This window comes from Erinaceus europaeus, chromosome 9 (assembly GCF_950295315.1).
Source record: "Erinaceus europaeus chromosome 9, mEriEur2.1, whole genome shotgun sequence".
Taxonomy (NCBI): Eukaryota; Metazoa; Chordata; class Mammalia; order Eulipotyphla; family Erinaceidae; genus Erinaceus; species Erinaceus europaeus.
In genome coordinates this window covers 103,941,462-104,013,550 of record NC_080170.1, presented here as the reverse complement: position 1 = coordinate 104,013,550, position 72,089 = coordinate 103,941,462, and the positions used below count along the sequence as shown (strand labels likewise).

The 72,089-nt window shown below is 43.6% G+C and overlaps 2 long non-coding RNA genes across 2 annotated transcripts; one reads left to right on the top strand and one right to left on the bottom strand.

Annotated features, from left to right (window-relative positions):
• Positions 1-14,412: 14,412 nt before the first annotated feature.
• On the bottom strand, positions 14,413-18,861 carry LOC132540478 (uncharacterized). The gene is made up of 4 exons (XR_009551678.1): positions 18,771-18,861; positions 16,169-16,251; positions 15,928-16,004; positions 14,413-14,675 (listed from the first exon to the last, which is right to left on the bottom strand). It is a non-coding gene; the product is annotated as an uncharacterized LOC132540478 (long non-coding RNA).
• A 30,665-nt stretch (positions 18,862-49,526) lies between these two features.
• LOC132540247 (uncharacterized) lies at positions 49,527-61,465 on the top strand. Its single transcript, XR_009551452.1, has 2 exons — positions 49,527-49,614; positions 60,980-61,465. It is a non-coding gene; the product is annotated as an uncharacterized LOC132540247 (long non-coding RNA).
• The last annotated feature ends 10,624 nt before the right edge of the window (positions 61,466-72,089 follow it).

Sequence of the window (72,089 nt, the reverse complement as noted above, 5' to 3'; positions counted from 1 at the left end):
CTGGTCCCCACCACACTGGAGGAAGCTTCAGTACTCAGGCATCTCTCCCTTTCTCTTTTTCTCCCTATCTGTTCCTATCTGAGAAAGTCATCCCAGAGGTGGGTGGGGGGAAGGGTTCAGGTCCTGGAACATGATGGCAGAGGACCTAGTGGGGGCTGTATTATTATGTGGAAATCTGGGAAATGTTATGCATGTACAAACTATTGTATTTACTGTTGACTGTAAAATATTAATCCCCCAATAAAGAAATTTTTTTTAAAAGTCATCCCAGAGCAGTGAAGACTTAGTGACAATAAAAAAATAAATAAAATACTAAGGACAAATACAAATTCATTTAGAAAGTTGATACACACTACACACATTCAAAATTTTAAAAAAGCAACTTTGATTTCTAGTATTTAACTGATTAGCACATCACTAGATTTTATAATTTATATTTTTCAACTAACTACTTTTTGATGGCCTCTTATAAGACCACGGTTCTGGAATAGTACGTTGAGTAGTAATCATGGAAAACGAAGTCAGCTTGCTTGATGAACCTTTGTTTCTCAATTATTGAAAATCATGATAGAAGACTCACAATTTCTTACTGGATATATCTCTTCATTTAATATTCTAGAAACACAGAATCATGAGGTATTCTATTTCACAGAGTTCTCATCGAGGGGGGGAGGAGAGAATGAGAAAGAGAGGGCATTGAGGGTATAAGGTAGCTCACCTAACTGGACATATTTCTTACGACATACAAGGCCAGGGTTTGAGCCCTGGCACCGCATGGAAACACCATAGCACCATTTAAGCACGGGTGCTGCCATGGCTCCCCTCTCTTTCCGTCTCCCTCTGTCTTGCCTCGAAAATAAAATTTAAAAAAAATTAACTTGACAGTAGTGAAATCATGGCTGGCTACAGTGCTAAGAAAGAAAAGAAGGGGGCCAGGTGGTGGCACACCTGGTTAAGTGCATATAGTACTAAATGCAAGGACCCGTGCAAGGATACGGGTTTGAGCCCCTGGCTCTCCACCTGAGGGGAGTGGGGGGTGTTGCATCACAAGCAGCAAAGCGAGTCTGCAGGTGTCTCTTTCTCTTTCTCTCTCTGTCTCCCCCTCACCTCTCAATTTCTCTCTGTCCTATCCAATAAAATAGAAAAAAAAAAAAATTAGCCGCCAGGGGCAATGGATTCATAGTGCTGCTGCCAAGGCCTGGAAGAAGAAAAAAGGGGAGGGGGGGAGAAAGAAGAAATATATAGCGGATTTGATAAATAATGCCTTATTAAGTATAGTCCGGACAGGATAAAGCATTGCTGTTTCCATGCATCACTGAAATGGAATCCCTAGTTTACAACTGTATACATATGACGAATAGACACATTCTCCACAGGCTGGCGGCTTCCAGCTCCATACCTAGCAATCCTTACTTGTCCCGCAACCCATGCCCCAGACCTCCAGTGCTGTGTTTAACTTTGTCTACTTTTTGGTCTGCAGCTCTGTGTCATAACAGCAGGTAAGTTGACACAAAGTAATTAGCATTCCTGGGAGGCACCCCTAAATCAGAAAGACCAGAAATAACTGTACACAGAGTGGGCAACAAGCCAAATCAGGGTAGCCTGCCTCGTCCAAATTAAAGCCTCTTTGATTCCACACCCTCTCTGTCAGCAGCACACTTGCTCAGTGATCTCCTTAAACACCACTGGACAGCACAGCCGGGGGCAGAGAGAATGGCAGAAGAGAAATATGAGTGGAAACAGCACTCCTGAGCAGTTGTGAATATATACCTTGACTTGTGCAAATTTTACCAAGACAGGCAAGAACAACTCATTAGCACCTGTGAGAGAGCTAAATTCCACCAGCCCCCAGTGAATTCACCCCTTCCTTGACACAAGATTCAGCCCACCTGTGTGAGAAGACTCTGGTCATATCACCAGTGAGTGAAATTCAAAACTGGAAAGCCTCTCTGATCTCACAACTGTGTATAGAATAACTTCAAGGGAGTCAGGCTATAGCGCAGCGGGTTAAGCGCAGGTGGCGCAAAGCACAAGGACCGGCATAAGGATCCCGGTTCGAACCCCGGCTCCCCACCTGCAGGGGAGTCGCTTCACAGGCGGTGAAGCAGGTCTGCAGGTGTCTATCTTCCTCTCCTCCTCTCTGTCTTCCCCTCCTCTCTCCATTTCTCTCTGTCCTATCCAACAACGACAACAACAATAATAACTACAACAATAAAACAACAAGGGCAACAAAAGGGAATAAATAAAAAATAAAATAAATATTTTTTAAAAATTTTTAAAAAAAGAATAACTTCAATAAACCAAAAAATAATAATTCTGTATAGAATGTTTCTGTATGGAGCAACTTCAATAAACTCTAGGCACGAACTCAGCTATGTAACAAAACCTTACTAAGTACAAATACAAAGAATCATACAGAGTCCTGGTTAAAAGATTTTGGTCCTGCATTTCATTTTCAAAGTTCAAAATATTCTACCATTATTTACAAATCCTTATAGTGTTCCTGGAAGGTCGATGGGTGGCAAGGGCCCTTGCTTAACGTGCTGAACCCATGGTTCAAGTGGGCTCAAAATCTAGCAACTGAAATATACGTGAAGAAAGGGGAGGCAGGAGTGGAGGAGGAAGAGGAAGAGGAGGAGGAAAGGGGGAGGACAGTTAACATTGACATTTTCACTTTATTGCTGTGTGTTTTGCTTATCCTAAATAACCTCTGATGTTTTACACAACTGGGGTGTACAGCTTGATGCCGTCATTTTCACAATATAGGTACCAGCTACTTTTATTAATTTATTTCCGACAGAAGTGAAGAACCTGTCTTCGAAAAGGTAAACTTTTAAAGCAATTAGACATTGCTGGTTACCTTCTTAGATCACTCTTTTTATCTTCTCTAAGAGATTAGAGAATAAAAGAGTCTGAAGATGAAAGAGCACGAGTTTCCATTTAGGGAGCAGTTCACTGTTTCTGCCAGCCAAGAGATTGTTGATATACATCTGAAGATAAATAGTTAATAAAGGTGTTTGGATTGCAACATCTGTTGCCATTCTTGGAAGCTGGGATTTAATTGTGGGCTGGAGCATCAAATCTTCAGAGGGTTTGGAAGACAGAGATTGATTGGGGTCACCAGGCTACCCAGAAGTAAAATCCCAATCCTTATCTTTAAAATGCAGTGTCCAATTGATTCTCTCTGGATCATTACACACAGCATACAGAGGTAAAGCCAGGAGAGAAGCAGTCAGGCATTTTTCCTTTTCAAGATACTTTGAAAATAAACCAAAGTAGTGCTTTGGTTTTGGTGAGGAGTCCTATAATGGATGGAGTGAGAGCTAAGACTGAGCATGACTTCATCTTGACTTCCAAAGGACAGGAGCAGCCTTGCTTACCCTCAGTACTAGAGCCTAGAATACAGATGCCAAATCTGTCTCACCAGGGGCCATGGGTGGAAAGCTCCCGTGTTCATCAGTAGGTCTCTCTGCAGATAACACTCCACGAATCAGAAATGGAGTAAGCGGTGGTGCACTGGGTTAAGCGCACATTGTTCAAAACGTAAGGACCTGCATGAGGATCCCAGTTGGTGCCTCCAACTCCCCACCTGCAGGGGGTCACTTCACAAGTGGTGAAGCAGGTCTGCAGGTCTCACTCTTTCTCTCTCCCTCTCTATCTTCCTCTCCCCTCTCAATTTCTCCCTGTCCTATCCAAAAAATTGAACAAATGACCACAAAAACAATGAATTTGGAGCAAGCACTGAGCCCCAGTGATAACCCTGGAAGCAAATAAATAAATTAATTTAATTAAATAATAATTATTTTTTAAAAATCAGAAGAAGTGGTGAAAGGTTTCTATGGACATGATGTAATTAACATTGACTGCCAGGGATGCTCAACAGTCAGGAGAACCATGTTTTGACCAGATTGTACCACTGAGTCATTCTATGACTTTCCTTCTCTGACTGCCATGACTCCATCTTTAACATGATGGTGTAGATTAAATCGCTTCTGTGATCTCAAAATTTGAACCTGAAACTCAGTTATTGTTATATAGATAAGGATAGAGATCAGAGAGACAGAGACAGAAATAAGATGGAGATAGTCTGGTTCTAAGTACCTTTCCTTGGACTATGGCCCCAGAATTTAATAACTCAATTGCTAAAGACAGAGACTACCAACAGAGTAAGCATAAGTCCGGGTCAGAGTTGCTATTGACCCAATGGCCAAGGAATAGCTCCTGAGCCTTTTTCACAGAGCTCAGGAAGTCGTTGATAGAAGGCAAAATGCTACTTCATGCCTGAGAACTTTTTTTCTTTATTAGAGGATTAATGGCTTACAGTAGACAGTAAAATACAACAGTTTGTACATGCATAACATTTCCACATAACAACAGAACCCCTACTAGGTCCTCCTCTGCCATCATGTCCTAGGACATGAACCCTCCTCCCCACCCCTACCCCAGAGTCTTTTACTTTGGTGCAATACATCAACTCCAGTTCAAGTTCTGTTTTGTGCTTTCCCTTTTGATCTTGTTTTTCAACTTCTGTCTATGAGTGAGATCATCCCATATTCATCCTTTTGCCTCTGACTTATCTCACTTAACATGATTTCTTCAAGCTCCATCCTAGATGAGGTGAAGAAGGTGAATTCACCATTTTTAATAGCTGAGTTGTATTCCATTGTGTATATAGACCACAACTTGCTTAGCCACTCATCTGTTGTTGGACACCTGGGTTGCTTCCAGGTTTTGGCTATTACAAATTGTGCTGCTATGAACATGGGTATACACAAATCTTTTTGGATGTATGTGTTTGGTTCTGTAGAATATATCCCCAGGAGAGAAATGGCAGGGTCATAGGGTAGGTCCACTTGTAGCCTTCTGAGTGTTCTCCAGACTGCATCCCTGAGAGCTTTTAAAAAATGAACTTTTAGGGGCTGGGTAGTTGTGCACCCAGGTGAACACACACATTACCATGCACAGAGACCTGGGAGTGCATCACAAGTGGTGAAGCAGGTCTGCAGGTGTCTATCTTTCCTACTCTATCTCCCCCGCCCCTCTCAATTTATCTCTGTCCTATCAAATAATTAGAAGAGAAGAAAGAAAAAGGAAAAAATGGCTGCCAGGGGCTATGGATTTGTACTACTGGCACCAAGTCCCAGTAATAATAATAAAAAAAAAAGTAGAAGAGAATGAAGAGGAGGAGGAGGAGGTAGGTAGACAAGCAAGGAGAAAAAAAGAAAGAAAGAAAGAAAGAAAGAAAGAAAGAAAGAAAGGGAGGAGATAAAGAAAGAAAGATAGAAAGAAAGGAAGGAAGGAGGATAGATGAAGGAAGGAAGAAAAGGAGAAAGAAAGAAAGAAAGAAAGAAAGAAAGAAAGAAAGAAAGAAAGAAAGAGAAAGAAGGTGGGAGGGAGGGAGGGAGGGAGGGAGGGAGGAAGGAAGGAAGGAAGGAAGGAAGGAAGGAAGGAAGGAAGGAACTTTTAGTTTTCCTAGAGGAGTCATATTTCACCTGTTGCCCTTTCTGATAGACACATGAAGCAAAAGCCAAATATTCTAGGAAGGGATCTCCTAGAACTCAGTACAAAGAAGCCTGCTACATGGAACAACTCCATTCTACTGTAGTAGATGAAGGAGGTCCTGAAGAATTATGCCAACCTGAAGTTATCGTTATTATCCTTTCTTATTAGAAAGACCTAAACCAGAAGTTTTGTTTCATTTTCTTCTAAATAGTTAAAGAGCCTACTAAAAAGGGAAATGTTGCCCATCAGTATGAGTTACTAACATCTGAACTTTACTTAATGCAAGAAAAGGGGACATAGGAATAATATGGAACTTAGTAATACTTAATCATATGCTTTCTTAGGTCATCATTAGGTAAGAAATGCTCTACAAATAGGTAATTACCTTACTCAAAATTAGCATCCATAGTTTCCTGATAATTGCTTTGTGCAGACTGGTGAAAGTATTCTAGTTTCTGAGAGCACTTGACTTTAATTTATTTTCTTGAGCACAAAGCTAATGTTAGTAACTGTGCTAGGGTTATCCTATATTTTATTAGTTTTAGAGAATAACAAAATTTATCATATTGTGTGATTTCTCATGTGGAACCATACTTACAGTCTCCATAAAATATGCCTTTTACAGAAATTATTCTGATAATGGCATGTACTCAGAAGAATATTGCTGGTCTACAATGCCCCTTTACTATTAAGTTATGTGTGCTTTGTATGCACACGTAGACAGAAACACTTTGCAATGTGCTTGACCTAGGTTTGAGCCTAGCTTCCTGCACTGAAGTTCAGTGGTGTTGTGATCTCTTTCCCTCTCTCTACCTTTATGTTCCCTGTATCAAAAAAGAAAAATTTATATACTAGTACTTCATAATGGTCATATAAAAATTTAAGTACCAAAACAACAACAACAAGTATAAGTACCTTGATACAAAGATCATAGAATGTAGTACTTCATAGGAAATTTTTTAACGTATTTATTTATTTTGTTTCTGCCTCCAGGGTTATCACTGGGGCTTGGTGCCTGCACTATGAGTCCACTGCTCCTGGAGGCTATTTTCTCCATTTTGTTGCCCTTGTTGTTGTTGTTACTGCCATTGCTATTGTTGTTGTCGGGTAGGACATAGAGAAACCAAGAGAGGAAGGGAAGACAGACGGGGGAGAGAAAGACAGACACCTGCAGACCTGCTTCACTGCTTGTGAAGTGACCCCTCCCCACCATAGACAAGGAGGCAGGGCTTGAGCCAGGATGCTTACCTGGTCCTTGAACTTCACACCATGTGCACTTAACCCGCTGCGCTACTGCCTGGACCCCAATTTTTTTTTTAATTGAGTTTTTCTGCAGCAAAATTTACTGACTGGATTTGAGATACAGTTGAAATATAGAACATTAATTTGCTTTCTAAAAATTAATGGTTTATGTAGAAGAGTGAAAGTGGGCCATTACATTTTGTCACACATAAAAGTATATTCCAAATAGATCAAGGATTTGGATGTTAGACCAGAAACCATCAAAATATTTAGAGGAAAACACTGACAACTCTTTTCAATCTAAGTTTTAGAGGTCTCTTCAATGACTCAAGTCCAAGTGCAAGGAAAAAAAAAACTAAAATAAGCCAATGGGACTAAATCAAACTGAAAAACATTTGTATGGCAAAAGAAAGCATGACCCAAATAGTAAGATTTCTTATGGAATGGGAGAAGATCTTTATGTGCCATACATCAGACCAAAGGTTAGTAGGGAAGATAGTATAATGGTTATGCAAACAGATTCTTATGCCTGAGGTTCTAAGGTCCCAGGTTCAATCCTCCACACCACCATAAACCAGAGCTGAGCAGTGCTCTTATAAAGAAAAACTAACAAAAGGTTTACAACTAAAATATGTAAACAGCCCACCAAGCTCAGCGACAAATAAACAAATGACCCTATCCAAAAGTGGGGAAAGGATATGGACAGAATATTCACCAACAAAGACATCCAAAGGGCCAACAGACATAAAAGATGCTCAAAGTCACTGACTGTCAGAGAAATGCAAACTATGGGATTCACACCTGTGAGAATGCTATATATCAGAACAAACAATATCAACAAATGTTGGATAGATTGTGAGGGTAAATAAACCCTTCTACACTGCTGGTGGGAATGTAAATTGGCCCCACCTCTTTGGAAAGCAGTCTGGAGAACTGTCAGAATACTAGAAATGGACCTACCCTATGACCCAGCAATTCCTCTCCTGGGGATATAGTATAAGGAAACAAACATCCAAAGGGACCTAGGTACACTTATGTTTATAGCAACACAATTTGTAATAGCCCAAACTTGGAAGCAACCCAGCTGTGCAACAACAGACAAGTGGTTAAAATGTGTCCTGGAGCTCTGATTCTCCATAAGCCCACCCCACTAGGGAAAGAGAGAGGCAGGCTGGGAGTATGGATCGACCTATCAATGCCCATGTTCAGTGGGGAAGCATTTACAGAAGCCAGACCTTCCACCTTCTGCATTCCACAATGACCTTGGGCCCATACTCCCAGAGGGTTAAAGAATAGGAAAGCTATCAAGGGAGGGAATGGGATATGAAGTTCTGGTGTTGGAAATCGTGTGGAGTTGTACCCCTCTTATCCTATGGCTTTGTCAGTGTTTCCTTTTTATATATAAAAAAAGTTGTGGTATATATACACACTGGAATACTACTCAGCTGGTAGGAATGATAAAGGGACTTTCACCTCATCTTGGAGCTTGAAGGGATTATGTTAAGTGAGATAAGGCAGAAAGAGCCTTCTCTTGTTGAAGGTTTTTCATTAATTCACTCACAGGCAGAACTTATGAAACCAAGAACAACGGGAAACCACAGGGTGAAACTTAGACTGAGTTTAGTGTATTGCACCAAAGCAAAGGACTTTTTGAGAGCCCTTTTTTTTATATAAAGAGAGCAAGGAGGATGCTGGGTGGGGAGTGGGGGTGGGATGGGGGCTTTGAAGTCCTAGTTCCTGAAGGTAGAAAAGGATCTAAGTGGGGGTAAGAGTGTTTTGCCAACACCTATCATGGCAAGATGAAAAGTTTTATCCATGTGTCAACAACTACACTCTAAACCATTAACCTCTGTCCAATACAACGGTTTTTTTTAAATGAGGGAAAAAATGATTTTTTTTAAATCTGGAAAATATACATTTGGAATTGTTACATAATTCTAGCACTTACCCTAATGCTGACTGTAATCTTTTTTAAAAAAAAAAATTTATTAGTGATTTAATAATGATTTACAAGATTGTAATACAACAGGGATACAATTCCACACAGTCCCCATCACCAGAGTTCCCTGTCCCATCACTGGAAGCTTCCCTATTCTTTTTTGTTGATGTTGTTGTTGTTACTCTTGTCATTTATCGTTGTTGTTATTATTGTTGTTATTGTTGTCATTGTTGTTGGATAGGACAGAGAGAAATCAAGAGAGGAGAGGAAGACAAAGCGGGGGGAGAGACAGACACCTGGAGACCTGCTTCACCACTTGTGAAGCGACCCCCCTGCAGGTGGGGAACCAGAGGCTCGAACTGGGATCCTTATACAAGTCCTTGTACTTTGTGCCACTTGTGCTTCACCCACTGCGCTACCGGCCCGGCCTCAGACTCTAATCTTAATGAACCATTTGGGAAGAGAACAAACATGATGTCTAGTCATGTTTCCTCAGCTATTTGCTCCTTTAAACACACACACACACACATACACACACCCCTATTGAGATTTTTCCATAAGTATTCAAATTTCTTTGGTTTTCTCTGATCACCTCATACATTTGCTACCTCCATTTTCAATAGCTCCTGCCCATGTTCAAAGGCTTAGAAGAACTAAAGATCGCTTCTCTCTGCTGTCTTGGTTCAGTCATATATTTCTGTTGAATTTCATTGTGTCCTGAGAAAAAAGACTCACACTGAGGAGAAGGCTTGACTTTTGCTCTTTTTTCCTTTTCTTTCTGCCATGGTGGTCTGGGTTAGCTCAGAATAGAGTGCAGGATATTGTGCCAGCCAGTCAGAGAATGTGCTTCTAAGAGCTTGTTGTAATCCTCCTCTTTACCAAATAAGCAAGTCATACTTGGGGGTGGGGGGAATGGGAGGAAAATTATGTAATTTGAGCTAATTGGTTGGGGCTACCCAAACTCCCAGCTGTCTTGCAGGGAATTGCTTAGTCTTCAAGACCCGATTAGAGATATTCAACTATGTAAAATAGATTTTATGCTTCTTTTTTTAAATTTTATTTATTTATGAGAAAGACAGGAGGAGAGAGAATCAGACATCACTCTGGCACATGTGCTGCCGGGGATCAAACTCGAGACCTCATGCTTGAGAGTCCAACGCTTTACCACTGTGCCACCTCCCAGACCATGCTTCTTCTTTAATTATCAAGTCAGTGTTAAGAGATCTGGCCTCCTAACCATACCAAAAAATATCTTTTCATCACAGCCTCCCAGTGCATCCTAAAGACATGTCAGGAAATAAGTCTACCTAAAGATTCAGAAGACCATAAAGGCATGCTAAGTAACTAATTTATTTTACAAGTTCAAGAATGGGACTTGTAGTGATAAGACAGGAACTTCTTTCAACAACCTTCTAGGTACTATAAAATGTGTGTTAGCTAATCAAATTGTTCAAACAAATGGCCCAACCTCTATCTTTGCTCCTTAAACAGAGATCGGCTAGCCAAGGTTGAGGAATTCATATTTGGCTCTCTTAGATCTGAGACAAAACCACAGATGGCTTCCATTCCATGCATCAACATTTAAGTAATGGCTGCACTGGTTTTAGGTTGCAAGCAGGAGCATTTCAGTTTCAAGTATTCAAGTAGAGCAAGAATTGTTGCACATTTTAAGTCACTGACATGTCCCGCAGTGTAAGCACATGACACAGCAACTGACTTTGCTGATGACAACTAAAAGCATCCCCCTTGTAATGCCCATGCAACACAGGAAGGGCTGCTGGTGATACACCTAGTTGGGTGCCTATATTATCATACACAAGACCTGGGTTCTAGTCCCTCACTCCCTACCTATAAGGTGGAGACATCATAAGTGGTGAAGCAGTGTTGCAGTTGTCCCCCTTTTTTTCTCTCCTCTATTTCCCTTCTCAATGTCTCCCTGTCATATCAAAATAAATAAATATCAATAAATGAAACAATTATAAAGTTCAGATGTCATACCTGTGCTTACACAATCACTAGCTGAAGCAGTTGCTCAAGTCACCTCTCTCCTGTGGGAGCACTATGTGCACAGTACTGGAAAGGAAACAGAATTAAGGCCAAGCTCATATCCTCAAGGACCTTCCAGTCTTACACGATGGGAGTGAATGAAGGGATGATAAAAACATTGTGTGAGTTCAAAAAGAAAAAGAAAAAGGAGAGATGTAGGTGCACATACTGAAGTAGATATGGAGGATGGGGAAGGGAACATCTATTAGAGATTTTATAAAGACGATGTTTGAAGCCCCAGTCTCCAAAGGGAGACAGGGGGTATCCTGCCCTGCCACTCGAAAAAGACTGGTCCTGAAATGAGTGCAGCCTGCAGTGTTCCTCAGATGTGACCATGAGCTATAAGCTCAGACCAATAGGTACTTAGCAATTATACAGGCTCTGACACTAAATATAAATATGTATATTTACATATGGGCCCTGGAGCAGATATGAATTAACTATTATTTCTACAATTATCTGTTTATATTTGTATATACTTGTCTCTTTTTTAATTTTTTATTGTTATCTTTGTTTATTGGATAGAGACAGCCAGAAATTGAGAGGAAGGGGGGCATAGAGATAGAGAAAGAGAAACAGAGAGACACCTACAGCACTACTTCACCACTTGCAAAGTGAAGTCCCCTGCAGATGGGGACAGGGAGCTGGAACTTGGATCCTTGAGGATTGTGCACTCAACCAGGTGCACCACCACCCAGCCCTGCCCCGCCCCGCCCCCCTTTTTTCATGGTCCCATCTTCTCTTCCTTTACAAGTCACACATCCACCTGTTACTACATCCAAATGTCCCTCTCTTTTTCCTCCTTTCTCTCTGGTTCCTGATGAAGTTGGAGTTCAAAGTCCTCTGGTCATCTTTCCACTATCATTTCTCCACTACTGGGAGTATAGATTATAATTATTTTGGGAGTGCAGAAATTGAGGTTCTGGCTTCTGTAATTACTTCTCCATTGGACATGGACACTTGCAGGTTGATCCACAGAATGGGGTGATTTTATCAAAGCACAGCCAGCCCTCATTGGAGTTACTACAAGGTACTGTCTAGGTTGTGATTGGGATTGCTTCACACAAATTATTGTGTCTTTCCCTTATACCCACTGATGACATAGTATCTTGATTCTAAGTGATCATCTGATGCTAAGTAACTAGCTAATGGTCACACTTCTAGGAAGTAATAGGATATATTTGGAGTTCAAGCCCAGGTTCTTCTGATTTGGGGGGTATCCAGAGTGGTCTGGGTATCTAGTTAGCCTTCTGGATCCTTCTCTGTCATACACCGTGAGCATTACTAACATGCAGTCCATCTCAGGCTGAGTGAGACTGGGGGGCCTTCAGTCAGGTGCCCACCCATTCCAGTCTTGCTAAAACCTCAGCTTAGCAGTTCACTGCACTCAGAGACTTGTTGCATGCCCTTATGCCATTGGATCCTAGTTAGACTCCTATGGATGGCAGGCTAGGGATGGTAAGAGAGCAAGAAGGGGGCTTCACAAGCGATGAAGCAGAGCTACAGGTCTCTCTATCTCTATCTCTTTCTCTTTATCTGTCTCCCTCTTCTCACTTTCTCTCTGCCTTATCAAATATAAATAAATGAATATAATTAAATGCAAGAAAGGAATAAATATTCTTAGGAAGGAGACCCCATCTATACACCTGGAGGTCAGCACATACCCAGAATGCGACCTCACAGGCACCAGATCTTGCACTTGAACTGCTTTCTAGCACATAGCCAACAAGCTCTGAGGATGTGAAAGCAGCCGGGAGACGGTGAAGGGGAGGTTTGATTTGAGAGAGATACAGATCTCCACAGCCCATATTATTTAGCACACCATAAATAAACCATTTTCCCGGTATACAGATAGTGTTAAGAGATTTCCTGTCAACAGCAGGCAGACATACACGTGGCTCAGGATTGTCTTCTCCGTTTCACAGAGAAGGACATGGAGATCCAGGGTGGGTGGCTGGGCATGAAAGAGACCTGCGTCATCTCGCCGCCCCCAACCCCGGATGATCCCAAGAAATGGAACTTCCTTCTCTCACCAGCACATACATATTGGCATGGGTGGTGCCTAGTGGTGACACATATAGTGTCTAGGAAGATGCTATGGAACCGAAATGAGTCACATTAGAGCTGCCATCCTTCTTCCACACCTGCTGTCCAGTGCAGTGCCCAGAGCACAGCACAGAGGAGGACTGTGAAGGGCGCTGGAGAAGCAGATCACACACCTCAGATTTGGCGTTTCCTTCAGGATGACTTAGAGAGACAGTGTGAGTGTGTTTAGGACCAGCAGTTACAGAGAGACAGGTTCCTTGTTCTCATTTTATAGATCAGGACAGGGTGGCAGGGGGTGGGGAGTGGATAGCATAATGGTTATGTTATGCAGAGACTCTTATGCCTGAGGCTCCAGGGTCCTAGGTTCAATTCCCTGCACCACCAAAAGCCAGAGCTGATCAGTGTTCTAGTAATAAAAATCAATCAATCAATCAATCAATCAGGATAGAGGAGGACTAGAAGTTTGGGGAGTTCACTCATAGCTACAGTTGAAGGAGCAGCATGGCCAGAATCCTTCTCAGAGTCTCTCACAACCCTTCAACCACAAAACCGCATCATGGCATCAACCCTCAGATGAGACTAGACCACTGTGATAAAGGAATTTTAAAGGGTTTAGTTGTAATAAGAAAGGGCATTAAACCATTCCTAGGCATCTATCCAAAGGGCAGGAAAACACTAATTTGAAAGGACATATGCACCCTTATGTTCATAGCTGCATTATGCACAATAGCCAAGGTACGGAAGCAACCAAAACACTCACGGGCAGTAGCTAGATAGAGCAGTTATGGGACCTATACTCAAGGGAGCCCAACTCTGCATTTTTTTCTTTATTGGGGGGATTAATCATTTATGGTTGACGGTAAATACAGTAGTTAGTACATGTGTCGCATTTCTCAAATTTCCACATTGTCATCCAGCACCCCCCTCCTATGCCATTAGGCTCTAGGACCTGGACACCACCCCCCACCCCAGAGTCTTTTACTTTGGTGCAATATGCCAACTCCAGTCCAAGTCTTGTTTTGTGTTTTCCTTTCTGTTCTTATTTTTCTTTTCTTTTCTTTCTTTTTTTAATACCTTTATTGGGGAATTAATGTTTTACATTCGACAATAAATACAATAGTTTGTACATGCATAACATTTCCCAGTTTTCCACATAACAATACAACCCCCACCAGGTCCTCCGTCATCCTTTTTGGACCTGTACTCTCCCCCCACCCACCCACCCCAGAGTCTTTTCTTTGGTGCAGTACACCAACTCCAGTTGAGGTTCTACTTGTGTTTTCTCTTTTGCTCTTATTTTTCAACTTCTGCCTATGAATAGGATCATCCCATATTCATCCTTCTCTTCCTGGCTCATCTCACTGAGCATGATTCCTTCAAACTCTATCCAAGATGAGGTGAAGAAGGTCAATTCACCATTTTTAATAGCTGCCTACTCTGCAATTTTAAAAGATGAGATTGCATCATTTGGAACAAAATGAATAGATGGCACTCAGTGAAAGAAGAGTCAAGACACCAAACAGATCACTTTGCTCATATGTTGAACCTGGATAACCAACGCAAGCAAACTCCTAAAAGATTCAATTATCTGTCAGACTTTTTTTTTTTTTTCTGTTTTGAGCAGAGGGTGAGGCACACAGGACTTTGGTGGTAGGTGTGATAGCTTACATACCTCATGAATGAGTGGGAAACTTACACGAGACATTCGTCTGCGTGTGCGCGTGTGCGTGCGCATGCGCATGCGCACACACTAGATTAAACCTGTGTTTTGTTGTTGCTGCTTTATACCAGAGCAGTGCACAGCTCTGGCTTCTGTGGTGCCAGGGGTTGATCTGGGACCTCAAAGCCTCAGGTATGGAAGTCTTCTTCAAAACCATTATGCTGTCTCCCTGATCCACTCCTAAAGTGTTATAATTTAGTAAACCATTATAAAGTCACTAATAATAATAATACTCTGGTTTCTCTTCAGATCACATAAATCTTTCACCTTTTACTAATAATAATAATTTTAAAAAACTATTTTAAAAAAATGAAACAAAGACTATTAAGGACAGAATAGATAACTTTGTAGGATGCCTGCCTTGCCCCAACATCATATGGGGCTGGAGGAAGAAGCTCTGAGGCCATGATATCGCTTCCTCTCTTCATCTTTTTCTCTGAATGAAAAGTTAAAGTTGGAGTGGTGAAAATGCTCATTTTCTAGGCTCTGGTCCTGCAAAACAGACAATCAAGCAAACAAACAAAAAACTGTATTTATGGGGATGCAGGCAGTGGCATATCTAGTTAAGTGCATAGATCACCACCGCAGGGGCCTGGATTCAAGCCCCTACTTCCCCACCTGCAGGAGGAAGCTTCACAAGTGTTTTAAAGCAGGGATGAAGATGTCTTTCTTTTTCTCTCCCTCTCTATCTTTCCCTCCTGTGTCAACTTATCTCTTCCTCCACAAGAAAAAACAAAGAAGAGAATGGCAAAATGGCCTCCAGGAGTGGTGAATTCCTCATGCAGGCACCAAGCTCCCTGGCACACAAGGATATCCCTGGTAGCAATTTTTTAAAAGAAGTATTTATGCTGTCTCAGGGCTGGCAGGAGTATTCAGGGAAGTCCTTGGTGATATTTTTCTTGCCCGAAGAAACGATTTTCTTCTGATTGTCCCTTTAGACCTGTGGGGCTCAGTGTCTCCTCCTGAGTCGGGAGGAAGTTGAACTCTGCTGATCGTGAACTCTGATTCTCTAGAAGATTCATGCTGCGTTTAGAATATGGATCCGTGGAGCTAGCCCTTCTCCTCTCCCTTCTGCCAATATTTTTATGTTAGCTTTTATGGTTTAGAAACAGTTTTAATATCTATATCCCTGCCCCCAGGAAGCTCACCTAGAACTAACTTCTCTGACTCCCTGAATGCAGGCAGCCTGCTGAGATTAATCCTTCATCAGAGTGTGCCAGGAGCAGGGCAGGGCTGCCCCTATGGGGTCCTAATCGCAGCCCTGGTGGGAGCAGCTGCTCTGAATTCCACTCATTAACTCCTCACAGGTGTGCTGGCCCCACAGTAACTAGGCTGCTGTCAACCAGGCCCCTGGGGGACCCACAGCTGGAGTGCTTGGGCCAGACTCCCCTTTCCTTTCTTTTCACCCCCTCCCTCTTATTTACATATTTACCAGGTCAAACAGTTGTGGAGCCCAGAGTCTAAACAGCTTTTGTTGCCTTGCTCCGTCAGTCCCTGGAAGTCAAAGACCTGGAATTCAAAAGCCAAGTCAGAGGCATCCATCTTGCAGATAGTTAAACAAGGCCAAAGAGCCACAGATGGCAGATAGTGCTGTGTGTCAACACACACTCAAAGGAGTAAACACACTTGGATGGCATGCCAGCCCTAAAGCCTTACAACCAAAAAGGTTTTACCTGGAGCTAAGCCCTTCTCAAAAGCAGGCCTCGACCCCTGGGGAGGCAGCTTCAGCAGCCAGTTCCAGAAGCTTCTGTTCTTCCTGGGTGGGAAAAGGGAGAGGAGAGACTGACCTTAGACTGTCCATATTTCACACTTGGATTTGGTTCTGACCCAAGTCTGTGGAGCATAAGCGAGAGATGATATAGAATCTTTGAGGCTAATTTTTTGTTTGTTTGTTTTGTTTTGTTTTAATGATTGCCCTTCTGAACCGAACTTATGCATTCATTCTTTCAATAAAATTGGAGAGAGCACCTACTCTGGTAAATGCTTACTGAGGTAAATACTGTCTTTTATTCCACAGTAAAAGAAGCAGAGAAGGGTGGGAGAACAGCTCATCCAGTATAGTATGAGCCTTAGCTTCACTCCATCTGGGTTGGAGTTCTGGTACCACAGGAGAGTGGTGTAGCACTAGCAGAAAATTCTATGCTGTGGTATCTCTCCTCCCTCTCTCTACAATAAGAATGGAGGGGTGGGGTGGTGGCGCACCTGGTTGAGCACATATTACAAAGCACAAGAACCCAGCTTTGAGCCCTTGGTCTCCACCTGCAGGGGAAAAGCTCTGTGAGTGGTGAAGCAGGGCTGCAGGTATCTCTCTGTCTCTGTTCCTCTCTATCTCCCCTTTCCCCACTCGATTTCTAACTATCTCTATCCAATAAATAAGTAAAGATAATAAAAAATTAAAAAATAAAATGATAAGAATGAAGAAGTAAACCTAGGAGTATTGAAATTGGGCATGGGTAAGAACCTTATACTAAAAAAAAAAAAATTACAAGAGGAGGAGGGGTGGTGGAGTATAAAAAGGAAGGGAGGAGAAGAAGGAGAACAAGAAGAAAACAAAAATCCTCTGTCCTGAAGAAACTTACATATTAGTAGATGAGAGTGTTAAGTGTGACACTAACAGCGCAGATACAGGTTGGATCAGGGGCTATAAAAGGAAATTAGACAAGGTGAAAAAGAGGGATGGGGCAAAAAGAGGTGCTTCAAGTTGGGTGGTCAGGGAGGTGACATGGGAATAATGACAGGGCTCCTGTTTGTGTATGCAGGACAGAGGGGACTTAGATACAAAGTCCCCTCCCCAGGCAGGAGTGTGCTCAGGAGGCAGGCTGAGGACCAGAAAGGAGACTGTGTTTGTGACTGACTGGCTAAGTGAGGGATGGTTTAGTACATACCAACCTCAGACCTGCTTCAGGCAAAGGTAGGACTAAAGAATCCAACAGTCACTCCAAGAGGGTTTTGCTCCCTGAACAGAGTATGTTTCTTTTCATAGAGAAGCAAACTGCAGTTCATTCACCTATGTGCTGAGTGGAGTGATCTGTCTTACATCGGCTCCCAAAAGACTCTACACAAAGCATGTCAGTCCCATTCTCCAAGGGCCTTTTGCTTTGTCTTAGATGAGAAAAGGAGTGTTCACCTGATTGGCTTTCAAGGAATAAATGTCTCAGCGAGCAGTGTGTGTTGGTGCAGGTGTAACAACTAGACAAGGATGTGGTTCAAGCCACAGCACCACATGGGAACACCATGGGTGGTGCTGACGAAAGCTCCACAGTCTGTGGAATGGGACTATGATGTCTCTCCTCCCTTGGTCTGTCTATCACTCTTTATCGCCCTATCTGAAATAAAATAAATGACAAAAGATCATGGTTCACTTGGATAGTGGGCTTTCTTTGCCATACACATGGCCCGGGTTGGAGCATGGTACCTACCACATTCAAGGAAGTTTCAGTGTTGTGGTATCTCTCTCTGTCTCTGCCTCTCTATATGAAAAAGCCAGCCTGGAGTAGAGAAGCCCAGTGAATGACAAAAATAAATGAATAAATAAATAAATTTTGGAAAAAAAAAACACCCCCAAATACCACCATGATGCATTGAGGAGAATGACAGTAACTAGTAAACTGTGTGTGTTTTCTTACTCTACTTGAAAAGGGTGCTACTTAACAATGGTGCTTATGGGCTAAGTCTAGAAGACAATGCACTGAAAAGCTAGTAAAGATATACTAGGGGCCTGGCATTCACATCACTGTGCTCAAGGACACAGGTTCAAGCCCCTTTGTCCCACCTACAAGGGGAAAACTTCATGAGTGGTGAAGCAGGGCTGCTGGTGTCTCCCACTCTATCTCCCCCTCTCCTCTCAAATTCTGTCTCTATCCAATAATAAATAAATAAACATATTTTTAGTATATGAGCTGCCAAAGTGAGCACAAATAAAAATATTTTTAAAGACTAAAAAAATATGTTATGAAACTTATCTCACCTTGACCTCCTACCTTATAAAAACAAACTAGCCACATGTATAAGATCTGTACACATTTTTTAAAGCTTTGTTTCATTTATTATATGCGAGGGAGATACCAGAGCACGACTCCCTCCGGCACATGTGGACCCTAGTGATTGAATGGGGAACCTCAAGCATGGGAGTCCCTCGCCCCTCTCTCAACCACCTTATACACATTTTTCCTAACTCTCTTATCTCTCCTGCTCCCCAAACTCCTGTACCATGACACATCCCTGGATTGTGCTGAAGTTCTTCGTTTCTCCTGGATGCCCTTCCCCTTATTGTACCTGTGAAATCAAAGTCCAATCCCAGCAAGATATTTCCTGTCCTGGAGACAGTCTCTGAACCACCACAGCTTTCTTCGCCTCCAGAGTTCAGAAGAAAGAATGTTGTGGACTGTGGTGACGTGTTAGCTCCTGGAGGGTAGCCCACAAGACATAGCTCAGAGAGGGTACTAAACTCTTCTGCAAGCATACAAGCAACCAGCTCCTGCCACCCACATTTTCAGGACAGCCTGGCTTCCAAAATCACTGATGGATCAACTGAATCACCTGAAGTTTCTAGAAGAGAAGTCAGTTCTGACACTTTTCAAAGGAACAGAGTCCCCTGGCAGGCTGCATACCACTGGCATTAGCTCACTCCCAGCTGTAGGCATAAAACTCAGTGTGGCATCACTGGATGTGCACAGGAGAAGCAGCTGAGGCCTACGGCTACTGGCAGTCAACAAAGAATCATGACTAGCCCAGTGCCCTCACCTGGGTCAGCATGCACTAACCAAGCTGAGATTATAAACTGCAGGAAGACCTGGCTCTGATGGTCTCTGGCTGTATGACCTTGAGCAAGGTACATGACCTCTCCAACTTCCTTGGTGTATATAAGAGAAGAAACATACCCATCTCGTAAGGTTGTGAGGGCCAAGTGAGTTAATATATGTAAAGCTCTTAGAACAAATTGTGGGATAAAGTAAATAGTCAATGAACAGTAATTGTTATTTATAGCAGTAATATTACCAACAACTGTTAATAGAGGAAAAACATCTCACTTCCTGCAATCACTCTAAATCTAACTTTGTCAGATAAAGTAAGGACTACAAAAGCTGGATTAGGGCAAGAGATGAGCACACTCTAATGGTCACTAGTCAGGGAATCCTGGGATTCCCACATAGATATGATGGGTCTAAACCTTTAACAGATCCCTCTCTCCACCATCACTGGTCATCGCCAACAGAAACATCATAAGCCTTCTTGTGTGCCTCTATAGGATTTTGCCATCAAAATAGAACAACAATGGTAGAAACTACCCCACTTTCTGAAGGGAGGCTGGGTCAACATCTATCTGAGGAAGACTGGTCCTGAAATGAGTGCAGCCTAGAATGTTCCTAGCTGTAACCATGGAATGTGAGGTCAGTCCGACAGGAATGTGGAGGTTACATGGGCTCCATACTAAATATGAAAAGACATGGACCCTAGGTCAGATCATTGAGGTTTATAGTTAATGGCATTATATACTTTTCCTATATTTGGGAGCTACTTTCTGCCCTGATACAACTTTCTAGTCCTATCTCCAACTCTGACAACCATCTTTCCAGACAATACTTTTAGTCCATCTACATGTTAGCTGTCTGGCTCAGGCAAAAATAAGTAAAGTCATGGGCCCCTTGGAATATATCTAAAATAGACTTCCTAGCTTCTTCCAACATGAAGATCCCAAATCTCAACTATTATATTCTTATCTTCAGGTTCCTAATTATTAAAAAGTCTGTTCTGCTTTATATCTTAATGTTTTTCAGCCACTAAGTGGGTGCATGATGCCAACGTGACTTCCCTGGGCGGACAACCTCACCTATGTGTCCTAGAATCCCACTTCCCCAGAGCCCTACCTCTCTAGGGAAAGATGAAACAGGCTGGGGTTATGGATCAACCTGTCAATGCCAATGTCCAGAAGCAATTACAGAAGCCAGACCTTCCACATTCTGTACCCCATAATGACCCTGGGTCCCTGCTCCCCAGAGGGATAAAGAATAGAAAAGCTCCTGATGGAGGGGATGGGATGTGGAACTCTGGTGCTGGGAACTGTGTGGAATTATACTCCTTCTTATCCCACAATTGTGTTGATCATTATTAAATCACTAACTAAAACAAAATTTAAGAAAATTAAACAAGGGCAAATGTATACAAATATAGAGAGATAGTTGTAGAAATAATAGTCAACCCATATCTGCAAGCTTGGGAGAACTGCTGTAGCTTACAATGGAGAGATTGGGATTCCGGGACTCTTGCGGTGGGAACAGTGAGGAGTTTTACCCCTGATATCTTATAATTTTGTAAATCAGTATTAAATCACTAATAAAAAAAATCAGAAAAAAATCCTACAAACTGCCTACTGAGCAGTAAATCAGAAAAAAAAAAAAAAAATCCTACAGACTGCCAACGAAGAAATATACTAAACAAAGACCTCACATCATGACGATAGGTCAAGTGGTCCCAGGTTGTGAGGCATGCTCCTAGCTACCCCCAAAGCAAGTACTACCTCAAGGACAAGATTTAAGATCTAACTAACTTCCTCAGGGCTGTATTCTGAGGTTTAATCGCCTATATTTCCAGGTGCTTACTTTTAGAAGGAAATGACAAACCTCTCAGCCTTTACTTTGTGGAGGGGAAGGAAAACATTTCCAATCTCTGCGAGACAGCAACACACATAATGACAGACATGATGTCACTGAGTTTTAGAAAGGTGTTTGAACTGTAAAATGCTTCCAGAAGTATTCTAGGGGGTTCAAAAAAGACCAATAAAACATGTATGTGTGGGTTACTATCTAAAAATAAAGTAATATATAAAATTCTCTTAATGGAAAGATTTTATGGGCTAGCACTATACTTACAGATTTCTAGGGCTTTGAGAAGCAAGGCAGATCACCTGGATTGTATACATGCTTTGTCATATGCAGTTCAAGCCTGGCCCTCATAATGTTGGAGGAAGTTTCAGTGTTGTGATGCCTTTTCCTTTCTTTCTTTCTCCCTCTCTTTCCATTTGAGTAGTACAAGATAGACCTCCCCTGGGCCTATCAAATAGCAAATTCAATAGGGTGGAATCTGAACAAAGATAGCAGAAGTACTCAGTGGTGAAAGGCTTCAGTGTTCCTGCCAAGCTGAGAGAAGAGACAGACATCTTGGTGAGAACCTCACACATTCATGTAAGAATCTAAAAACTACCACAGCACTTAAGGAAAGGACTCTGCATAGAATGAGTTATGCCCACCTAAAGAACAACACTGAAGTAGACCCACCCTAACACATACTAACACAGCCCTCCAATAGATCCCTGTTGCCACATATTTGACACAGGTTCAAGCCCATACACAGGGAAGATTGAGTGCTGTGATCTTTCCCTCTTTCCCTGTGTCATTCTTTCTTTCGCTCTCTCTCTCTCTCTCTCTCTCCATGCTCAAGGATCCAGGTTTGAACCCCTGCTCCCCACCTGCAGGGGGAATGCCTTATGAGTAGTGAAGCTGATCTGCAGGTGTCTATCTTACTCTCTCCCTCTCTGTCTCCTCTCGTCTCTCAATTTCTCTCCGTCCTGTCAAATGAAAATAGAAAAAAAAATTAAAAAGGAAAAAAAAATGGCCACCAGCAGCAATGGATTTGTAATGCAGGCACCAAGCACCAAGAGATAACCCTGGTGGCAAAAAAGAATGATAAGTTAAAATAAAAACACAATACACATGTAAAATGTATAAACAGGGGCCTGGCTGTGATGCATTCAGTTAAGCGCACACACAGTACTAAGCGCAAGGACCCCAGCAAGGATCCAGATTCGAACCCCCACTCTCCACCTGTAGGGGGGAATTTTCACAAGTGGTGAAGCAGGTCTGCAGGTGTCTATCTTTCTCTCTCTATCTCCCCGTCCCCTCTCAATTTCTCTCTGTCCTATCTAATAAAATGAGAAAAATGGCTGCCAGAAGCAATAGAGTTAGTGCTGCTACAGAGCCCCAGTGATAACCCAGGAGACAAATAAATAGAGAAAATAAAGTGTATAAATATATGATACATATTTAATTTGTGGAATAAACATTAAATATGTCAGATAATTGTATATTTATATGCACGCATATAAATTTAATACATTTACATTGATAACTAGAGGTAAGTTGTATTTGTATGTCTTTATGTACAGTATACACATGGGTATTTATTTTGATAAATGGATTTATTTTGCTGTGTGGTTTTTGTCTCATCATAGCTTCACCACTCAAGGCTGAGTTTTTCAGACAGAAAGAGACAGAGGCAGAGGGAAAGACACCACAGTACTAAAGCGTCCTTCAGCGCAGTGCAGCCCAGGCTCAAATGTGGGTTGTACTCATGGCAAAACAGGTACCCTTCCAGGTCAGATAACTTACCAGCCTAAAAAGATTGATTTTCAGTCAGTTCTTGGCTAGTGCATTAGTGGGATCTGGCAAGAAGAAAATGTATAGGTCAGGTTAACAGGCTAGAAACTAACAGAAATTCTTAATTTAGCCTTGCTGCAGAACTTCTTTATAAATCTGTTTTGCTTTTAAGGCCTTCAACTGATTAGATGATGTCCAACACACACACACACACACACACACATTGTTGCCACCAGGGTTATTACTGGAATTTGGTGCTGGCACTATGAATCTACCACTCCTGGCTGCCAATTTTCCTTTTCCTTTCTAATTTTTACTAGATAGGTCAGAGGGAAACTCTGAGAGAGAGTAAGGAGATAGAGAAAAGGAGAGAAAGACAGACACCTGCAGACCTGTTTCACTGTTTGTGAAGCGTCCCCACTGCAGGTGGGGAGGGAGGGCTTGGGTCCTTGCGCATAACCTGGTTTGCCACTGCCCGGCTCCCAAACTCCAGCATATTATAGGAGTAATCTCATTTATTCAAACTCAACTGTCTATAGATGCTAACCACATCCACAAAACATCGTCATATGAACAACCTTAACTGAGTGACTGAGAACTACGGTCTAGCCAACTTGACACATAAAACTAACTAAATGTGCCATCTTAACACTTACAGAAATATTACAAAAAATAAAAGCTGCAGATCAATACCCTTCAGAATCACAGAGAAAATACTTAACAAACATTATCAAATCCAATCCAGATTAGATAGCTATTCAAGATTTATCCCAGGAATACAACATCTAAAACCAAGCATTTTAATTTACCACATCAGTATACTCCTAGGACAATATCATATAATAAAAATTTTAAATGAGGAAAAAGCATTTGACATAATTAAATAACCTGGCATGATTTTTAAAATACCTCAACAAATGAAGAATAAATTATCTGTTAAAAGACAGCTATGAGGAGTTGGGCGGTAGCGCAGTTGGTTAAGTGCAGGTGGTACAAAGCGCAAGGACTGGTGAAAGGATCCCAGTTCGAGCCCCCGGCTCCCCACCAGCAGGGGAGTCACTTCACAAGCCGTGAAGCAGGTCTGCAGGTGTCTATCTTTCTCTCCCTCTGTCTGTCTCCCCTCCTCTCTCCATTTCTCTCTGTCCTATCCAACAAAAGTGACATCAATAACAACAACAATAAAACAACAAGGGCAACAAAGTGGAATAAATAAATAAATATTTAAAGAAGACAGCTATGAGAAATCTACAGTTAACATCATATTTTTTTTAATCTTTATTTATTGGATAGAAACAGCCAGAAATTTAGAGGGAAGGAGGAGATAGACGCCCGCAGCCCTGCTTCACCAATCGGAAAGCTTTCCCCCTGCAGGTGGGGGCTAGGGGCTCAAACCTGGGTCCTATTGCACTGTAACATATCGCTCAACCAGGTGCGCCACCACCGGCTCCAGTTAACATTATATTTAATAGTAGCTTATTCAACAGGTTTTTTTTTTTTAGGATTGAGAACAATGCAAACATGTCAACTCTTGTCACTTCTATTTAGCACTATACTAGAGAGCCTGCCCAGTGTGATAAGGTAGTATAAGAAGCATAAGGGCTGGGAAGAAAAAAAGAAAGAAAGAAAGAAAGAAAGAAAGAAAGAAAGAAAGAAAGAAAGAAAGAAAGAAAGAAAGAAAGGAAGAAATTGATTTGTTGATAACATAGAAAATCCTAAAAGATCTATAGATTCACTAGTAGAACTGGTTAGAGATTTAACAACACAGAGAATTTCATGGTCAGAAATGCAAACACTAGCCCTATGTATCAGTAGCAACTACAGAATTAAATTTTCAAAGCACCATCTGTAATGGCACAAAAATATATGTCACAGGGAGTTAGGCGGTAGCGCAGCGGTTAAGCGCAGGTGGCGCAAAGCTCAAGGACCAGCATAAGGATCTCGGTTCAAGCCCCCGGCTCCCCACCTGCAGGGGAGTCACTTCACAAGCGGTGAAGCAGGTCTACAGGTGTCTATCTTTCTCTCTCCCTGTCTCCCCCTCCTCTCTCCATTTCTCTCTGTCCTATCCAACAACGAAGGCATCAATAACAACAACAATAATAACAACAACAATAAAACAAGGGCAAAAACAAAGGGAAAATAAATAAATAAATATTTTTAAAAAAGAATATATGTCACAAAGACCAGCATAAGGATCCCGGTTCGAGTCCCCAGCTCCCCACCTGCAGGGGAGTCACCTCACAGGCGGTGAAGCAGGTCTGCAGGTGTCTGTCTTTCTCTCCCCCTCTCTGTCTTCCTCTCTCCGCTCCATATCTCTCTGTCCTATCCAACAACGATGACATCAATAACAATAGCAATAAATAAAATATATTTTTTAAAAGAATATATGTAATATCTAAAAATAAGTTTAACAAGATCTGAAATAATATAAGATTGTTGACAAAAATGAATTTTAAAAGTATACCATGTTCATGAATTGAAAGGTATGGTATTCAATGTACAATTCAATTGTACACTTAAGACCTGTGCATCATTATACATTTTAATTTAAGGTGGAAATGGAAAGTGAAGGAGAAAGAGAGATGAAAAAGGCAAAACAAAATTAAATTGCCCTTTGCAAGTACACGCCGTGTGCAGGTGGACACACAGTTTGTGTAAGTACATTTTTTGTGAACTTGGTCACTGTTACACAGAGCATCGCACACTTTAAATCCATTTCTACAGATTCTCTAAAATCTCATTATAAGAACAGCCTTTTCTTTATTCACTTTTTCTCTCTTGAGCCTTATTTCCAAAATATTCACACATGTTTAAAAAGAGAGGGAACAGAGACATTAATCCTGAATTTAGCACTCAAGAGAATCCAAGTTAAATTGTTTATTATTGACACTTCTCAGATTTCATTTCCTGCCATGATTCTCTTCAGGAAAGGATACTAGGAAAGAAAGAATACTCAACTCCTTCCTTGTCACCCAGGCTGGCCCCTTGATTTGAATCTTGAGTTTGATTGATAACCAAAAATAATCAAAATTCTTTCAAAAATGAAAAGTTGTTGTTGTTGTTAAACAGCTATGTAACTGACTTGATATCGCATTCCATTAAGACTGACCAAGTGACATTCTCCATAGTGACATCTTGCTTCTTTATTGAAGTGTACTGGTCACATTAAAATGTAACCACACGGGAATGAATTTCCCCCTTTTCACGTCTCTGTCCTTGGTTTCCATGGGAGAGGGCTAATTACCTTTTTAATAGCCCTAATTGATGGGCTTACAGATCATATCTTTGAGCCCCCACTTGTGTGTGCTGAGGGTGGGGGTGGGCCAGTCCTCCCTTTCTCTTGACCCCTCAGCTCCAGCCCTTCCTTATTGGAAGGAGGTTTGCTGGCCCCATGAAAAGACCCGTCTTGTTGTGTCTCTGTTTGCAAGACTACCTGCAGCCCATTGTGGGCTGACCAGGAAGCCTCGCTTTGTCTTGGCTGATTGACACAGCTGCACACTCAATAAATAGACTCAGATGTTGAGCTTTTGTTTGAAGATCTTTTCAGATTAATGCAGGGAGAATTAGTTTTTAAAACTTAAGCTGAGGCCAGGATGGAGCTGGGAGCCACTGAATTCACATCCACAAAATGACAACAACTGTCTTACCAGGATTTTCATCCACATGAAACATTCTCCAGTGGGACTCAAGTATCAATCATGCAGGCTGATAAGTCAGCTCATTTGGGAGAGTGCCTGCTTTCCATGTGTAAAATGCAGGTCTGAGTCATGGGCACGCCACAACACTGGGCACGCTACAACACTGGGGAAGGGGGACTTCAGTGCTGTACTACTGAGACCCTTGAGGCCTCTGGCATGAAAGTCTTTTGAATAACCATTATGATATGTCCCTGCCAGTAACCCCATTTCTACACATCATACCCACATCCCCCCCACCCCCCACACACACACACTCAGTGAATTGAGAGACAGAACTCCAGGCAAAATAAAAAAGCAGAAGGGTGTGGCTAGATAGCACAATGGTTATGCAAACAGACTCTTATGCCTGAGGCTCTGTCAGGTCTCAGGGTCAATTCTCAGCACCACCATAAGCCAGAGCTCAGCAGTGCTCTGGTAAAAAAAAAAAAAAAAAAAAAAAAACAGAATCAGAGAAACATCCCAGAAGAAAACAAAGCAGCATTTTAAAAGCAAAAGTGAGGGGGCCGGTGGCGGTGCGTCCAGTTGAGTGCACATGTGTACAAGCATCCGGGTTCAAGTTCCATGTCCCCCCCACCTGCAGGAGGAAAACTTTGAAAGTGGTGAAGCAGGTCTGCAGGTGGCCCTCTCCCTCTCTATCTCCCCCTACCCTCTCAATTTCTGGTTGTCTCTATCCAATAAATAAAGACTGGAGGAGGAAAAAAAAAAAAAAAAGCAAAGTTGACAATTTCACTACTGGTGTATAGCCATACACTTGCCTCCTCCCTGCATCAGGCTGTGGGATTTAGAGCAGTTTCTTTCTCTTTGGCTCTGTTTAGACACTAACCAATTAGGCTCCCCTGTTGCATGCTTTCCATAAAACACTTAGTGCTGATGAGTGAAACCACTGGCCCTGCCACCAGCTACCCACATGTGGACTAATGGTTCCCCACATAGAAGAGAACTGGCCTGACTTTAGGGGTCCTGACTGAACCAAACATCCAAGACTGTGAAGGGCCTGCAGCTTCCTGTAAGACAGGATGTCAGGGCAGAGAATGTGGTTTTTGATCCAGTTCAGACAGTTGGGAAAAGTACTGATAGTCCTGAGCTGCACTGTGGAAGCCTGACCTCACTCTGGGCCAGGCCAGAGTTCCAGTTCTGACCAGGGTGTCCTTGAGGCTTCAAGTCACACTGGGAACTAAGTCTATGTTTTAAGAAAGAACACGTGATTGACTGTGACCCAAATTCCAAGCTATATCCTTAGTGGTATCTCCAAATTAGTGTCACTTTGTTTTGTGATGTGAAAAAAAAAACTATTTTTCATATATTTTTATTTATTTATTTTGGATAGCAACAGAAAGAAGTTGAGAGGGAAGGAGGAAATACAGAAGGAAAAAGAGATACCTAGTTGGGAGTCGGGCAGTAGTGCAGCGCGGGTTAAGCGCAGGTGGTGCAAAGCGCAAGGACCAGCAAAAGAGATACTTGTAGCACCGCTTCACTACTTGTGAAGCTTCCTTCCTCCAGGTGCAATCTGAGGGACTGAATCCAGGTCCTTGTGCACTATAATGTAGGCACTCAACTAGGTATGCCATTGCCCAGCCCCAGAAAAAGAAACTCCTCCCTTTTGGAGGTCACTCTGCTGTGGGAAGAACATGGGTGAGGGGTTGGGTGTCAAAAGAAATGTATCACATCCGGGGGATCCCTGGGCTAGTCATTAAAGCTCTCTGGGCTTCAGTTCTTGCCTTTGTACAAGGAGGGACTGAATCTCTTCCAGAAAACAGGACACCACAAAGCAACAGATAATGGTTGGGTTGTGCTATATTCCCTAACCCCCACCCACAAACTCTCCCTGTCAAGTTAAGGAATAGGCCTATAATTCGTCAATGAACCACATCCATCTAAATAGCTATTTGGCAGCTAACATTGTAAATGTTGGCCCTGGAACACTGAAATTATTTGCATGAAATGCACAGAGAAGACAGTGCAGAGTCAAGACTTGAGAAGGCTGCAGTATCAGAGACAAAAACCAAGCACATCTTAGTAAATTGAAATGACTTATTCTCCACTTAAGCCAGAAGATGCAAGAGGGAAACTGGACAACAGCCCATGCTGTCTGCTTCACTTTTATCACCAAGATACAGCAGTTTGAGCCAAGAAGATAGCATAGTAGTTATGCTAAAAATGGCTTTCAGGGGAGTTGGGCAGGTTAAGCGCATGTGGCACAAAGTGCAAGGACTGAAGTAAGGATCTGGGTTCGAGCCCCAGGCTCCCCACCTGCAGGGAGTCGCTTCACAGGTGGTGAAGCAGGTCCACAGGTGTCTATCTTTCTCTCCCCTTCTCTGTCTTCCCTTCCTCTATCCATTTCTCTCTGTCCTATCCAACAACATCAATAACAACAACAATAATAACTATAATAAAAACAACAACAAGGGCAACAAAAGGGAATAAATAAATAATTAATTTTTTTAAATGACTTTCAGGCCAGAGGCTCCAGTTCCCAGGTTCACTTCATGGCACCACCATAAGCCAAAGCTGAGAAGCGCTCTAATTAAAAAGTAATAGGGCAGGGGAGGTAGCATAATGGTTATGCAAAAAGGCTCTTACACTTGAGGCTTTGAAGCCCTAGGTTCAATCCCCTATCCTACCATAAACCAGGGGAGAACAGTACTCTGGTTTTAAAAAAAAAAGTAGTATACTGGGGCCCTGGGGCTCTGGGACACACCTGGTTGGGTGCACAAGGAACTGGGTTCAAGCCCCTGTTCTCACCTGCAGGGGGAAAGCTTTGTAGGTAGTGAAGCAGGTCTGCTGGTGTTTCTCTGACTCTCTCCCTATCATACTCCTCCCATTCTATTTCCGGATGTCTCTATCCAATAAATATAATACAATGCAAAAAAAATTAACTAATAAACTAACAAACAAGTACAGCAATTCAGGAGCCCGGGCTGAGGGTAAGCACTTGGGGAGTCTCTCCCCACCTGTAAGGGGAAGATGTGAAAGCAGATGCTTTCTGATGGCCCACTGAGCTCCAACTTGCTGACTCACTCCAGAAATCAGTATAGCACTTGTTCTCCTCCACTTGTACTCTGGAGCCTGATTTCAGAAAGAAACAGATTCTGAAATCAGAGCCCCTGAGGCTTCAGAGGCTTTGGTCTTAAAGCAGAGTTTCTCAGTCTTACTCAGCTGCCTCTCTCTTAGGCTTCTGTCTCAGAGGTCAGAGTGTGCAGCAAACTTCCTGAGGTGACAAACAGCCCCCAAAGCTTGCAGTGGCTGAAACGCTGCCCACTGGCATTGACTTCGCAGCCGCAGACGCAGAAGCATGGGCTGAGGAAGGAGGGGAATGCATATCATTTGTTTGTTTGTTTGTTTTAATTGGGTGAGGCTTTGCTGTTTTTAACACTGGGTTTCAGATCTTGCCCAGAGGGTTGTCTCCAATCCAGGCTGCCAGATGGGACACAGAGCATGGGACAGCCCCTGTCATCTCATCCTCCACCCACCTACCCGCATCCACTGCAATGGGTCCTGCTCCTTCTGGATGGATCACAAAGACAAGCAGCAAGAGGCCAGACAAGGCAAGAGAGAGAGGAAGGACATTTCTGGCAATGGGTAGCAACACTCTGGGGGCAGTGCCCTCTGAGAGAATAAAGAGTCCAGAAGCCCCGTGGGACAGTTGGGCCTTAACATGAAGGGAGGTGGGTAAGGAATGTGGCAGGACTGGCTTCCCAAGGGCATGCCAGAGGTCTCCCATGGTGACATCTGGACGTCCCTGGCTTGCCCTGGCATTGCCTGTGCTTGCCCCTCCTGCCTTGCATCCAACCCGTCTTTATGGGGGTGGGGGACTTCAGTGGCCGGTCATGGGGCTGGACTCCTCAGCTCAGTGCCCAGTCTGTGGGCCACTTTGGGCTTGAGTTATTGGTGGAAGTCACTTCAGGAGCTGCAGGGGCCTGTGGCTTTGATGGAGTTTCATCTTCTGCCTGGCTCCCTGGCTGGGCGCCTGGGAGCCTGTGCTGCTTGCCCCAGACTAGCTGCTGTCCAGGAGAAGCCCCCCTCTCTGAACAGGGCCCTGAGGTGAGGTGGGGGGCTGCCTGTGGAGCCTGCGAACCAGCCGCAGGCCAAAGCCATCCGCCTTCACCCAACTTTCCCAAGGGACAGGGACAAGATAAAGGCTCAAGAGAAAACCAACTCTGAACAACTTGTTAATGATTTTATTACAGGTTTAAAAAAAATGTCTCAAATAAAACTCCAGGAGACCTTCTTTTTTCCCCCCACTAGGGCTGTAAATATGTATTAACTCAATTACTATCAGCAATTAAGACCTAGTTTGGGAACAGTGGCCTGAGACACACACACACAAAAAAAGACATTATCATCCTGGGAAATAGATCCAGAAGAAAAGGAATTTATTTCACCTTAGCTAATGAGCAGCTGGATCAGGGATGGAAATGAAGGGCCTTTGCCTCAGAATTGCTTTTGACCAAGCATCCAGAGAGAGGAGAAAAGGTTCGCCTTTACGTAAAGCTCTTGGAAGCACATTAGGGACATTGTTACAATGCAAATGAGGAAGACCGTTGTGTTTGGGTGGTTTATGGGTTTAGTAAAAGGAGTAACATTTCAATTAGAGGGGAAGGAATGAGAACCTGCCTCAAAGAGGCTTAATTGGCAACTTGGCTTTCCCAGGGGGCTTTGAAGTAGCATCCGAGAGAGGGTTTTCAGAGATGAGGAGAGAATAGCATAGCTACAGGGCCCTGGGCTGTGGGAGTAAGAAGCAGATGGGAAACGGCTTGCTCCCTCTGGCCACAGCTCTAAGGAGATCCCAGAACAGACTCCTCTAATCTTCCAGACCTGGGAAGCAGCCCCTCCCTCCCCTCCCCCCAGCTCTCTTCTGAGAGTGGGGGAGCCCTTCTCTTTCTCAAGCAGATCTGTAAAAGACACCTTACTCCTTAGGACTTGGCAGCCCTCATCTCTCCAATGTGCTATTCCTTTAGTTCGCTGCACTGGGTCTCTCAAGTCCAGCCCCTCATACTGGAGAATTTAATTATTGGTTACCGTGAGTTGTGAAGGCAGAGTGCAATATTATGTCTTTTTCAAGCTCTGAAGCTGAAGATTCAAGTATAACTTGAACACAGGCCAAGAGGGTAGAGAAAGTGACTTTTCATTTTCAAGGTATATCCTCCCAGATTTTGCAGATTACAAATATCTTTACTTCCTGTGTTGGTCAAGGATGTTGTCTTCCTTTGCTGTCGCATCTCCTGGAGAGCTCAGTCAGTGTGGTTTATTTCCCAGGATTATTCAAACCTTCATACCTTTTTTTCCCACCCTTTCTCCTTTCCTTTCTTTCTTCCTTCCTTCCTCCCTCCCTTCCTTCCTTTTCCTATTAGTTGGACAGAGAGAAATTGGAGGGGAGGGGTGTGGGATAAGAGGGAGAAAGAGAGGAGAGAGGGAGGAGAGAGAGAGAGAGAGAAAGGTCTGCAGACCTGCTTCACTGCTCATGTAGTCTCTCCCAGCAGTTGGGGAGAGGGGATTCGAACCCAGATCCCCGTGCATCGTAACATGTGTACTAAACCAAGTGAGCCACTGCCCTGCCCTCTTTATACATCCTGATTAACTGGAGGTTTTAATTCTTAGTTCAGTCCTATTCAGGACATGATCTAAAAAACATGGGCGAATCCTTCAAAGGAATCATTACAGATAACATGCCAAGATAATTGTTTGAAATTAAGTCTGGAAAAAAAAATTTCATGAACCCTATATTTTAGTTGAAAGATAGCAATCTCACTAGAGGTTTGGAGAGACAGCCAAACCAAGTCCTCTGAGTGGAGGGCCAGTCTTTCTGAGGTGGGGGGGGGGAACAACAATAAATAAATAAATAAATAAAACAGAACAAACAAGTTCCAAGTGTCCCCACAACCCTGCCGGAGGTCTTACTGTTGACTTTGGGAAAGCGAGTTCAGTCCCCTGGCCATGTGAGTACCTGTGAACATGGCCAGGATTTGGGCTGGGGTCTTCCCAGTGAACTCTGAACCAGAGAGTACAGTAACCTTCCACTTTGAGGAAATCAGCTCCAAACATGCAGCTCCCTGAGCCAGGCTTCCTTTCACTGTCCTCCTCTCTCCTGTGGGTGGCTTCTCATGAAACACTGGCTCATATCTCTGGAGCCTGTGGTTTGGGGATTACCATTAGCCAACTATAACAGGCCCTGAAGGGTTTACTTCAGGACTAAATTGAGAACTGGACTGACCTTCTGAGTACAACTTGTCCCTCCAGGGGCCACAGTTGGTGGCCTTCTACTTCCCAAGTGACCCTCCTCTTCCTACCCCTAACACCCTGGATACCTTATAGAGCAACCACTCCCCTCCCCAACCGCTACCCTTGCTGCCTCCTCAGAATTGGGGCCTGGGGTTGGGGGGGGGGGTTGTGGTGTGAAAGAAAAGATGGCATATGTATGTACTGTGTGCATTTCTATAGCCTGGGCAATGTAGACCACCAAGCAGCCTCTTTGGTAGACCCCCCCCCCCCATGTCACTATGACAAGAAAGAGGCAGGGAGGACTTAGCACTGCAAACTCCCAGCTACTGTGGAGGCAGAACTCAGGCATTCAGCACTAAGAGGCTCTTCAGTTGGTAGGAGGTATTATGGGTTTATGCTTTGGGAGAACACAGAATCTACTATAAGTGCTAGAAAGAACCTTAGCAATTTTCTCATGAACATGAGCACAAGAAATGCAGAGCCACAGAAGTGAAGAGGCTGTGCAGCTAGCTGTAGGAAGAAAAGGGCAGAGTTGATACCCAAGGCCTCTCTTTTATTATACTGAGTCTCGGTTCCCACATCCCAGTGGGGTACCACCTTGGCTGGCATGGGAATTAGCTTGTAAAATCTTGCAAAAGAAAAGAGAGAGAGAAGTATACTGAGAAGCAAAAGGAAGTCAGTAGGCATTTGCCATGGATCTTCCTGGAATGGAGAGTCAAAGTCTTAGTTTATGCTCTAGCTTATTGAAGGAACATTTTACGTATTTTATGTGATTTTTCTAGCACCCCTTTTTAAAAAAAAATTACTCAAAACTGCTCCAGTGGTGCTTTGGTTAATGTTCAAAAAAGATTCTCATGCTAGACCATTGTTTATAAAAATGTACTTTGCAAGAACTGGAGATATATGGCCTCAGATATATGAGGCCTTAGTTTTGTATACACACACACATACACACACACACACACACACGTACTTTTCAGTGCCCAAAACATCTCTACCCTTAATATCACATCTGTAAGGGTAAGAAAATGAGTTCTGTTATCTTCACTCTATAAAGAAGAAATGCATTATCTCTTGATGAAGTCCAAATCCACACCTCTTGGCAAGGGGCTCAACCAAAGCTTCTATCAGTCTGCAGCATTGCAGCTCAAGCAGGAAATAAGCTGGCTTAGAGGACAACTAGTTACTCCTTCCCTTTGAGGAATAATCAAAGTCATGTTCCTCTGAAGCATAAGAATTTGGAGAGGCAACCCATGTTGTTGGTATGTTTCATATTGGTTTGCTCCCCTTCCCCCCAACCTCGGAGAGAATTGGTTTGGCCCTTGCTAGTTTCGACACCCCCCCCCCCCCCCCCGCTTTCTCCCCGCCCCCTACGCTAAGGACGTCCAGGGTCCCAGCAGCACCCCGCTAGAGGAGAATGATGGGGAAACACATGGTGTGGTGATTTGCCCCTTCGTGAATAAAGATTAAACTGCAGCTTCTAAACCCAGCCGTGTGTCTCTGTCTACCACCGCGATGCTAGCCCGGCCTGCTGGAGCCCCCAAACTTTAACGACACCATGTACTTGTCCTGCCTACCCTTCTCTCGTCCACTTGGTATGCAAATGCTGGAGACATCGTTGGGTTTACATCCTCAAAACCACCCATGTCCATCTCTGTGCAAGATACCAAGTACCTCTCATAGTTTGACCTACAGTAGACACCTAGCAACTTCTTCTTCTAGCGTTTGCCCTTCTTCCGTAGCCAGTCAACAGGTCAGGTTGAAAGCTGTCAGGAGCTGCTTGTTGCTGGCTTTGAAAGTGACTGGGATCCATGTGGATTCAGTTGGCTAGGAAGGATCGTCAGTTTCCCCAGTGAATGGGTACTCACGGGATGCACCACGAAAAGGTCGATCCAATGCATCCCACCTAGCAACTGTTCTGGAATGAATGAAAGGACCTTAAGGCCTTCTGATTTAAAGAAGCACTATGAGAGGCTGAGGAGAGAGCACAGTGGTTTATGAAACAGACTTTCATTCCTGAGACTCTAATTGATCCCAGGTTCAATTTCAGGTACCACTATAAGTCAGAACTGAGCACTGCTCTGATCAGGAGAGGAATATATATATTTTAAAGAAAGAAAGAAACAGTGTGTGACCAAGTACACCAGTCCACCTGAGGTTATAGAAAGAAGATAAAATCTCTTCAAGTTTTACTGCTGAGGAGTCTCCTCTGGAACATATGAGGAGAGAAGCAAATAGCTAGAGGTGGAAAAAATGAGCTAAGACAAGGCTTGCCCTCCCCAGACTAGAGTCTCACCAGTAAAGTGGATAAGGGAAAATATTTCAGAGAAGAGACAAGTAGCAAAGAAAACTTCAGCGGGATAAGGGAGAAATACTTCCTCAGCAATGTCTCCAGAAATAAAAACACCAAAGATACAAACTGTGCACTATTTATATCTGAACTCACACTTTAAAAATCTTCTATAGGGGGTTGGGCGGTGGCGCAGTGGGTTAAGTGCATGTGGCGCAATGCGCAAGGAACGGCGTAAGGATCCCGGTTCAAGCCCCCGGCTCCCCACCTGCAGGGGAGTCGCTTCAGGCAGTGAAGCAGGTCTGCAGATGTCTATCTTTCTCTCCCCCTCTCTGTCTTCCCCTCCTCTCTCCATTTCTCTCTGTCCTATCCAACAACGAACAACATCAACAATGGCAATAATACTAACCACAAAGAGGCTACAACAACAAGGGCAGCAAAAGGAGGAAAAACGGCCTCCAGGAGCGGTGGATTCATCGTGCAGACACCGAGCCCAGCAATAACCCTGAAGGAAAAAAAAAAAAAATCTCCTGATAGTAATATTTTTAAAGAGAGATGAGTTCATTTCGCTGTGAACAAGTTTACCTTTGTGTCTACCAGGCTCTAGAGCACTTTTCTATAGAACAGTATTTGACAATCTAAAATTAGAAAACTGTCTGTATAGACAAACACATATGTCCATACTATGTAGAAAGACATGTAACCTAATTTGGCCTCTCGCCTATTCCTTTCTTGGAAAATACCATCTTCAACCCCCATCTCTCTTTTCCTGGCCTTCAGCCAACCTCCACACTGCTGTCGAAACTGCAGGCCTAACCAATTCCCTCTCCAGCTGGAGCCTGCCCAAGGCTACCCATCACTAGTCAGATAAAACAAACCTCCTGTAGCAAAAAAATCCTTTCCCCCTCTCCAACCTCAAGGCTCATCTATCTTTCTTCCTCTCTCGCAGTTTGTGTTCAAGTAGCACAGAACTCTTTGTAGTTTCCTGTCCAAACCAAGGGGTTGCTCTGCTCTGTTGCTACTGCTCACACTGGCACTACTGGCACTACTGCTCACACTGCAGGAATCCAACCTGCCTCCCCAGGAAGCTTCCCCTGACACAGAGCATGCACTACCTGCCTCTCAATCTCCCATCATGCCCCGCACAGAGCTACAGTTCAGCTGAGAAAGACCTGCAAGTCTATTTTTCTTTTCTTTTCTTTTCTTTTCTATTTATTTATTTATTTATTTAGTCAGTCAGCCTGGGGTTTCATTGTTCTTAGCCAAAGTTGTCAATAAAGAGGAAAGAGACAGAGGAATAGAGAGAAAAGAAGCTTCATCCAATGACCTGAGGGTCAGACTCAAGCCTGGGTCTCACACATGACAAGGTAGATGAGCTCTCTTGTCAGCCTTATTATTATCATCTTTTCTAACAACATTTCATTTTGTAATTAGTTATTTGTTATTTATTAGATAGATAAATTGACAGGGAAGGAAGAGATACCTACAATACTGCTTCACCACTCTTGAAACTTCCCCCCTGCAGGTGGGGATCAGAGACTTGAACCTGGGTCTTTGCACACTGTAACATGTGCCCTCAACCAGGCGTGCCACTGCCCAGCCTCCACTAACAACATTTCTACTGAAGCATACAATAAATCAGACACTACTCAGACCTTCTGTATGAAGCCTGTTTACTGCTTACAGATTTTAGCCAGCACGCAGAATAAGAAGCAGTCAGTATATCTTTGAAGTCAGAGACTGCATTTTTTGTTTGTTCATTTGTTTGTTTTTGTTTCCACCTTTGTAACCTCAGCACTAACCACAGTGGCTGGCCACATGTATAGTGATGTGAATGAGTCAATGAGTGCTTATTTCCCAAGTCTCTTCCTTTGTGTTTCATCTGCTTGCCTTTCCTACAAGTTCCCATTTGACCTGAGTTGCCTGGTGATTAATTCAGGATTTCTAGCCCCATCTTTGAGGAGCTGCACTGAGTGAGTGATGTGGAGAGTAGTGGGAGAGGATAGGACCTGGACCCCAATATGCATCTCAGCCAGCTCCAAGGACTGGACTTCAGGGAAAAATGAAGACCATCTCTCTTTACAGAAATGAAGCTATAATCACAGTGGTTGAGGCAAGTTGTGGTACTTACATTAATCAGGAACAAATAAAGAAATCACTAGAGAAGAGCACATATCCGTCTTCCAGGCATTAGCCTGTAAAAGAACAAATGGCCTCCTTTCACTCCAGCCTCAGTCTCTTACACCTCAGCTCACCTGAAGCCACACGCTGGCACCACCCAAGAGAAGGTCAGAATATGTTCTCCTAACACCCACAACATCAGATAGCTGGTAAATATTAATACCTCATCCATGCACACACTTCTCTCTATAAACCGCAATGGGAAATAGTAAGCCTAATAATCTTTCAGTTTCTTACTACTTACTATGTGCTAGATACAGTGCTAAGTACCCACTTAGAGATATTACTGATTTATTCTTCTTATTATTTTGTTACTAGGGTTATTGCTAGAGCTAAGTGCCTGCATGGCGAATCCACCACGCCAGTGACGATTTCTCTGCTTCCTCCTTTCTTTTTTGATAGAGACAAAGGGAGAGTGAAAGGCAAAGAAGAGATCAAGAGGAAGGAAGAGAGACACCTGTAGCCCTGCTCCACCTCTCATAAAGCTTCCCCCTGCAGGTAGAGACCAGGGGCTTGAGCATGGAATTACTAGTGCACTCTGCCAGGTGTACCACTGTCTGGCCCCATATTCACTCTTCCTAGTTACTCTCACGTGGGTCATAACACACCCACTATACAGATGAGAAAACCAAGCAACCAACACTAGTGTTTGAATCCATATTGTTTTATTCTAAAGCCTGCCATGATTACCACCATGCTGCCCTAGGAGACTAGTTCTGATTACCCGAGTCTCTGGTACTGAAGAGACTAACAGTGTCCAGGTCAAGAAACCTTGATTTAGGAGACTCCCTGTCTTGAATTAGGAACTAGTAGCTCTAGTTGAATGGACCCATTTCCAATCAGGCCTCACAGCAGGTGTGAGCAGATCCATAGTGAGGGCCTTTCCCATACTTTCAGTCTCATGGCTGGAGCCCCATGCAGTATGCCCAAGGCCCAAGGATGCAGCTTGAGTGTTGTTTCATTTTGAACAGAGCACTGCTCAGCTCTGTTTTATGGCCATGTGAGGAATGTCAGTCTCAGGCATAACCGCCTTTTTGCACAACCATTATGCTATAGCATCCGATGTAACCTGAGTTCCTTTTGGCTTTTTTAATCTTTTATTTATTTATTTTTTAATTTTTTATTTATAAAATGGGAACAATGACAAGGCCATAGGATAAGAGGGATACAATTCCATACAATTCCCACCACCAGAACTCCATATCCCATCCCATCCCCTGATAGCTTTCCTATTCTTTAACCCTCTGGGAGTATGGACCCAGGGTCATTATGAAGTGCAGAAGGTGGAAGGTCTGGCTTCTGTAATTGCTTCCCTGCTGAACATGGGCATTGACAGGTCAGTCCATACTCCCAGCCTGTATCTCTTTCCTTAATGGGGCAGGGCCCTGGGGAAGTGGGGCTCCAGGACACATGGTGAGGTCATCTGCCCAGGGAAGTCCAGTTGCTGTAATGGTATCAGTCTGAGTTCTTAAAGTGGTTTTCATTTTTAAAAGTTATTTCTTTTGTATATACATAAATGCACTTTTTAAAAAAGATTTACTCATTTATTATAAGGGTGGAAGGAGAGAGAGAGAAACAGCCAGAGAACTGCTCAGCCCCTAGCATGAGGTGGTGAAGGGGTTGAACTTGCGGCCTCTGAGGCAACAGGCATGCAAGCTGGTGCTCCAATAGGCTGAGCTATTTCCCTTACCTTCATCTGAGGAGTTAGGAGTTCCTCATTTATCTTCCCAAAGGCTTTATTTTGATTTACCCCCCATTTTATTTATGTATTTCTCCACCAGAATACTACTCAGCTTTGGTTCATGGTGGTGCTGAGGATTGAACCTGGGGTCTGAGTGCCTGAGGCATGAATACCTTTTTTTATACATAACCATAATGCCATCTCCCCAATCCCAAGGCTTTATTTTGAAAGAAGTGTGTGAGTGTATATGGGAAGGGGCTGTATACATATGTGGCAGTATCTACTCCTCTTCAAAGGAGAGGACCTTCTGCAATAAAAAATGGTAGCCACAGGAGCGTTCCTGAGCCCCACTGGGCTTTCCTTAGCAAAACAGCTTGACATAAAGGAAATATTCCTTTAACTAGTAGGGATGAATGCTCTATGCAGAGGACATGGGTCATACTCAATATCTCGTGAGTGCCAGGATGGAGCATTCTGGTAGAGCACTGACCAGATGACCAGACCAGGGAGGATGACTAATGGCTCAGAAGTGTCTGGGTCCAATCCCTGGGTTGAGGACAAACACACAAAGCTCCCCTGTTCCCTGGCCTGGCCCTCTAATGAGCTCCTCCTGTTCCCCACTGCTCAGACATCCCCTGTTTACATTCTACTCACCAGCCAGCCTTAATCCCTGGGCTCCGGATCTGCACTTAATCCTGTTTCTGTATATCCTCTAGATCAATACATGTTAATAATAGTCATCACTGAGCTAAGAACTGTGTTTGAGGAATTCTGGGCCCTTCAAGTTTGGTGCCAACAGGAGAAAATATGGAAACGGAAACCCAAACATTTACAAACATTCCAGAATGTTTAGTTCAGGCTGTCCCATGTAAATAAGTAAGAGACCAGGAAATAGTAGTTTTGTGTGTGTGTGTGTGTGTGTGTGTGTGTGTGTGACTTGCTTATCTGACCACAAATAAAGACTAATTTGGGGAAGAAAAAAAAATGAAGTCACCAGTTAGTTCCATCTTCTGTGTCACATCGCAGGATAGTTTTCATGTAGTTTGCTTCAACACTATTGTATTTCCTCCAAGCTTTGAAACTGAGCCCTTCTCTTTGACAGATATTAGCAAACCATGCTTTCCTGTCTCCCTAATCAACTTTCACTTGGAAAACTCCCCCAAACAAAGGAGATGCTCAAAAAGTAATGCTATTTTATTTAAAGCAAAGGGAGACTTCTCCCTCCCTTTTTTTTTTTCTTTTTCTTTTTCTTTTTTTCTTCTTTTTTCTGATGCCTACCCTTTGGCCCGCCCCAAGGGAATAATCAGCCAAGAATCACAGATGGGATCATTTCTAGTTGACTTTCAAGTTCCCCAGCCTTTCCAGGTTGTGTTGGCTCCATGGAAGCCTACAGACTCTTCAGGCTGGGCCTCCCAGCAGCCTCATCTTGTCTGTTCTCAGAGTGACTCCAGTCAGGATGGAACCAGCACTCATCTGTCAGCAGTGATTGACGGAAAGGCTTCTTTGAGATGCCAGGAGCAAACACGAGAGGATGGTAGAGTTCAGGAGGGAGGTGTATTCTAGTAGTAGTAGTCGTAACAGTAGTATTTGTAGTAGTGTTATTAGGAGGCGGGAGGTTATTAGTTTATATTAAAGTTGTTGGCACATGGTTAAAATTTTTCAGGTCACCAAGACAGGTGTCTGCAAAACACTCTCATCCACCCCACCCTCCAAATTAGGTCCATCATTGTGTATGTACCAGGACCTGAATGCCTCCCCTCCATCCACCCTTCTCCCTGCCCCCCTCCCCTGGAGTCCTTTACTTTGAGCCAATATACCAAATCAATCCAAGCTCTTCTTTATCTTTCCCTTTTCTGTTCTTGTTTCTTAAGTTCTGCCCATGAGTAACATCATCAAAATGGGAAGTGTATTCTCTAAGCCACCCTTCAGCCCTCACTCAGAGGAGCCAAGAATGGCAGTTCTGCTGAAAGTACAAGCTAAACGAAAGGAAAATCTACCCAAAATGGAAGGCAACTTGGCACCATAGTGAAAACCCTTGTTAGTGATAGTTCTTTTCATTTTCTCATTTTTCATAATTGAAAACATCCCATGGAGAACTGTTTTCTGAAATCCCTCCAATGTCAGTTTTCAAAACAAAACTAAGTATCAAAGAAATAAAGGGTCAACAACAAAATAAGCCTCAGAAGCATTAGCTATGCCACTAGCTATAGTAATTGGTATTTCTTTGAATGGAACTTTGTAAAACTGAATAATTTACCACAGACTAAATCCAGTCATCAAGAGTACCAACTTCTCACTGTGTTCTAGCAGGAAAAAAGGCAAGTTGGACCTCAGGAAACCTGTGTTCTTCTTGCTTAGTCACTGACTTAGATTTTTTTTTTTCCAGGTCAGTCTTAATTTGTAGCCAAATAAGCAAGTCCCAATAAAACTCGTATCTTCTGGCCTCAAAAAAAGTATTCCTCCCCGCCCCCATAGTAGTTTCTTTATTGTTTTTCAATGAAAGAGAAAGACAGACGGAGAAAGAGAGAGAGAGAGAGAGAAGAGAATAGTACACTCACTGTATAGTACTGGTTTGTATTGGTGCTGCAGAGTGAACCTGAGACCTCAGAGCCTCAGGTGTGAAAGTCTTTTGCATAACCACTATAATGTCTTTCCAGACTGAAAGTCTTTGCTTGCCAACTCCCAGTTTTATCTATAAAATGGTGATATCTGGTTTCCATTCTTTACAAATTTGTTCTGAAAATCAAACAAGGTCCTGAAGGTGACAGCACTATGGGATTCCTAATACCTGACTGGTCATCACCACCAACCATTGATGTTTGACCATTAGACACAGGAAGTCCCTCCTTGGTCAGTGTTACCCACAAGTCATCACTGACAACTTCCCAGCTCGAGGGTTCAGAATTTCTTACCCCTATACATTAGTTCTATTGTTGACTTTACTACAATGTCCACTTCTTGTTTGCTCTTTCTATATTTCCAAAATCCACTCCCCCTTAAGGTTTTATTCAAATGTTAGTGAGCTCCTCCACAAGCCTTCCCTGATTCTGCTTTCCTGAGTCAAAAACCTGCCATGCCTACCTCAGAACTCTTGTAGTATTTCACCTCTTAGAGCTGCTAGCTGCCTTTGTTTTTATTCTGTCAGTCCCATATATCATCTGGCCTCTTCCGCCATTTTGTTCAAGTCTAAGGCTGTTTATATCCATACAGAGGCAGGCACAGGATCTTCACTATTGAAGAAGCAGGATTTGTTGCAGTCACATTCTATACCTACATTTTATTGAAAAACAGCTGTGGGTAGCACTCCCTTTTCACAACACCATATTCACTAAAAAACACATACACCTCAGATCTGTGTTGTTACCATGGAGTCACATAAAGTGAGGACAGTTCCAACATACACATGTTGTAGCTGTTATCATATGAAGAAAGGACAGACTACTGCCTGAGTAATTGGCATAGAATGTAAATGTAATCCATCTATCCATGTGAAAAATAATCCAGCAGAGTGTGTGCAGTGAGGGTAGTCAGCCACATTTAGTAAACACAGAACTCATACCGCATCTCATAAAACAGAGGCCTGGCAGAAAACAGTAGTGTGTGTCCAGTTTTAAGGTGGGAGAAGCTTTTGTGACTGAGCAAGCATGCTGTCCTCATGACAGATCCATGGCTTATGGAAAAATCTGTATGAAAATCTTCTGGGGATAAGAGGCAACTTGAAGTATGCAGTTTAGATGCTGAAACAAACTCCATTTTATAGGATTTTAGCAGCTTCTTGGACAATGAAGCAGAATATTTATAACCTGTCTAGTGCCAGGAATGCCTTAAAGTCTCTGAAAATTAAACACCAGCTTCCCTGGTTTCCTACTGCTTCCCAGAGTGAGCGCCATGACTGGCACAGAGAGACTCAGAACAATGCATTTCTTTTTTGTGGTTGCTGGGGCTTCACTGCTCTAGGACAACTTTTTCAGATAGAAAGAGAGATGGAGTGAGGTGGTGGCATGCCATGTAGAGCACACATTGCCATGCCCAAGCCCCCAGTCCCTCTTTGGGGGGAGAGCTTCACAAATGGTGAAGCAGCGCTGCAGATATCTCTCTTTCTCTCTCTCCATATCCCCCTACCCCCTCAATTTCGCTCTGTTTCTATCAAAAAAAAAAAAAAAAAGAAGAAGAAGAAAAGGAAGGAAGGAAGGAAGGAAGGAAGGAAGGAAGAAAGGAAGGAAGAAAAAAAAACTTAAATGGTCAGCAAGAGTTGTGGATTTGTTGTGCAGGCACCAAACACCAAAAGGTAACCCTAGTGGCAATTTTAAAATAAAATAAAATGAAACAAAACAAAACAGAGACAGGGGTCCCTGCCTGACAGTAGTACACCCAGTAGAGTACATATGTCTTTTTTTTTAATATTTATTTATTTTCCCTTTTGTTGCCCTTGTTTTTTTTATTGTTGTTGTAATTTTTGTTGTTATTGATATCATCTTTGTTAGATAAGACAGAGAGAAACAGAGAGAGGAGAAGAAGACAGAGAGGGGGAGAGAGAGACATCTGCAGACCTGCTTCACCACTTGTGAAGTGACTCCCCTGCAGGTGGGGAACCAGGGGCTTGAACCAGGATCCTTATGCCAGTCCTTGCGCTTTGCATCACATGCACTTAACCCACTGCGCTACCACCCGACTCCCAAGTACAAGTACATATGTCATAGCGCATAAGGGGCTGGGTTCCAATGCCTGGTGCTGCCTGGACAGAGGCACTTTCATGAGTGGTGGAGCAGGGCTGCAGGTTTCTTTCTTTCTCTCTCTCTTTCCCTCTTGACTTTTCTCTGTCTTTATCAGAAGAAGAAAGAGAAAAAACTGGCCACTGGAAGCAGTGGAATTATTGCAAAGACACTGAACTCTAGTGACAACCCCGGTGACAGTAGGAACAACAATAACAAATAAGACCGAGAGATGGGGGAAAGATGCCATATCACTGAAGGAAGCTTCCTCAAGTGCTTCGGGGGCCAAACTGGAACCTGAGTAGCACACATGACGAAGTAGGCACATGACCCAGGCAAACTATCTTGCAGGCCCCAGAATAAAATTCATTTTAAGCCACCAGAGAAACATAAGACTGCCCAGTAAATTCATTCTGAAATCCAAATATGTCCAATTATGTATTTTGTGAGCGGGGGGGGGGGGGGGAACGTAGAAAAAAATGATAGAAGAAGCCACAAAATACAAGTCTAAGCAGGTCTAAGAGGCCCACCCTGAGGCCCCACCCTGAGGCCTATGCCCACCAGTGATGCTGATGTGGGAGTGGAGGATGCTGAGGATGTCAAGGACATGCTTCCATCCCACTGGAAGCCAGCCTGGAGCGGTGGGGGATTGGTTGGCTTCAGAGAATGGGTTTTGCAGGCTGCACTTTCTGGCACCGGTATCAAGGGTCAAGGGGAGGGCCAGTTCATGCTCTAAGTTCACCAAAGACAAGTCAGATTCAGGCTTTGAAACCTGCAAAGCAGCTCAGTTTCCTAGCTGGGGTCCTAGCTGGGCCTGACCTTTCTGAGCTCTGAGTCTTATTCTTTCTTTCTTTCTTTCTTTCTTTCTTTCTTTCTTTCTTTCTTTCTTTCTTCCTTCCTTCCTTCCTTCCTTCCTTCCTTTTATTATTATTTAATAATGATCAACAAGGCCATAGGATAAGAGGGGTACAATCCCACACAATTCCCACCACCACAGTTCCATATCCCATCCCCTCCACTGAAAGCTTCCCTATTCTCTTTTTTAAAATATTTCTTTATTTATTCCTTTTTGCTGCCCTTGTTGTTGTATTATTGTTGTTTTTATTGTTGTTGTTATTGATGTCATCGTTGTTAGATAGGACAGAGAGAAATGGAGAGAGGAGAGAAAGACAGACACCTGCAGACCTGCTTCACTGCTTGTGAGGTGACTCCCCTGCAGGTTGGAGAGCCAGGGGCTTGAACCAGGATATCGGTCCCAGATCAGCTAGAGATATTTATATACTTTTCCCATATTTGGGAACTATTCTCTTCCCTGATCCAAATTTCTAGTTTCTAACTCTGACACCATCTCCCCAGACAAAACCTTTAGCCCACCTGCATGTTAGCTGTGTGGCTCAGGCAAAAAATAGTAAAGTCATGAGCCCCTTGGAATATACCTAAAATAGACCTACTAGCTTTTTCCAAAATGTAGACCCCAAATATCATCTGCTCTATTCTTACTTTTAGGCTTCTGATTATTTAAGAATTTGTTCGGCTTTTTGCCTTAATGCTTTTACAGACACCAAGTTGCAGATACTACCATGATGTCAACCTGACTTCCCTGGGCAGATGACCTCACCAACATGTCCTGGAACCCCACCTCTCCAGAGCTCTGCCCCACTATGAAAAGAGAGAAATAGGCTGGGGGTATGGATTGACCTGCCATTCTTTCTTTTTTTAAATGCAGTATTGTGCAATACCACTAAACAGCCTTCTTAGCCCAAATTTTGTCTTTCTTTCTCTATTTCTTTCTTTCTCTTAGTTTATTTCCTCATCTCTCTCTCTCTCTCTTAGAGAGTAAGCAGAACAACAACACAATGTCATATTCCTCCATCATGGATCCCTCCCCCCCATTTGTCCTTTATCCTGTGGAGCTCAGGCTCAAAACCAAGGCCTCAACAAAGGAAGGCATGTGTTATCTCCCACCCACTCTGAACCTCATTCTTGTATCCCAGGTAGAAGATCCACAGCAAGGAGTCCAGAGCTCTAAAAAGTATTACTGAAGACACCACACACACACACACACACACACACACACACACACACACATGCTGAAAGCCCTGAGCAAATGGCACTCCTCATTTCCATTAAGCCACCTATGAAATGGGGGTTCCATTCCATTGTCATGTGTAGCACTGCCTTGTAGAATGAGAATATATAAGAAAATATTTATGTGAAGAATCCAGACAAGTATATGGCATCTTTACATCTTGGTCCATGGGAACTTGGAGACCAATATAATTTCCTAGTTTCTGATGGAGTGAAGCAGTCAGATAACCATGGAAGAAATAGAAGATCCTATTATAGACTGAATTGTCACACACACACACACACACACACACACACACACACACACACACACACACACACGTAAGTTGAAGCCCTAACCTCCAGTACATGTAAGTGTGACCATATCTGGAAATAGGATCTTTGCCAATGTAGTCGAGAATCTCCTCTTATAAACATGCCAGCCACTGGATCAGAGCCTCCGTTCTCCGTTGTCAGTCAAGTGTATGACTCCATCTTAATTTAGAATGGACCGTAATCCAACATGACAGGCATCTTCATAAGAGGAAAATGCCAAGTGAAGACAGACAGAGATAGGAGTGAGGTAGTGGCAGGTCAAGGATTGCCAGCTACCAAGAGACACCAGAAGGAGGCCAGGACAATTTTTACACAGAGGCTCAGAGAAAGCTTGGCTCTGTTTCTAACACCTTGACTTCAGACATCTTGCCTCCAGAACTGAGGAGACTATATCAGGCAGCCACAGGAAATACATACTGACCACTCTGTTCCATTCATACTTACTCCCGGCTTCACCCTGTGGGATCTCCAGGACTAACCTTTACTTGTACTAAGGCTTATCCAGCTGCTTTATTTCTAAAGAATCAGTAAGAATCGGCCCAGGAGATGGCCTAACGGCTAGACAAATGGATTTGCAAGCATTAAATCCCGAGCCTGATACCCAGCATTGTATTTACCGGAGTAATGCTCTCTTTATCTGTGTGTGTTTTTCTACTTCATAAGTAAATTTTAAAAAATGAATAAATAAAACGGGTGTTGTCTGCCTTATTTATGCTTATTTTGTAAGTAAATAAAACAACAGAGGCTCAATCTACCCTGCCTGATGCTGCACCAAGAGATGACCACCTTGAGTCCCACAGTGAGTGCTGGACCGGGGAGATGGCATAGTGGATAAAGAGTTGCGCCTTCAGGTATGAGGTCTTAAAAATCTTTAAAAAAAGAGAAGCATCTGTGATACATGAGACCACTTGGACAGCTGTGTGAAGCTCACAGTGGACCTGTCTGCCCCTCTCCTTCCAGGAGACAGGAAGTGTGTCCATAGAGCTTTCTTCCAGCTCAGTTCATCAACACAGACTCAACCCACATTTCCTGATGCTGCACCAAAGGGTGACAACTCTGAGTTGAGCAGCAAGCCCTGGACCAGGAGCCAAGCACCCTGGGATGCATTCCTGCTCCCACCCCACCCCTACCTTCTCCTTCTCTAAAATGGCCCCACCATCTCCACCATCCAAGGCCTTCACATCTGTTTCCATGAATACAGAGGAGCCTCCAAAACCTTGATGTACTTTGCTCATGAAAAAAGGGCAACATCGTTATCACCTTCATCCTCCACCAGCTGTCAACATCTGGAGGTGGGGTAGGATGAATCCTCCAAGAGCACCAGGGACACTGGATCAAAGTGTCCAAAAGAGTCAGCTGAAGGGCCCAACCCTCTGGTGGGGCTGCCCAGGGGAGAGGAGCTCTCCTGGTGGGTCATAAAATGAGTCTACACAGGGAGGAAGCAGGATGTATAAAGCCCAGGAGCCTGATCTGTTTCTGAGATCAAACAGAGCAGCATTGTACCGGGGTGTGGAGCTGATGTCAGCGTCTAGAATGCTGGTCGGAATCGCCCTGGTTACGCAGCTGGACCGGAATAAGGCAAGTCTGTATCTGAACTCATTAATTTTTACAACCAACTGAACTGTTCTGCCTTTTTTTTTTGGGGGGGGGGGTGGTTGGGAGAGGCAATGCAGGGGAAGACAAGGAAAGGCAGGGGAAGGGGGGCCTGGTATGTATGGAGCAAGGGGTTTCCCAGCAGCAGACACTGTCTCATTATTCCCCAGCAAACCCCAGCTTCAAACCTCCAGCCCCCTGGCTGGTTCAGCAGGTCCTGCCAGGGAGAAAGAGAAAGGGACCAATGAAACTAAGGATAATTAAAGTGGCACAAGCTGCTCTGAGGAGTTCAAGTTATGTCAATGTTTCCATTCTATGCCTCACGTTTTGGGGGGGTTATAACGGAGCTATAAAAATTCAGGCCAGCTGAGAATTGGACAGGCCAGGTCGCAGCAAAGGAGGGACTGTTTTCTTAATTCAATTCAGCTGCTCATAACGTGGGGGCCAGAGAGCACGTTGTACATTTGGAGAACTCAAAGGAGTTGGTTTCAAGTACTGAGCATTATTTTTGCTTCTTGGTCCCTTCTCTCCACCCCACCCCCAGACCCACCCCAGTATTGTCCTCAGGAAGCCACCCTACATAAGTGCACCCAGCATGCTTCCTGAGTTTCCAATCTAGGGCCACTCTCCAAGTGTCAGCTAATTCAGCTCTGCTCCACTCCTGAAAAGTATATATATGGTTAACGTCCATCCATCTGCAAGTGTGCAGAGCCTTTGAACCAAAACTCCTCACAAAAGACTCTCAAGCCTCTGCTATGAGATATTTGAAGCAAGTGCAATTTCAGACAAATTCCAAGAGTAGGGGAATTCTTTCACGCCCTAACAGGATTTGACTTGGTTGATCAGTCTTATCCCCTTCTCACAGGTGAGTGTGTTGGTCTGTCAGGCACAAAGCAAAGACAGCTTTCCCCATAGTTTATGCCACAGTTTCTCATGCAATGCAAGCCCCCAAATCCTGATGGATGCTTAGCAGTCCAGTACAGAGACCACCCCCACCATGAAGCTTCCTTTGATTCTCTTGTCAGAAGCCTCTTTCTCTCATTTCCAGTGCCCTGCTTGCTCTTCTTATAAACACTATCATGTGATTGTTGTGTTGCCTTTCATTTACTTGAACACATTTTAGTGGAGATCTTTCTCTTAACCTCTGCCTACTCCAAAGTACCAAACATAGATGCTTTTGCTCAATAAATGAAGATGATGCAGGGATAGAGAGCATAATGGTTATGCAAAGACACTCTTCTGCCCAAAGCTCCCAAGCCCCAGGTTCAATCTACATACCACCACTATAAGCCAGAACTGAGTAGTGCTCTGGTAAAGTACATATATATATATATGGGGTAAAGTACATATATATGGGGTAAAGTACATATATGGGGTAAAGTACATATATATGGGGTAAAGTACATATATGGGGTAAATTACATATATATATATATGGGGTAAAGTACATATATATGGGGTAAAGTACATATATATGGGGTAAAGTACATATATATGGGGTAAAGTATATATATATGGGGTAAAGTATATATATATATGGGGCACACCTGGCTGAATACATACCAGTGTGCAAGGACCTTGGTTTGAGCCCCCCAGTCCCCACCTCCAGGGGGAAAGTTTTGTGAGTAGTGCTGCAAGTGTCTCTCTCTTTCTCTCTCTCTCTCTCTCTCTCTCTCTCTCTTTCCCCCATCATCCCTTTCCCTCTGGAAAAATTTCTGGACATCTTTATCCAATAAAGAAAATACAAAAACTAACTTTAAAAAATAAATAATAAATGAGGATGGACATAATGACTGGAAGAGTTGCTAGTGACAATCAGATGCCGACTGACTGATAGCAAAGCTCACAGCAGATACAGAGAGATCTATCACTCTTCTTCTTTGACAGATGAGGAAGCAGCACATCAAAGTGATTCCATACCTTGACCCCACCATGTGACGGAAACATTGACTGATAGTCACACTAAGAAAATGGTAAGATGTGGAGTCAAGATTCCCCAGCCAGAACATGATAACACAAAAGCAACAGCATAGACTCACAAGTGCACATACTGTGTCAACATCTACTAGGGAGAAAAGCAGGTAAAGCCCATGTGAATATGCACATCTAAGTACATCAGCTTATATAGACACCAATTTTATGGACATGCCCCAGTTTTGCTCTCCGCTGTGCCACACTTCCCAGTCTTAATGCTGTGCAATGTTTTTTATAAACTATTGGTCAGTAGCTATATAAATGGGTAGTAGTGACACATGGAACTTGCGATAGTTACCAAGTGAATGAATACTTACGGTCATTTAAGTGAGAGGAACAATAATACCTCTTCATGTAGTAAAGAAAATGTTGTTAGTGATGGTGACCAATTTAGTTCCCATCATAAATCCCTGGATACGATCTAAAATCTAGTGGTACAGAGGACCATGGGTTGGTTCACTCTCCTAACAAGAAAGTGGGAGAATGTGTACTAGTGCAGTTTGAGGACTGGTCTCTTCAGTAAATTTGCAGCAAGTTTGACAGCTTGAGGTAGCAGAACTGGGAGGGACGCAGAATGATGAATGGGTGGGTGGTCTAAGGGATATATCAAAGTCAAAGACTGGAATTGGTTCGTAGAGAACTCTAAGTCTGGTTGTTCTAAAAGATTTCTAATATTGCTCCATAATTTTTACTTGATTAGAGCTTCAAGTCTTCAAAAATGTAGTGGCTTAAATGAAACCCGTGTCTGTAAAGTAGAACACAAAGCTTATTTAAACTACTATTTTCTACAAAATGAACAAAAATAGAACAAATGCAATGCTTCCATTAAAAATAAAAGAAGAAATAAATAGATAAAAGAAGAGAGAAAAAAGGAAGAGAAAGAGAAAGAAAGAAAGAAAGAAAGAAAGAAAGAAAGAAAGAAAGAAAGACAGACAGGGGACAGGTGGTAGCACACATGCTTGAGTGCACATGTTACAATACACAAGGACCCAGGTTCAATCCTCCATTCCCCACCAACAGAGGGAAAGCTTCACAAGTGGTGAAGCAGTGCTGCAGACATCTCTCTGTCTCCCTTCCTCTCTCTATCTCTCTTCCTCTCAATTTCTGACTATCTCTATCAAATAAATGAAGATAATTTTTTAATTCTTAAAAAAAAGAAAGAATACAGTCCAAAGATTCATATACAATATATGTGAGTATAATTGGAGTTTTTACTTGAAAATTAATAATGAATGACAGGGGCCAGGTAGTGATGCTCCTGGTAGAACAGACATGTTATAATGCACAAAAACTGAGGTTAGGTTTACACTTCTGATCCACATCTACAAGGGGGAAGTTTCACAAGCAGTGAAGCAGTATTGCAAAGGTCTCTCTTTCTCTTTCTCGCTCCCTCCCCCCACTTTATCTCCTCCCTCCCCTCTTTATTTCTCACTATCTCTATCCAATAAATACACAAAATAATGATGAATAACAATAAGAAGTCAGCAGAAATAAAATCCAGGGCAGATAGGTACTTACCAATTCCTTTTTCATTAACAGAAGGGAAAAGTAAAAACAAAAAGTCATACATTTATCACTAAGTATTGGGCTGTTGGAAAAGTCATGGCACATTTTTGTCTAGAAAACTATATCGTGACTTTTCCAACCCAATACATAGGATATAGCTACACCAAAATAAATATTATATATATGGAGAGAGAGAGAGAGAGAGCGAGGAAATAATCCGAATGGCTGAGCTACAGGTTTATAGATTAGTGGGAAATGCCAAGGGCTTATAATCAGGAAGCCTACATTGAATCTAAAGTCTATCACAATACACAATGCCTATCTTCATTTCTTCTGATCTTCAGCATATTCATTGATAAAATGGGTCAGTATATCCTATGCTGTCAACATCTGAGAACTCTTAGGTTATATCAGTTAGAAATTGGTTGTAAGTAACAAAATAAAATAGATTATGGAGATTTCATAAATAAAACATTTTTCTCACATAAGGAAAAGTCCAGCACATATAGCCCACTAATGCCTATGGAAATTCTGTTTTCTTTTCCATTCTTTCCCTTCCCTTCCCCTCCCCTCCCCTCCCTTCCCCTTTCCTCCCCTTCTCTTCTCTTCCCTTCCCTTTCCTTCCCCTCCCTTCTCTCTCCTCCTCTCCCCTTCCCTTCCCTTCTCCTCCCCTTCCCTCCCTTCCTTCCCTTCCCCTCCTCTTCCCCTCCTCTTCCCTCCCTTCCTTTCCCCTTCCCTCCCTCCCCTTCCTTTCCCCTTCCTTCCACTCCTCTTCCCCTCCCTTCCCTTCCCTCCCTTCCCCTCCCTTCCCTTTCCTTCCTTTCCCTTCCTTCCCCTTCCTTCCCTTCCTTCTCTCCCCTCCCTTCCCTTCACCCTCCTCTCCTCTCCTTTTCTTTTCTTCAGTTTCTTTTTTGCCACCTGCACTAGTATCCAGTGCTTGCATAACACCACTGTTCAGGAAGACCCTTTCTTTCATCCTTCCTTCATCTCATTCTTTCTTTTTTTTATTTTTGGATAGAGTGTAATAAACAGAGAGAGAGGAGAGACAGAGAGGGAGACAGAGAGAGAGACAGAGAGAGAGAGAGAGAGAGAGGCAGCAGCTACTAGCACTGCTCCACCTCTCATGAAGCGCTCCCCTCTGTAGGTAGGCCTTTCTGTGTTTCCGCAGTGACACTTGCTATGTGGGTTCTCTCCTTCTCAGCCATATCATGGCCACTGTGGCTTCAGTTGTCTATGTACATGCAGGGAGAAGTGCCGGGCCAAGGCCCTGTCCTTGGGGTCTCAGCCCATTCACCCTCACATCTATTTATTTTTTTAAATTTTTAAAAATTTGGGAGTCGGGCAGTAGCACAGTGGGTTAAGCGCAGGTGGTTCAAAGCACAAGGACTGGCATAAGGATTCCGGTTCGAGCTCCCAGCTCCCCACCTGCAGGGGAGTCACTTCACAAGCGGTGAAGCAGGTCTGCAGGTGTCTATCTTTCTCTCCCCCCTCTGTCTTCCCCTTCTCTCTCCATTTCTCTCTGTCCTATCCAACAACAATATCAATAACAACAACAATAAGAACTACAACAACAATGAAAAACAAGGGCAAAAAAGGGGAAAATAAATACTAAAAAATTAAAAATTTATTCATAAAATAAAAAATACTGACAAAACCATAGGATAAGGGGAGTACAATTCCATACAGTTCCTCATATCTTTTTAAATGCCATGTGGGGGCCAGGTGGTGATGCACCTGGTTGGGTGTACCTGTTATAATACCCAGGGACCTGGGTTTGAGTTCCTGGTCCCCACCTGCAGGGGGAAACGTTGCAAGTGGTGAAGCAGGGCTACAGGTGTCTCTCTGTCTCTCTCTGTCTCCCCCTTATTGCTTGATTTCTGGCTGTCTCCATCCAATAAATAAATAAACATATAAAGATAATAGGGGGAAAAAAGCCTGGCTTCAAGTCAATCAATGACCAGTGGAACCAAGATTTATTTTTGCCTCCAGGGTTCTTGCTGGGGCTTTGTGCCTGCACTATGAATCTACTGCTCCTGGAGGCCATTTTTTTCCCATTTTGTTGCCCTTGTTATTGTTGCCATTGATGTTGTGGTTGGACAGGACAGAGAGAAATCGAGAGAGGAGGGGAGACAGAAAGAGGGAGAGAAAGATAAGACACCTGCAGACCTGCTTCATCACTTATGAAGTGACCCCCCCCCCTTAGGTGGGGATCCTGGGGCTCGAACTGGGATCCTTATACTGGTCCTTGCGCATGTGCGCTTAACCCACTGTGCTTACTGCCCAACCCCCTGGAACTAAGATTTCCATGACTGGTGTAGAGCCTTTGTCATTCCTCTCTGCCACTATGGTAGAGACCTGACTGAAAACAAGAACCTCTCTGTGTAGCTAGAACCACAGGGGACTCTCAGCAGGGGAGAGGCAATGGGCCTCCTGTAAGCAATGGGCTTGGCCTGAGCCAAGCAAAACAAAGGGAGAGTTTCTCAAAGCCTGGCCAGCAGCATCACAACCCATCCGCAGCATCTGGGAACTGGTCAGAAATGTAGATTCCCAGGCCCCACCTCAGATCATCTGAGTCTGAAGCTCTCCAGGGAATTCCAATGCTCACTCAGGTGTGAGAAACACCAGGGTACAGTTGCAAACAAAACTTACCAGCTAAACATGAGATTCAGTGACGTCATTGAAAAGTAATCTTCATCAAAGCCCTCTTATGGGAGGGGGAAGGAAGGTAAGAGAAGCAGCTAAGCTTTGTTGAGTCCCTAGGAAAAGTAGGCAAATTCCTCTTTGCCCTCACTTGTCTCTCTAACTTAATCTGCATAAACCCCATTTTCAGAGAAGGACACTGAGTGTCCAAAAGGTCAAGTGGTTGCAGAGAAAAAGGACTCTGCTACACTGCTGGTGGGAATGCAAACTGGTGCAGCCCCTTCAGAAGACTATATGGAGAGTCTTTAAACAAAGAAAAATGAGGGTCCTGGAGCCAAGCGGTGGTGCATCTGGTTAAGCACACACACTACAGTGCACAAGGACCTGGGTTCAAACCTCTTATCTCCACCCGTAGGTAAAAAACTTCACGGGTGGTGAAGTAGAGTTGAAGGTGTCTCTCTGTCTTTCTCCCTTTCTATCTCTCCTTTCCTTCTCTGTTTCTCTCTGTCTCTATCCAATAATAAATAAAATAAGTAAAACTTTAAAGATTAAAAAAATGAGATTACCTTATAACCCAGTGAATACCACTGGTGGGATTTCGCCAAATGACATGTAAACACTAATCTGAAGGGATCTCTATGTTCATAGCTGCATTATTTACAATCATCAAGATAAATTACTTAAATTAAAATCAGGGAAAATGAGAGAAAGTGTGAAAATGGTTAATAGAATCTGACATTTTCTAGGCTATAATTCTACAAGGTCAAAGAAATCTTATGAACATAAAAATCAAAGGAGGTGGCAATAGTGTATTTAATTAGTCTACCACTCCATTTTGTCTTTTTCAGCCTCTTTTGACATTCATTGCAAATAAATATCCAACCAATGAGGACTGATTAAATATCTTTCAGACCATGGCTCCAATCTACTAAGGAGAAAAGCACCAGAAGGATGTGCGTGTGCGCATGTGCGTGTGTGTATTTTAATCTTTTTATTTATTTATTATTGGATAGAACCACAAAGAAACTGAGAGGGAAGGGGGAGATAGGGAGGGAAAGAGACAGAGAGACATGGGCAGCCCTGCTTTACCATTCATGAAGCTTTCTCCCAGCAGGTGGGAACCAGAGACTTGAACCCAAGTCCCTATGTACTCTAATTTGTGCACTACCACCTGGTCCCTTGTGTGTATATTTCTTTTAATGCTTTCAAGTATTTGATCCCATTTCTCTCAAGGTATTGCTCTGCTTGTGTGAAGAACATAACATGACCAGAGTCCCAAGATTCATTGGTAACCAATTCAAGGCTCAAGCCTGGGTTTTCTGACTCCAAATCCTAGTCACTTAGAACTCTACCCCTCCATCCACAAAGACTACAGTTGTTGCTTTTTTCATTTTGTACTATATAACATACTCTCTCACAGTATGATAAATCTTACAAGATGTCTTTTATAGACTGCTGAGTATGTATTTGATATCTTAAGTGTACTTTAACAAAAGATGTTGCTAGATGGGTTGAAGAGTAGGTAGAAACATGATCAGTCAAATGCAGTAAAATGCCATAGGTGGAAACCAGATTCTGGTTTCATTGCTGGTATGAAGAAAGAAGAAATATCCTGGACTGAGTATATGTGTTAGTTGGAGGATCACAAAGGTGACTCAGTGGGAGAGGATATGCACTGCATGCTGAGACCTAAGTTCATCCCCAGTATTGCAGAAAGTGATGGTGTGACACTCTAGTCTCTCTCTCTCTCTGTCTCTCTCTCCTCCTCTCTAATGCACACATATATACACATACACACAACAAAAATAAATAAAATGATTATAAATGATTTCTCTCTTAAGACAGAGACAGAACAGTAGAGAGAGAGAGAGAGAGATTACAGCACAACACCAAAGCTTTCTTCAATGTGGTGGGGCGTTGAGCATACATGGCAAGCACACTATCCAATTGAGCTATTTTGTTAGCCCTAGAAAAGGTTTCTTATAACTATAAACCCTGAAATATTTCAAAGCAATGTGTCCTGGTCAAAAGTTGGGGATAATGCTAGAAATGAGAAGGTGTCGTATCTTCCGAGTTGTTGGGATTTCTTTGTTTGCTTTAGCTTTTAACTTCTTAAGGCTAGATCATGTTTCTGCAAGCAGAAATAAGAAAGAAGGAAAGAGTAATGAGGCTATAGAAAAACTGATGGATGCCCAAGAGTACTTCCTGAAGGTACAGCAATGAGAAGATGGCTTCGCAGGCTGCAGGTGGTGCAGAGAAGAACCAGGCTGGAAATCTGGGTAGAAGTGAGCTCATCACAAGACTGAACTAAAGTCATATGATTTGAGTTTCTTAGGGAGAGGATACAAAATAAACAAAGTCTTTAGGGCTACATGATGGGGCCATGAAAAGCAAACAGAGAAGTCTGAGCATGCCCTGGCAGGCAATGTAAAACCAGCAAAAGTTTCCCATCAAGGATGTCATTCTAACTATTAGGAAGTTCCAATTTCCAGATGTAATTTCACCTTCTCATGTGTCTGCCTGCTGGTGCTTCTTCTGCCTTATGGGGTAGCACAGGATGGGTTTGCTCCCTCTTCTATGTGAGAGTAAAGTGAAAAGCAGAAACAACAGCCTCCTTTAGTTCACAGGACTAGCAGGAAAAGTCTTTAGAGAAGGCACATGGCCTCCAAGAAAACCACTGTAATCATCAACCCAGAAAGTTGGAACCTTCTACAAAACCAACGCCATAAATTTGATACTTACATAAAATCTAGAGGTTGAAGTTCTAGTTACACCAGGGAAGGAAAGTAGGAAAAGCTGCCAGAAAGAGAAGCCCACTGGCTACCTAGATTCCTCACATCCCTACTTCAGAGAAACTTTCTCAATGTACAGAGAAGTGACATTGCCAAGGGACAACATGCCTCACTCAGTGTTCCCATGAGCTTCCAATCCCATGTGACTGTGCCCATTTTGAGCCAGAGAAGCTATAGCCCCCGAGACACTCATCCAATGCCACAACCACAAGTAAGCGTCGAGCTAAGAGACAAGCCCATCTGACCCTACAACTAAACCACAGCAAACAAAGCAAGTTGGGCAAAGAGAGAGAAGAGCCGTGTGGTGTCTAGAGAAGCCACCCACACCCGAGTCTCATTTAACCAGTTCTTTGGGAAGCTAAAATCCCCTGGTGGTGAAGGATTTGGGGTGATGCCACTGAGACCTTCTCTATGATTTCTACAAAAGAAATAGCATCTAAGGCCAGGCTGTGGAGCACTTGGTTGAGTGAAAATGTTACCATGTGCAAGGACCAAGGTTCAAGTCCCTAGTCCCTGCCTTCAAGAGGGAAGCTTCACAAGTGGTGAAGCAGTGTGGCAGATGTCTCTCTTTCTCTCTCCTTCTCTATCTCCTTCTTCCCTCTTGATTTATCTCTGTCTCTAACCAATAGAGAGATAGCAAAATAAAATTAAAATAGCCATGTGTGAGTTTCCTACAGGGGAGCTGCTCAACCTTATTATAGTTAAGTTATGGGAGTCGGGCGGTAGTGCAGCGGGTTAAGCACACATGGCGCAAAGTTCAAGGACTGGTATAAAGATCCTGGTTCGAGCCCCCGGCTCTCCACCTGCAGGGGAGTTGCTTCAACAGGCGGTGAAGCAAGTCTGCAGGTGTCTATCTTTCTCTCCCCCTCTCTGTCTTCCTCTCCCCTCTCCATTTTTCTCTGTCCTATTCAACAACAATGGCATCAACAATAACTACAACAATAAAACAACAAGGGCAACAAAAAGGGAATAAATTAAATAAATAAATATTTTTTAAATATAAATATAGTTAGTTAAGTTGTTGGTTGTTGGTTAGTTAGATTAGGTTAGCTTAGGTTAGGTTACTTAAGGAGGGGGCCTTGCCCATGCAAAATTTAATTATTCTTGGGTCAACATCTTTATTTACATTAAGATAGAGAGGAGAGAAAGGTAAGGACAGAGAACTTTCCCACATGCTGTGACACTCACAGGTGGCTAAAGAACTGGAACCTGGCCCCCACACATGGCAAGACATGAGCCCTACCAGGTGAGCTATGTCTCCAGCTGTAATCTTCTAGTCCTGACTCGCTGGACTAAAATCTCAGGGTGAGGCCAAGGAAACTGCAGCCCTAATAAGTCTCCACAGTAGACCTCACACAAACCAAATACAGGACTAAAATCATCCTCCTCCTCTTTTTGCTTCTTCTCCTCCTACTCCTTCTCCTTTTTTTTTTTTTTTCTTTTTTTTTTTCTTTACTAGAGCTTCCCTGCTCTGGGCTGACTTTTTCAGAGAAAGAGAAAAACAGAAGCTAGAGACAAAGGGGGAGGGGGAAAGACATCACTGCACTGAAGCCTGCCCACGGTGGTGAGGGTTGGACTGGAACCAGAGCAGACATGCTCCCAGGTGAGCTACCTCGCTGACCAAAGTTTCAATTCTTTACCAGATTGCACACACAAAGTGAATCCAAATCTGTTTCTGAGCCAGGGGTCAGCCCAAACAGAACTCACCCTGCCTTCAGTCGCCAGGCTTCAGTTCCCCAATGCCCACCCATGGCTCAGCCCAGACTGAGTCTTCCTGAGGCATGCCCCTCTGCCATTTCCACCTCCACAACTGTCAGAAAAATCACCTCCTCTTCCAGACAAGGCTGTGGGTGCCTGGATGGCATGAGGAAGGTGGCGCTGATGTGTGGCTCAATAGAGAAAGGTGTGTTGGGGCCAGGGAGATAGCTCAGCTATGAGGGGGCTTGCTTTGTCATACATAAGGAGTAGGTTTGAACCTAGTCTCCACAGAACTGACTTGTCTTTCTGTTTTTCCCTTTCTATCTTAAAATATGTGTGTGTGTGTGTCTATGTGTGTGTCACAGAGATGCCAGAAGAAAGGAGAAGGAAGAGGAGGAAGAGAGTGTATTCGACGATTTTTCAGTTCATTAGCTGAAATACTAGTTCTAGATTTGCTAAGTAGTAAAATATTGTTAGCGAGCCAACCTATGGGGGCTCATTTAATTTCATATTATAGCTTTCTAATTAACTGATGCATTTTTCTTCCTCATCCTATTGCTCAATCTTCCTTTTCTCCCTCCTGGAAACAAAGAAAGATAATGACCAAGAGAAAGGCGAAGCCAGAGAGACAGAGAATCACACAGGTGTCAGGTAGCAAAGGGGAGAAGCAACATAATGAGGGGATTCACAGCCAGATATGACAGACCAACCAAACTTCCGGAAGAACAGGATTCCCTATGCTAAGAGCTGACCTTGTGGTGACCTGGGAAATAATTCAACTGGCTGAGCACAGGTTAGATAGCTGACAACGCATGTGCAGGCTTAGTGTTCCAGCCTCTCTTTCCATCTCATCCATATATATATATTTTTAAATTTTATTATATTTATTTATTAGATAGAGATAACCAGAAATTGAGAGAAATAGGGATATAGAGAAGGAGAGACACATTCGTAAAGCTTTCCTCCTGCTGGTGGGGACTGGGGGCTTGAACCCTGGTCCTTGCGCTTTGTAACACATGGGCTAAACGAGGTGTACCACCACCCGGCCCTCTATCTCATTCTTATGTGATGCAATTTCACATGACTGAAATAATAATAGCTTTAAAAATACATGACATGACCACTCAGGTTTCTTCTGGGCTTAAATTGAACCTCAGACCTAGCCAGGCCCACATGGAGAGGCCAGTTGCTATGGTCTGATCCAGCAGTCCGAGTTAGGATGATCTAATCCCACCGCATCCCCCTACCACACACACACACACACACACACACACACACACACACACACACATACACCGCCACCCCCCACTAGGGCCTTGCCAATTCTATTTCACCTAGAAAAACAGACTGAGAGATGAAAAGACAACAATAAAGCTTCCTCCAATGTAGTGAGGAGCAAAGTTCCAAACTGAGTCACACACAACACAAAGCAAGCCCACTGTCCAGGTGAGCTATTTTGCCAGCCTGGAATGATCCAGTCTTGCTGTTTAACAGTCCAGCCCAGAGGCTGACATCAACACTTGGGAACTCATTTGGAAAGGCACAGACCCACACGTCACCTCACCCCCAAGCCAACTGAGTTAGAATCTGGAATTAACAAGAACTTCAAATGATACTTATGTACTTCAAAATGTGAGAAATGAACTGGGAACACAACATGATCATTAGGTTTAAAAAAAAAAAAAAAACTTATGCCTGAAGATCTGTAGTCCCAGGTTTAATCCCAGGCAGTGCTCTGGTAGCTAGCTAGTTAGCTATCTCTTATAAACAAACTCAAGAAGCATACATCTAGATTCTCCCAGAATAAATCTGAGTTCCCCAGACTTCCTTCAGACAGATTTCCTTCCTAGAAGCCTACTGACAACATTGGTCTTTGATTTCATTTGGGTGAGTTTTCATGGGGAAAAAAAAAACTCAAGAAAAAAATTTAAAAATCTAGGAAAGAGTTTCTGAACTTAAGAGCTCCAAAGCCCATATTTCATTCTACTCACATAACCACAGCTCTCTCCTGCATCACACCCAGGGGCTGCAGGTCCACCTCTGCCAAGCCACAGCTAAAGGAAAAGGCGTAAGAAAAACACAGAAGAGCCAGGGCTCCAATACAAAGACCAATCTTCTAACCTCATGAAATCACAGCGTGTGGAATCCATGGGGCTTACAAGTCATTTGTCAGCTCTTCATCCAAGAAACTGAGGCCCACCCAGAGCAAGTAATTTTTTTTTTTATTTCCCAAACATTCCATGGCCAGAGCATCCCACCTGGAATTAGGCTCAGGCCCCTGCTTTCCAGTTCTCCTTCCATCACACCAACACCTCCTTAGAAGTGTGTACAGGAATTCCCTCCAGGCGGGTGTGCAAAAGTTATTTCACAAATTTGCACAGCATGAAACTGTATTCTTTTGAAGCATCTAAGGACACCCAGCTCTAACTACTACTGTGAGGAGGCCTGGCTTTGGCTTCTGCCAGTTGCAAACCTGCCACCATATCCCCTGGAAAATGAGAACTGAATTGGGTCTTTCCCAAAATCTGTACTCCCAGGTTTTATGTGAAATTAGGAAATGGAACCAACTCTTTCCTTTTTACGCTGTTTTTTTTTCCCCCTTTGTATCACTGGTGACTACTGTTCTTTGTCTATGAATTTCATTTTTTATTTTTCACATTCCATATTTACAGTGAAATCATTCAATATTTCTCTTTCTCTGTCTGACATTTCACTTTTTTTTTCCCAGTTGGCTCCAGGACTTCATTACTCTGAGCTGACATTTTCATACAAAGAATGGAAGAGAGAGAGAGAGAAATTTACTAAAATTTACTACAGTGTTGAAGCTCTCCCCTGCCCCTCCACCCCAACCAAGGTTGGCATTGCTGGGATCGAACCCTGACATATTCACTTACACTCTCAACAGCCTCCTTTGTTCATTTTGGCACAAGCACAGTAACGCTTTGGGAAGACTGGTACATCCCCACTGCTAACTAATGAGTTTAATCTCCCAGTTGTCCTTGTACCTTTTGCACGTCTACACGGCTCCCCTGGAGAATCAAAGCAAACAGCACCAATGTCTCTGAGAGCCAAGCATGCCAGCCAGCAATAGAATGACCTAGCAGACCTCAAGTGACTCTGGTCCAAAATGACTTAGCAACAGCAGTGAAAACCCCATGGGGGGTGACCTGCCATGAGGAGGGCATTTAATAAAATCCAGCTGGGTAAACCTCAATTCTCCAGGCCCCTTCTTCTGCTGTTCCCAAGCCCCAACCACCACCTCAATCCACCCCAGCGCCATGTCTCATTGCTCCTCTGGTGTGATCCCACCGATCTCTGTTGCTGAAAGTTTCAGACATCAGCCTCCCACCCCAAGTCTGCCCATGATGGCTTCCTGGAGGGTTCCTGAAACCAACCCCTGCCTCTATTTTTCTTTCTTTTTCTTTTTTTCTTTTTGGTCCTGATCAGCCTCCCGTTTCTCTAAAATGAAGGGGGAGAAGGGGGGGGGCAAGAAGCTACTGGCCCTTCCCCACAGCAATATGAGTAACTGCTCTGTTTCCATGGCTGGCTTTCCCCCGATCCTGTGACCCCCGCAGACACCCCCTATGAGCCAGTGTCCTGGAATGTCTCTTTATTAGGTGTCTGCAGAAGTGGAGCTGTCCTCATGCCAGCGCCCCCACACTGAGGACTTTATTAGTTTTTTAATTTTCTGTCTGGGTGCTCCTGCGGCATCAAACTTTCCACAGCTGTTAGGAACTATTAAGTAAGTAGCCTCATTGAGCCCTTTTCCCACCCCCAGCCCTCTCTTAATGACACAAGAACTTTCTGGCCATGCCACATGGAGCTTTTAAAACAGATACTTTGTCTCTCTGGTGAGAATTATGGGGGGGTCCCGTGGGGAGAGGGTATTCTGTCATAAAAAGGCATCTAGTCTTGTCTCTGCCCTGGTTTAGGCCAGGGCTGTTCAGGCACGGTGGGGGGACAAACTTGGGGGAAGAAAGACATGCAGAAATGACCCCCCTCCCCGCCACACATACACCTCTTTCAGTCATTCTGCCCAGTAAGCATGGGACCAGGGAAGCTGTGACTGCTTTTAGAACTGACTTGGACTCCAGCCCAGAGCTTGATGCCCAGTTCAAAGCGTTTTCTCCCAAGTGACATTCTGAGACCTGCAGCCAAGAGTATAAAGGAATGATTTGCACACGTTCCTCCTGTAGGTGCACAGCCGTGGCTCCATAACAACAGGCCATGCTATTGTTCCAGTCTCCTCTGAGGTGGAAACCCTCATCCCCAAAACGCTGCTCCCTGCCAGTTCCCCTGAGGGAACTCTTATCTAGAAATACCCAGGACTCCCTGTGAGGAGCAACTGCAGACAGGGCACACACATACACACACACACACACACACACACACGCACGCACGCACGCACGCACGCACACACACACACACACACACACACACACACACAGCAGGACGTATGATTAAACCAAGCAACCCAAACCGACCCTTTCCCACAACACCCATGAGTCTAGAAGCTTCTGACCACTCTGCTTGCCAGTGGAGAAGAGAGTATGGGGCTTGAGTGCCCAGAGAATTCTCAGCAACCCTCTGGCTCCAGCCTGCCCAGCAATTTGCTTTCCAGTGGCTGCCTTTAAGCTTTCCTTTGAGAAGACCTTATTTGCAGGGTGAATGTGAAAGCCTGGAGAAGAAAACCCTTTGGTGATGCCCGCCACAGGAACAATTTTGCCTATGAGAGCAAGTTGGTATTTGGGGTTAATCCCTTTGTGGAAACACTGGGTTGAAAGCCCAGAGGAGGTCAGGGGTCTGATTACGGCTTCTGTTTACATATAAACTTCCTGGTCCTAGGAGACAGCCTAGAGGGGGAGGGGTATGGAGAAGAAAAGAAAGAAAAAGGAGAATTTTTTTTTTCTAATTAAATGGTCTCTCTGAAAATTTTAAGTCAGTGTAGTAAGGTGGGGCCTGCAGGTCACTGCTTGGTTTTAATGTCTAAGTGCTAATGTTTCTTTGAAACATTTCTGGCAGGATTTAAGTAATGGACATGAAGCAACTTTTGAAATGAAAATACCAATAGATATGCATTGGTATGTATAAAATAAGGAGAGAAAACTTAGTATGTATAAAATAATGAGAGAAGACTTTAGTCAGGGATGGTGTGCTGTGTTTCTGCGAGTGAAATTTTATTTTATTTTGGTTCAATTTGATTAGAGAAGTCTCTATCTACAGCAAGCAGATAAACTGAAGTCTATGGTACTCAAGCCAAATTAAAATGTCCATAAATACAATATACAATATCTACATAGATGAGAGGACTAAAGCCAAGTGACTCCAGACATTCAAAATACTTGAGAGAAAACTTCCTTCACATGCTCAAAACTATGAGGTAGGGTAAGGGTGAGGGCTGAACGGTAGAAAAAAATACGCCAAAATGATTACCTGTTCCCCCCCAAAAAGCAGTTCATTTTTATCTTCTACAACCTTAACATTTTTTTAAAGGATTAAGTTGAAAGACAAAAGTAGTTTCATTTTGAGAACAAGACAGGATTTTAAGAGTCTGTCTCAGACATCTTTAAGAACATCAAATAAAATATCCATGAACAAACTGTGGAAACCTATTGTATTTATAAGCAGATGAAATACAGGAATAGAGGCTCTAAATATTTTTTTTTAAATCCATAAAAACAAGAGATCCCTTAGACTGGTAACATAGTGTCATGGCTATGCAGAAAGACATTTGTCTGAGGCACCAAAGGCTCCAGGTTCAAACCCTACTCCCACCAGAAGCCAGAGGTTCACATGACTCTGGTTCAAAATAAATAAATAAATAAATGAATGAATAAATAAATAAATAAATAAATATCCCAAACACTTGATCACTAGCTTTCTTTTGTGTTCTGAACTGGTAAGATTTTTTTTTTTTTTTGAGGCTCCTACAAATATTAAAGCTGTTTCTCATTTTCACTTATATTGAGTAGAAAGAAAAATATATTTTCAATTAGTTCTCATCTTTCCAGTTTGAATCTCTAGCTTAATGATTTTGGAAAACCAGCAGCTGAGAAAATTCTCAGTGGGAAGAGGACAGGACTTGCATACAAGACTCAGGTTCTTCTTGGCATGGGTATTACATATGCCAATCCAACTCTCTGGTCTTCTCTCTCTCTCTCTCTCTCTCTCTCTCTCTCTCTCTCTCTCTCTCTCACACACACACACACACACACACACACACACAATAATACCATTTTAAAAACAAAATTTGGAATGACTATATCAACACACATATGCAGAAAGAGAAAAAGGTCATTAATTGTTGCATCTTAAAAAAGAAACATTTTTTTTTCAAATTCTGTATCTCCTTAATTTATTTGTGACTTGATTTTCCTGCTATGCCTGCTTGACCTTTTTCCTCTTTTATTTCTCTCAAGCCCTGAGTGAGAACAGTCTCTAAGACAAATTCCTCCAGAACAGTTGACAGCAGGGAGGCAGTCACTTCAGGAGGAGGAATCAAAGGAGACCAGTGAAGGAAGAGAACAAATGCTTCCAGCACGTCAACAACAGACTGCAGACACCAGAGGCCAAGAGTTCACGTGCTAAGCAGGTACCAAAATGGAAGGTGCGCCTTTCTTAGGGGTGTGGGTTTCCTGGAAGCCCACATGCAGAGTCACTTTTGAGAAGGCGAAACATGTCACCAGGCTGAGTGAGGAAGGTGACCAAATAAAAGGGGAAGAACTCAGGACCCACTGGCAAATATCAGAGGTTGTCACATAGCCAGTGGTGAGCCCAAGTGAGACATCAGACTGTGCTCTGCACAGAGGCAAAGCCTCACCATGAGCTGCACTTGGGCTCCCAAATGCCAAGTGCCTAGGCTCTGCAGTGGATTGCAAGTCAGGGTAACAACATTCATTCAGTTCCCAAACTAGGGCATTTTTGAGAGTTGGGGAGTAGGGAGGAAGGGGCAAGTAGTATAATTGGACCTGTGCAGCCTGTCTTAACCGGAACAGCCCAGCACCAACTGGGATACTATTGGTCTTAGTTATGAATTCCTCTGAAATCCAGGGGTCAAGCTGACCTATACTCAGAATTTACTCCAGACTAGGCTACCCTCCCCAACCTCACCCCATAAAGCTCCTTTTCCTAGAAGAAAGTCCTCTACAATGACAAGCATGCTACATGAGGTAGTGCCTTGGTCAACAACTATACTTATTAATTTACTTACTTACTTACTTATTTAATAGAGACAGAGAGAAACTGAGGGAAGGGGAAACAGAGAAAAAGAGAGACAAAGTACAGTTTTACCATTTGAGAAGCTTCCCCCTGCAGGTGGGGGTTGGGGGAGGGATGTGTTGCACCTGGTCCTTATGCATTGTAATATGTCTTCTCTACTGGATGTGCCACTGTCCAACACCAAAAACTGACTATTCATACGCTTACCCCCTCTGGGAGATGAGACAGAGAGGGTCCTTCTCTTTGGTAACATGTACACTCAACACAGCTCCCCAGAATTTAACTCTTGTTTACATCAGTTGGCCTGTGGTAAAACTGATTTCATTACATATCACTTCACTTAAAGTCGTGATTTTTTTAAGGGCTGAGTAATAATAGTAAATAAGAATTACTGTATTTAATGTTTCAACTCAAGAGTTTTCTGAGAAATTTCTACCACTACAAGACTTGACCACTTATGTGAGCCCAGTTCTAAACCTTGGGTGACCAATCCAGCTGGGATTACAGTCTCTCTCTGGGAGAAGAAAACCGACAAGGCACCTGGAAGCTTCCAAGCACTCCTGAGGATGACACTAGCAGATGTTCAGCTGGTGAGGTAATCTAGAAGCCTACCCAGGAACAGCCCAGAGGCCTGCAGAAACACATCTGCAGGCATCCCACACACGGACAGGAAGCCTCTGGGTGCACGTGGGCAGGCCTCCTTGGCCTATGCCCATCCTTCTCCATGAGGACAGCTACAAGGGCCTTTTCAATAGCAAGGAAATGGTGAATCTGACCCAAAACACACTGAGATACAGCCAACCTGTACACTTCATCCACCTGTGTGTTCTGGCACCCATGTCCTGAGGAGAGTGGTTTTTTCTTTTTCTTTTTCTTTTTTGTTTTTGCTTTTCTTTTGTTTTCCCAAAGTACTGCTCAGTTCTAGCTTAGGGTGGTACAGGGGACTGAACCTGGGACTTTAGAGCCTCAGGCATGAAAGTCTCTTTACATAACCATGATGCTATCTCACCCCCACCTGAGAGTATCCTGATAGCACATGGGACCCAGCCCCAGCTGGGCCATTGGAAACAAATGGTTGAACTCTGGGAAGAGAGATGTCAGACCAGAAGATGCCTGGTCCCCAGGTGAAGCACATGTCTCTGGGTATGGGAGGCAGCACTGGCATGCAAGCCCCAGGGCAGAGGCGTCTTGAGTCACAGGCATGCTACCATACTCCCCTGGCTTCACACTACATCCTCCAAAGGCATGTGACTGGTTCTTCCCTCTGCTACTTTGTCCTTCCCCATACAGACTCATGCCTGTCTTTCAGAGTGTGTCACAGAGAGAAGCGAACCCCTCTGTGAGCAGGAGAGGCCTTCAGAAGGTCACCATTCAAGAGTGTGGAAGGAAAGGAGGTCAGCAACTCTAGTCATCTTCACATAGTGTTCAAGTCCTTCATGAGAGCTTCTTTGAGTTGGCGCTGTCAACCTTGCCTCCTCCTTTCCACCCCACCTGCCCTTCTGGGTATTTATTCGTTCCCAACTGCTTCTTAATCCCTACCACTCCCGTAACCCCTTGCTTTTCTGACTGCTATCCCTTGCCCATAATATCCTGCCTGCTCCTACCCCTCACCCCAGCAAAATCTCACTCACACATTTTAAGACCCATCTGAGGTCCCACCACCTTAGTTGGAAAGCCCCCCAGACCATATCTCTACCTAAGCAGAACTGAAGCTGGGAGCCTGGCATCACTCAGTGTGGCCACTTCCAGGCCATGGGGAAATGCCTCGACTAGCCTCTGGGTGCCATACCTTTTCTCTCTGCCTGTCACAGCTTGTATGGAGTCACAGTACAGCAAGCAAGACCCTAGAATCTCATTTCAGATTCAGTTTTCCTTAAGCTTTGGCATTTAAAATATAAAAATGAAAGACAACTGGGGAAAAAAATGCCATTATGCTTGACTCTAAGAAGAATCATCACAATGACTGAAATGTGGAAAAGCAACAGGGCTTTGCAGCCATCTCTGAGTGCAAGGATCATCTGTCAATTCATTCCCCAAAGAAAAGGTAGCTTAAAGGCTAAAGCCATTTCCTGTTTTATTTCTTTTTATTTTATTTTATTTCTTTTTATTTTATTTTATTTTATTTTATTAATGAGTAAAAGATACAGAGAGTAAAATAGAGGGAGAGAGAGACCAGAGCACAATTCCATTCTGGCTGGTTGTGCTGGTGCTAGGAATTGAACCTGGGACCTCAGAACCTCAGACATAAGAGTCTTTTCCATAAGCATGATACTATTTCCCTATCCTAACCATTTCCCTTTTTTAAAAAAAAAGTATTTATTTTATAGAGAGAAATCAAGAGGGAAGTGGGAGATGGATATGGGGGTGGTGGCATACCCAGTTAAGTGTGCATAGTACTAAGCTCAAGGACCCACACAAGAATCTGGGTTTCAGGCTCCAGCTCCCCACCTGCGGGGGGGGGGGGGTGCTTCATGGGTGGTGAAGCAGGTCTGCGGATGTCCATCTTTCTCTCTTCCTCTCTATCTTCCCCTCCTCTCTGTTTCTTCCTGTCTTATCCATATATATATATATAGAGAGAGAGAGAGAGAGAGGAAAAAATGTCCACCAGGAGCAGTGGATTCATAGTGCCTGCACCGAGCCCCAGTGATAACCCTGGAGGCAAAAAAAAAAAAAAGGAGAAGGAGGAAAAGAAAGAGGAGGAGGAGATAGAGAAGAAAGAGATTGAGAGAGGAAAGAGAGACACCTGCAGCATGATTTCACCACTTGTGAAGCTTTTCCTCCACAGGTGAGGACCAGAGGCTTGAACCTAAATTCTTGCACGTCGTAACATGTCTGATCTACCAAGCATACCACCACCTGAACCTGGCTAGAACCATTTCCAAAGGAATGAAAGCCCCTGTTCACTATCTCCACAACTTCTTCCAGGAAGCAGATGTGAACAGTAGGGTGGACACATACCTTCAGCTCAAAGAATAAAGGTGTTAGAGTAAAAGACATGCAGGGTGTGGGGAGGAGGGAAATTGAAGCTTTCCCTCTACAGATGAGAACCAGAGGCTTCTCTCAATTTTTCAAAGAAAAATTCAAGGAAAGTTATGGTGTCTGGGAGGTGAGATGAGGAACAGAGAACCTGACAATGAAAACACATAGCTGAAAATAAACCCAGTCTTTTGTCAGAGAGGAAGGCTGCCCAAGCAGTGCCTATGGCCCCAAGCTCTGGAATGCAGAAGTGGGAGGTGGGAAGCTGCTCACCCTCAGGATACAAAACTGAAGAAGCAAATATGGGTTAGGTTCTCTCCTTTCTTTCTTTCTTTCTTTCTTTCTTCCTTCCTTTCTTTCTTGCTTTCACAATACTCTGGTTTATTTCCAGCAATAAAATGATGACCTAAGATGTTGTAAAAAAAAATATTCTTAAAACAGTCCACATGTTTCACAAGGTAATTGTTACGAAGAAACTACGAACAAAGAAGAGGCAGGAAATATAAGGAAGGGGGCTAATGAGAAGCCAGGAAGACAAGTGCCCTCCTCTTCTCCCGCAGAGGCCAGAAGGAAGTAGAACATTACAGCCCTGGCAAGGCTCACTGTGGAGAAGGACCCAACACAGGAGCATTACAAGAGGATTTCATCGTGGAGGAAGCTGGGAGATCACAGTCCTTGGGCCTGGAGAGTGAAGGTCTGGACCACCCCCCCATTTCATTTCCATGTGAGCTCTTGATGGGGTCAACCAATTTCTGCTCCACCATTTGACTTAAAGAAAATTCTTTTATTTGTTTGTTTGCTTGTTTGTTTATTGCAGCCAGGGTTATCACTAGGACTCGGTGACTCTAAAATCACTCTACCATTATGGGTGGTCATTTTTTTTTCTTTTTTTCTTTAATTTGATAGGATAGAGAGATACTGAGAAGGGAGGAGGAAGTTAAGAGGGAGAGAAAGAGAGATGCCTGTAGCATTATTTCACTGCCTGTAAAGTTTCCCCCATGTAGGTGCTGACCAGGAGCCTGAACTCAGGTCTGCTACAATATGTGCACTCTACTGGGTGTTCCACTGCCCAGCCCCCAGAACCTAAATGGTTCTTTCCTATAATGTCATTTGAATTCCCCACAATGAATTCCTCCACTGAGCAAGAGGAGGAAGAGCTGGGAACTAACAGACCTAGCTACCCTTCCCCCTATCTGGCCTTCAGATGAATGAAGACAAAGCTAGTGATCCAAACTAAATAGGCCTTTACTTTCCACGACACACATCCCAGCCAGCCATGGCCAGAATCCCGGGGACACGGTCTAGCTAGAACTGAGTTCTAAACTCCCAGGGGCCGAGGCCTCACCCCTGTCCAACACAGCCCCAGTGTGCAGTCACCAGGAGACTATTCTAGGCTCAGCAGCAGACAATGTTGCTCCGTGCACCAAGAACAACATTGGCCCCCAGTATGCTGCACAGTTCTGACAAAACGGACGGTGAGTTTATCCACAGCAATGCAGTACAGCGGCCAAGGAGCTAGGCCTCCCTTTCCTTCTCCTCCCTCTCCAATTTGATCCTAGCCTTTAGGGCATTTCATCTCACCAGTCTCCTCCCTCCACTTCAGTTCTCCATTAAGCACAGCTGGTCATCTTGAGAGACTTCCTGCATCCCCAGTATGTGCCACCCCCCACCCCCACCAAAGGGGAAGGGTAGACACAGACAACCCAGAAGGGCTGAGAAAGAAGACCTTCATTTTCTTTCTTTAAAAAAAAAAAAAGTAAATAAGATGTTAATGTATTTTTAAATTTTTATGATCTTTATTTATTGGATAGAGACAGCCAGAAATTGAGAGAAAAGGAGAAGGCAGAGAGACAGAGAGACACCTGCAGCACTGCTTCACCACTCACAAAGCTTCCCCCTGCAGGTGGGGACTGGAGGCTTGAACCGGGGTCTTTGCACATTGTAACATGTGTGCTGGACCAGATGCATCATCTGGTCCAGCACACATCTGGTTAAAATACATCATTCATGTATTTTAACGAGATACAGTGGAAGGTGGGGGAAGTTGGGGAAAGGCTAGAGCTCTGTTCAGCTCTGGCTTATGCTGGTGCTGGGGACTGAACTTGGAATCTCAGAGCTTCAGGCATTAAAGTCTTTTGCATAACCACCATGCTGTCACCCCAGCTATCCGTCCCCCTTAACACGACAGTTCAAACTAGCAGGATCAGGGGTGGGGAGAAACAGTTGGTTTCTCGTCTTCTATATTGACTCCCTAAGACCTGGGGGCTGGGCAGTAGCGCAGCGGGTTAAGCCCACGTGGAGCAAAGTGCAAGGACCAGCATAAGAATCCCAGTTCAAGCCCCCGGCTCCCTACCTGCATGGAGGTTGCCTCAGGAGCGGTGAAGCAGACCCACAGGTGTCTATCTTTCTCTCCCCCTCTATCTTCCCCTCCTCTCTCAATTTCTTTCTGTCCTATCCAGGAACAACAACAGCAATAACAGCAATAATAGTAACAACAACAATAAACAAGAGCAACAAAAGGGAAAAGTTGGCCTCCAGGTGCAGTGGATTCGTAGTACAGGCACCGAGCCCCAGCAATAACCCTGGAGGCAAAAGGGAGAAAGAAAGAAAGAAAGAAAGAAAGAAAGAAAGAAAGAAAGAAAGAAAGAAAGAAAGAGAAAAGAGAAGAAAAGGAAAGGAAAGGAAAGGAAAGGAAAGGAAAGGAAAGAAAAGAAAAGAAAAGAAAAGAAAAGAAAAGAAAAGAAAAGAAAAGAAAAATAAAGACTCTGCCCTCTGAGGTTTGCTGTGGTCTTAAGAGTCTTCAAACAGAATAACCTGGATGAAGCCAGGGCTCTCACATGCTGCAGTTGAAGTTGTCCCTGCTTTGGGACAGTCCTTTGGAGCCTACTGCTCATTTTCTTGTTTATCATCCCATCTCGTTCTCAGCATAAACCCAAGACACAGGCCAGGCAGGTGTCATGGTGATATTTCTAGGGCTTGCTTTGTTATTAACGAGGAAGCAGGGCATCACGCTAGCCTATGCAATGCTGGGGCTGGAACTTATGACCTCATGCTTGCAAATCAAGTATTCCAGCTCCCAGGCTGTTGTGTTACATTCATTTCCAATGAAGGGGAAAAATTTTTTGTTGTTGTTTCCAGATGAGGAGAGTGAACTCCCCCAAATTTACCTAGCAAATCCGAGGCAGAAATGACTCTAGAAGCAGAGTCACTCATCTCTTTCTGATGACCACGCAGGAGCATTTCCAGTTAAGGACTCCGCTCCAGTTGGGGTACCATGCACACAGAAGGCACAGAGTGCAAAGTTCTACAAGTCAGTACTTTCTGAGGACCTGCTAATGCTCCAAGCTAAAGACCTCTGTCTTGTGGCTCCAGAACCTCAATCCACCATAGTAGTGACATCCTATGAGATAACAGTCATCTCTGTGTGCGTGGGGCCCTGGGTGGGAGAGGGGGGGAGGCCAGGCAGGTGCAGCCACACCCTTAAGTACTGCAGCCCTGACTCAGGAAGAGCATTCCCACGGGTGACCTTGGGCTGCTCCAGGCTGTTGCCCCAGGAGATGAGAGAATCAGCAAGCAGAGAGCTGTCCGCCCTACCCAGCTTCTCAGGGGCAATAGCTTAACTCCAAAGCTGGCAAGCGCCCACC